Source organism: Arvicola amphibius, chromosome 12 (assembly GCF_903992535.2).
Source record: "Arvicola amphibius chromosome 12, mArvAmp1.2, whole genome shotgun sequence".
Classification (NCBI taxonomy): Eukaryota; Metazoa; Chordata; class Mammalia; order Rodentia; family Cricetidae; genus Arvicola; species Arvicola amphibius.
The window spans coordinates 13,412,931-13,485,019 of NC_052058.2; the positions used below are offsets into that span (position 1 = coordinate 13,412,931).

The following is a 72,089-nucleotide window of genomic DNA, read 5'->3' on the forward strand; positions in this document are numbered from 1 at the left end:
TCTCAATTATATTCAGAAAAAAAGAGCAAATGATCATTATTTGCTGGAGATAAAAATATTTTCTTATTGTTTGTGCCACAGGTGAACATGATCTGTGACTAGTGAGACTTGTACTTTTTCAAGGGCTTGCAAAATAAATCCTTCTCTTGCTGTCTGTACGCACATCCATTTGTGGTTGACAAGGTGATGGCCCGGCCTTCTTTGACGTCATTGGAAGCCAAATTTTGTTGTATCATGGTAAAGTTTTCACTGGATAAAAATGACAAAATAATTGGATGGGTTTCTGGGCCCTCCAGCTAGCTGTGGGCAGAGAGAAGGAATTGCATTTTATCAGGGCTCATAGCTGCACTGAGGAACGGGGAAGCTTGGACTCAGTGAGGGCTTGGGGGGCTCGGTGACCTTGCTTTGCATGTGGTTGGCCCTGGGTTCCATTCCCGTGAATGGAAAGAACTTTTTGGATGGCAAGGAAACCCAAGCTAATTAACCTAAATGACATATTCATGATTGGCCAGCGCCATTGAATTTGCCCTAAAGAGGACAGCTGAACCTTTCTCCATTCCTCAAAGGTTCACTGTGGGATTGGAAGAGGGCTGATAGGCTCTTGCGGCTGTCCTCAGCTTGCTAACCCATCTCGTGAGCATTCCCTTCCCTTAACCTTCCCGTTTAACCTTCAGCTCCTGATCGGCTTGGCTTCTGTCTCCAGCCTCCACCCTGGCGAGTTCTCCTGCTCTGCCATGTGAAACCAACCCATTGGACTTTGCCTCCTCCTTCCGCCTGGCCCTCTGAAGGTGACGGTCTCAGCTCAAGAGCCTTCAACGGCTGTGAGTTACAGCCTAGTCTAGCATCCTCTCCTGTTTCTTCCCTTCCTGTAAACTTTCCTAAAAATAAGTCAATGAGATCTTCCAACAAAGCCTCCGGAGCACCCTCCTGCTGGTCGGTCCAAATCCTACCTATTTTTCGGGATCTAACTCAATTGCTCCACGCGGCCTCCCTAATCCCTGTGGCTGATGGGGACTTATCCCTGCTCTGCACTCTCAGAAGACATTGTCGCTGCCCGTCTCATGACTCCAGCTTTCATTTTCTGCCTTGGACCGCACAACTTAAAGTTGTCCTAATTTTCTCATAAGACCAGGAGTTTCCACATAGATAGAGGGCATGTGCATGATTTATCTTTTTATTGTTTATTTGTTTGGTTGGTTTTTTTGAGACGGAGTCTCCCTGTGTAGCTCTGGTGGTCCTAGACCAGGATGGCTTCAGGCTCACAGAGATGCACCTGCCTCTGCCTCCTGAGCTCTGGGATGAAGTTGTGTACCGCCATAGCTGACCTTTGAAGCCAACAAAGCTTCTAGGCCATGTGTGACAGCTAGAGCTCAAGTCCAACTGTTACCACATACATGTTTATCCGTCTCCCTCCGGATCTGCCCGCTTGACATCCTCATTCTGTTAATGAAGCCACTTTCTTCCCGTATCACAGCACCACCTTCTTCCGCAGCCCCGCTCCTTCCTGCTCATTTTTGTGGCTCTCCACACCTGTTTAAAACTGCATCCATTCCCCACTCACGGCCACTTCCCAGCTCTGCTGTCTGACAGCCCTAGCTTCTGTGAGACGCTCTGATCTTCAGTGTCTCTCATGTCAAACTCACCTGACCGAAGCGCGGCAGCTCAGAGTCACAACAGTGCCACCGTGTGAGTGTCCTCCCTTCTCGGGAGCTGTAGGTGACTGTGACTGTCCTCACTTATCCGCACAGCCTCACTGGGGGCTGGAGAGTCCTTCTGAGTCTCAACCTCCTTGGTTTCATTCCCACCACTTGGACCATGTTGCCTCTCGACTTCCAGTTTGCCTTAAAGTAGTGATTCTCAACCTGTGCATCGCGGCCCCCTGGGAGTCAAATGACCCTTTCACAGGGGTTGCATAACAGATATCCTGCATATTAAATATTTATATGATGATTCATAATAGTAGAAAATTACAGTTATGAAGTAGCAAGAAAAATAATTTTCTGGTTGGAACTGTGTTCAAGGGTTGCAGCATCAGGAAGGTTGAGAACCACTGCCTTAAAGGGGTCCCAACCCTCTTTAATCCTGGGCCACATTCTGTATCCTCAGCGGGCCTGGGGTCGACTCACCAGAGCTTATCTCTGGGTGAGCAAGTGAAATCTGTTGTAGGTTCCTGTCCCTCGGCTCTCAGGCCCACTCTTTCCTGCATTCAGGATTCAAAAGGAGTTTGTAGGAATAGTTCTGGAAGGCAGCCCGTATTTGTCTTTATGATAGTCTATGACTAACAAGTTAGGCTTTTGTGAATAGGATTATTAAAACATTTGATTTGGGTAAATCATTTCTAAATATGTATTTGGTCCTTTCTCATAAATCTCTTTTTTCACTCACCATGACACCTTTGCTAAACTGGCCTAGTTTGGGATACTTTTTGCATGGCCTTATCCATTCATTTCCTTGGCTCTCTCCCTTCAGGGGGAGACTCTATCAAATTCCTGGACCAGATGTTCATCCCTTTGCCCAGGGGTTGAGCATCAGTGGTGAATTAACACAGCCACTAATGGTGCAGTCTTCAGCCAGCCACTAAGTCCTCAGGTGAGTTCAGTCTTAGTGTGACTTAGGTAGTGACCAGAATTACCAAGGAATGGAGCTTCAGGGCCCCAGAGGTAGTGGGCCTGGCAACACACTGAGGGTGCCTCTCTTCCCTAGTTCACGCCTTCCCCACTCTCTCCCTCTGGAAGCCCTTCTGCTCCTCCCAGTCAACCACTGGGTCCACTCCAGAGCAGACCAGAGCTAGGACCTACCTGTCAGAGCCACAGTTCATCTTCTGAGGCAGTGAATCCTGGCAGGGAGGGATATGAAGACAGATTCCTCTGACTTCCTCAAGACGAGCAGTGTGAGTATCTGCTTCGTTCTGAACCTTCTCCATCTCTGGCCCTGGCCCCCGCGGACTTTATGTTTGACAGATAATCCAGATGGCAGGGCCTCTATACCCACTTTTAAAATAGAGTTTCTCAGCCGGGCAGTGGTGGCGCACGCCTTTAATCCCAGCACTCGGGAGGCAGAGGCAGGCGGATCTCTGAGTTCGAGGCCAGCCTGGTCTACAAGAGCTAGTTCCAGGAGAGGCTCTAGAAACTACAGGGAAACCCTGTCTCGAAAAACCAAAAAAAAAAAAAAAAATAGAGTTTCTCTCCCCCTAAAGATTGATTTCTACAAAGCTCTCAACCTTGGCGCACCCCTGCTGCACTTGTGGGATACAGGCCAGGCTCCCTCCTACCCTGCCCTACATTTCCCTCCGTCACATCCCTGGTCTTTGTGGGGCAAAGAGGCTCCTTGTCTTCCACCCCTATGCACTCTCATTCCTGCCTGAAGGGCCTTCTCGCACATCCTTCATCCAGGAGAAGGCAAAAACCTCTTGTTGGAACCCTGAGAAAAAGCTTCCACTAGCGCCTGGAGATCAGAGGAAGGACTTCCTCTTCTGTGAGCACAGCTCCATCATCGCTGAACTGTGATTCCTTATGTCTCATGTCTTAGAGTGTGCTACCTTAGTGGAGAGACTGTGCCCATCAGAGGAAGTATAAGGCAAAGGGAAGGTCTGGTGCCAATGCTGGGGGTGTGCCAGCTGGGAAATGGCATGCCCTAGACTGGAGTCTACCCCCACAACTGCACACCCACGCCCAAACCTTGCTTGGGTCTGGAGATAGACATCAAATACTACAACACTAAGCAACGATGTAACCTCAGTCGAATGTCTTAGGCTCTCTGTGCCCATTTTCCCCTCCTGAAGGGTTCCAACACTAAAACCTAACTCGGAAGGTTTTCGTGAGGGTTAAAGAAGGGTCAAGGGCTAGAGAGAAGGCTCTGCAGTTAGCGTATGTGCAGGCTGTTCTTGCAAAGAACCAGAATTCAGTTCTCAGAACCCATGTCAGGCAACTCATAAACACCTGCAACTCCAGTTCCAGGATGATGTAATGCCCTTGGCCTCCATGGGCACCTGCACTCACATGCATAAACCTGTACCCAAACTCACAAATACACATAATTTAAAAAATACGATAAGATCTGTGACAAATGGGTTGAAAATGCTATACTGTTTAAAAGCATCTTCCACAGAGATAGCTTCTAATAAATATTAACTATTTAGAAAGCACAATGCTCCCTGTATGAATAGTATTTGTCAATATGTCACAGCAGAGACATCCTAGAGGGAAACATGACTTTGTGAAGCTTCTGAGAAGCAGGCCTTCCTGGCCACTACAAACTGGCCATCCCAGCATGCCTTGGATGCTGGCTGGATGAGACCAAGAAGCCAGGGCAACAAATGCAGTGTGAAATCCTAGACTACCATGAAGACACACGTGCTGCAATTTGTAAAATATGAATGAGTCCCATAGATGGATTAATAGCGTCAAGCTGATCTTAGCATCCTGGTTTTAGTAAGTGTGCCATGAAGACTCATTTAAGGAATGCTGGGTGAGGGATATGGCAGACACCATTTTCACAATCTTTTCTGAAACTAAAGTTAATGCAAAATAGATTTTTAAAACTCACCTGGGCAAAGCATGCGTATGAACAAGACTTTCTAATAAGCAGTGAGTTTGGTGGGCTCCCTCCTTTCCCATCAGACTGTGTACCATAGCGCTGGGTGCCTGCTCCAGTCAGTGAGCTAAACTGACACAGAAATGGGGAGGGAATATATTTACTGAAGGCAGCCTTTCAGATAATAGAGACTTTCCTATCTCAAAGCTCCATCTTGGAGTGCAGGGTATTCAGGGTTACAAGAGTTATAGAGAAACACTGTGTGGGAAATCCTCACGGGGGCTCAGAACTTTCCAGATTGCCATCTCATATGACCACATCTGCATTTTCTTGTCAGGCAAACACATTACCTTCCTATAAATCATTTCACATGAGGGGCTGGAGAGGTGGCGGTGCCCTTAAGAACACTTGCTGCTCTTGCTGAAAACCCGAGTTCTGTTCCTAGTTCCTTACTGGCAGCTTACAACTGCCTCCAACTCCAACTCCAGGAGATCCCCATCCTCTGAACTTCTCAGGCATCTACACTCACATGTGTGTGTGAGCAAACATACACACACATCCCACACACACTCTCACACACCCACACACACACTTAGAAATAAATCTTTTAAAAATCCGTATGAGCCAAGGGAAGGAGGAGCTCTGACCGCCCATGTGAAAGAGATGGCCATTAAGAGGAAAATTACTGGTAAGAAAAAGTGGGGGTAACACCCTCCTTCCTGTGAACACATTAGGATTTATTATGTGTGCCCTTGGGGACCATTTAATGCATGTGTCCCTTTGGCCACCTTCCCTATGGATTTACAAGCACCCTATAAATATGACCATTTCCTTTTTTTGCTGGTCCACAGGACCCAACACAGTTACGCTTGCAGACCCAGCAATGTACAGCAATTAAATCCAATCAGCACGTCCTCCATGTGGCCCAGAAACTGTTTAGCAGATTTTGAGGAGTACAAGTCTCTTTCTAACTCAGCTGAGTTCCTTAAGTTTATTACTGGATTCAGAATTCCAGCGAGAATTCTTATATTCACTCACCACTAAGTTTGGGTCTTACTTTGAGAAGTTTCTAGAAGTAAAATTTTTCAGTTTAAGCTTCTCTTAAACTTCATCATAATCTCAGTGAAAAGGAGGGTTATTCTTTGGGGGAAAAATCCCACTGATTTAATATTGAGAGGTACTGTGTAAAACACAGCTCTCACTGCAAAGAGAATAGAGAGTTTATTCTTGAACCAAATGTGATGACTGTGTTGCGGGACATACATTCAGGCTGATGATTACAGATTCCCCAAAGGGAGTGATTCCATGAGCTGTCACTAGTTACAGAAGAAAAGGAAGCCATAAATGAGCACAGCTATCAAATGCATTGGTGGGGGCCATAGATGGGGAAGTTACAGCCCAGCTGGGAGAAACATCCGCTACCAACCTCAGATGCCATCCAATGCCTTTCTTAGCTTTGGGATTGATGGAAATTGATGACTTTCTAAGAATACATTACAAAAGTTGGACTGATAAAGAGATGTGAGGTCAGACAGTGGTGGCTATAAGGGGACTAAGCACAGCCCAAGATAATTTGCTCTGGATCTGCAGTGTTCTGACCTTCTACAATCAGGAGGGAAAATTCTAATCAGCAATTCAGCCTTGTAGAATATTCAGTGCAAATACTTCTCCCTAACCCTGGTTTTTAGAGGCAAGGAAACTCTGAAATCCCATCTCCAAAGAGCCTAAAACAGTACCCCATGTGTGGGAACCACCCAGGAAAAACATGAAAAAAAATGGCATGGCTGACTAAGCCCCACATGAGCCAGCCCAAGGCAGCTATCATATCCTGTTTATGTAGGCATGGAGGCAGGGGGATGAACCCTCTCTAAGTAGGGCTAACTTCAGGTTTTCTTTGTCACACAAACTCATAGAAATAAAAGAGATGTGGAGAACTACAGCATCAAGCCACGTGGAATCATGTTCATAATTGCCCTTCATGCTCCACCACCCAAAAGGGCTGATTAGCGCCTGAGTCACGTCTCCAGCCCCTACCTGACATGGTGATTTGAGTTCTTTGCAGCAAATGATTGCTTATTCTTCAGGCTGTGTTTGCTAATGTCAAGAGTAGATGTTTCGATAACAAACCACTGGGGGAAAAGCAACTTTAAAAACATTCTTCGAGTAAACCCTCTTTATAATCTAAGATGAGCCCTTCAGTGTTCTCAAATTCTACTTGCCAAAGAAGTACAGTTTCGACAAAGATGCTTCTAGAGACAGGACGGAGCGACCAAGGGAAGGGAGGGGGCTAGAGTGGTAGAGGGAGAGAGGAGGAGAGGAAAAGAGGGAGAGGGAGAGGGCAAGAGGGGGAAGGAAGAGATGGAGATAGAAGGAGACAGGGGGAGATGGAGAAATGGCAATGGAAAAAGGAAGAGGGGAGAGAAGGAGAGAGGGAAAGAGAGAGACAGAGAGAGAGAAAGGGAGAGACAGATGACAGAGGGAGAGATAGAGAAAGGACAACAGAGAGGAAGAGAGGGAGAAAGGAGAAGAGAGATAGACACACAAATATAAATAGAGAAGAGAGAGGGGGGAAAAGAGAATATTATTCTCTTACCCACTAAGCCATCTCTGGCTCCAGCATCTCGATTTCCCCTGGCTTAGGAGAGCGCTGCACACAGGAAGACCCCCCAGGTCCCAGCCATGTCACAGAGTTTTGTCTCTACCTGCCTCCTTTCAAACACGCTAGCGGCTACACTTTACCACTGTGGTGACGGAGATAAACACAGCTCAGGTGTAACACATTCGTTATTATTATACTGGAGTTGCCTTCTCCTATTTGATTCTGAGACAGGGTCTGACTGAGAATTGCCCTTCTGGCTCCATCTCCCTGGTGCTGCGATTGCAATTGTGCACCCACCACACCTGATCTTTCCTTCGATTTTAGAGGAAGTGAAAATAAAAACATCTCTGTGGTCCTCAGAAAGCATCGTGGGCCGTAGTCACTACAGCTACAGTGGCTGAAAGCTAAGTCCTCCTTCTACCACAACCCGGCGAGCTGACCTGGAGCAAGCTACACAGCCTTTGCACGCACCTGCCTCCCGGGTACACAGCTGCCCTGCTTGCCCCTCAGCCCGCGGGAATAGGGTGTGGGAACTTGCTGCCCTGCTCAGCATCCAGTCATGCAGAACATCCCTGTGGGGACAGGCCAGCTCTCTGGAATGTGACAGACACAACAAGGGCACTTCTCATTCCAGAAGGGGAATGGGGTGGCCCACTTCTTCCACAGACACCGGTCACAACAGGCAACAGTCACCAGAAACCAGCAGAGCATGGTGTCCCTACGGGTACAGAGGCAGAGCTGTAGGTGTTCGTACAATTTAGGTGATCTGAGCACGTGCTGCCAGGTGCACAGAGAGATCCCACGGCACAGTCTCAACCTCCAGGTCCCTATTTGCTTCCCCCAATCCCAAGTATGCTGAGTCTAGCTTCCCTTCCCTTTCTCCCTTCTCCCCCCCCCCTTTTGTCTTTCCCTTTGACCTCTGCTTTTCCACCCTCTGTCTTTGCATCTCTGTTACCGTTCACATCGGCACTCTTGGCTTGGCCTTCCCTAGGCTAGCAAGTCCTGAAGCCATGCCTCTCAGGGCCAATAGGTATCAAGAGTGTTATTCCAGCAGACAAGGCCTTGGCCCATCTTTATGCTGAGAGCTTTCAGGGTAAAGCCAGACCGAGAGGTGAGCGTAGCTAGCAGGTGGGCTGGAAACCCCAGCAGTGAGCAGCAGAGCTTAGCAGTCACCTCTCTGCCCTGGTATTAAACTGTGGCCACACAAACAGGACAATGGAACAGCACGCAGCTCCAACAAAAAGAGGAGGGAAGAGCTTACAGAATGGAATGGGGTACTGCCCGGGTCACGGTGCTGTGAGAATAAAAGCAGGGGGGGGGGGAAGGAGTGCATAAAGCAGGGCCTTACTAGAAGAGACAGGCCCCGGACGTGCTGGCTTCCTCTGTGCAAGTGAGACTGCGGGAAGGACAGCTGAAAAAGCCATGTGCGATATGGTGGGCGTGTCGGTGTGGAATACCTGGGTGGATGGGGTAGGACAGAAAGAGGGTAAAGGAAGGATGCTCTGCTGAGTGTATTGTTGGTGCAGTTGGGAGCTTCAGAGCATTTCACACTCAAAAAAATAGCAAGCAAAATCATCAGGGGCTAGTGCCAGTTATGGGGGGGGGGGCGTTAGTATTCAAGATGAACTACAAACAGAGACAAGTGGACCTAGCTAGACTGCAGATAAAAGAATGTCTGCACTCAAAAGAGCAGGGCCGCAATGCAGACAAGAGGGTCTGTTTGAAAGAACCGCAGACAGGCAATAAACTACAGGCCGAGACCGTGTTTCTGAAGTGGTACGGGATTTCCAGTGTCCACACTGCCTTTGGTGGATTCTGAGACTGACAGATAACGCTGTGTGCTTCAGGAAATCAGAGCGTCCGGTCTCTCACAGCCTCTAAAGAGGCAAGCGAGGCTGGCGTGGATCCTGGGGTCTGTTGGGGAGCGGTGTGGGCTCGAATTCAGCTGAGGCGGATAATCATTCTCAAGCATTTCAGAAGTGACTGTGAGTGTGCAGACAGGTGGGGCGAGCATTGGGGGTCCAGAGAGGACGACGGAACAAAGGCAGACGTCTAAGTGAAGGGCCCCTGAGAGAGCTCTTTGTGCTGCTATTTAAGTCTGAAATTATTACAGAATCGTTGTAAAGCATAGCATGAGCATTAGTGGGCCGCACTAATGAAGGCACCTTTAAGAAAATTCCACTCAAATGGCGGCAATGCAATTTCTAAGCTGACAAGCATCACATGGCGTTAGAGCCGGGGTATAATGTGTTTCACCCTGCACCATTCTGACATTAAAAAAAAAAAAAAAAACTGTTAATGATAAGCCACAAAATGCTCCTGTCAATCAAAGAATCAATGGTACTTATTGATGAAAGGGACCCAGAACAATTAGCCCAACTTTTCTTTTTCTGTAATTCCTTCTGGATTTGTTCATTATAATTGACACCAACTACAGTTTATTTCTGAAAAACAAAACAGAGGACACAGGGCCCTGCAAACACCAGAAGCCTATCATAGATGGTAAGAGCGGACACAGCAAGAAATCACAGCGTCACATACCACCTGAACCTAGCACTGGTAAGAGGCCATGACTCAGAGGACAAGGCCTAGTCTGTCCCTAGGGCCATGTGTCTTCATGCCTTGTTTGTCCCACCTTCCTCCTGCCAGGCCGATGGTGCCATGTCTGCCTCCCTTCTTATGGCAGCCTCAGCTCCTGGGGCTCCACTCCCCAGGGCTTTCTCACTGGGAGACTGGAGGGGAGTTGTTCATTCTCGAGCCTTAATTTACCCAGGGCAGCAGCTGATTGGTAACATGGTTCAGGTTCAATAAACTCCCTTTGTTCTCCTACACAGAACCTCTCCTCAGAAAGATTCATTCAGGTGCAGTTTTTGTACATAATTCCAAGGGACCGGGGAGTCTAAAACAGGGGCCTCAGGTGAAAAATCTCTGGTTGGCAGAGTCGTTGAGTTTTGCTGTGTTGTTTGGTAGCTCCCTTCTCTTTGCCTCTCTTAGACATTAAAGGTACAGGGAAGTGAGTCGTGAAAATTTGCACAACGTAAACCTGGGTTCGTATCCCAGTGCACGTCTCACTCCAATTGTAGCAAAATGTTCCTCGGATACAAGCAAAGCAGCAGCAATTAGCCTTGCCTCTAATTTCCAATTGACGGCAGCAACCACACGTCTTCGCAAACCATTCCTGCACGCTGCTCGCAGCACCGTGCCCACCTGCAGAGGCAGCAAGTGATGTTTCCATGGATTGTTTAGCTGTATCAATCGCTGCTGCCTCCGCACTTGCCGCCCAAGTCATCCTCTTAAGACATGTGTGAGTTCTAATCTTTCTTCCTTTCCTCTTTCCCACCTCGATGCTGGGACGTACAGAACCCCATCAAAACAACTTCCCAGCCTTGCTTTCCCAAGTTCCAGATCACCTTCTCCCACACCACCCCAAGCTGCGTGCTTTGGTCAGGATTCTGAGTCATGAAAGCAAACAAGAAGCAGAAATAGAACTCCAAATGACTTGGAAGAGAGAGGCTTGCTAGCTTATTGCAGAAGTGTCAGCTTATAAAACTGGGATAGTCCCAAGGGAGTAGAACTGACGTTAGACACGGAAGTATCTGGGGACACAAAGTAGGTCACCAGACCAAGACCACAGCCGACTTGCTGCTCATCGACCCCGTGGCTTATCTCAGACAGAACCGATCCACAGGGACCTCCTGGTCTGGCTTAAATCCACCTTCTAGCATCCCTCCTAGAGGGAATGCCTTTCTGCCCCAACAGTTCATTAGAGGAACACTGATCTCATATGCAGCTCCAAGCCTATCACTGTGGCTGGAGAGACGGAGATACTCCCTGACCAGGCAGTGGTCACATGGATACCTGGGGACTTGTCCAGCATGACTGCCTATCTCCAGGAGGTCCATCTCCCTGACGAGGACTATGTGGAGCAAGAGAGGGATCCTAGGCAAAGTGCCGGACCTCCTATCAGAAGGCAGGGATAAGAGTAGATAATGAAAAGTAGCAGCTCCCAATTTTAACTGCTAGTCCAAATTTCAGTTTGTGGCAGCTTCGCACACCCCAAAGCAAAGACAGCAACATCAGGGCCCAGTACCCACCCTTTTCTAACACGGCCCTTATATTGTGTCAAGCCTGTCTCAGACGGATAATGAAAGAATGGGAGTTTATCTTGAACATGTCAATCACCCACCGCAGGGACAAGAACACGAATGGATTTGCCAGTTTCATGTTGCTCTTAGTGGTTTTGTACTACCAGGTTATTATTAGTGGGCTTATAACCTCGAGAGATAGTCCTATCTACAGGTTTAGGGCTTCATAGTTTCTGGGTCAGGAAGCAAGGCCGTCTGCTCATGAGTAAAGCTAATTAGGAGGACTATAGCTGTGACCTAGAAGTTTTTCTAGAATCTCACAAAATCTCTGACACGCTACTTTTTTTCTTGTTGCACAACAGCCATCGAGCTACATCACTCCTCCTGTAAGGCCTTGAAAGAACGCGATCGAACTTTCTTTCCCAGCTCTACTAGATGCTATCACCCGCCCCGCCTGCTTATAATAGGATCCATCAAGCAAACTAGATCCGTGTGTGCATGCTCTTTAGAAATTACAACCCAAAAGCAAGATGGCAGGAGCGTTAAACAACAATTAAAGCCACTTACTAAGCCATACAGCAATTATTTGCAAAGTATGTGCCGTTTTCAAGTCGGTGGCATCTGCAAGGGCTACAAAAACAAACACCGAGGTTTCTAAAGCGGCGCTCTACTGACAGGCTATGCAAACCACTGCAGCATCAGGGGACCGGCTATGTGTGTCACAAGCACCCATCAGAGAGGGGATTCCCCCAGGAGAGCCGGGTATTTCAGACAGGCCTCTGAGAATGGGTGTTATCACATAAGATGGAATGGGGGCAAGGCTGTGCCTGACCAGACAGAGAGCATGCCTGCGAGCCCCTGAGATTCCCAAGTGACTTCCTGATAGCTGGCTTATCCGTCTTCGCCCATGTGCGACCACATCCATCATTCTCTCCGTCTCGGTCTTTATTGGATTTGCAGCCGTTTTGAAGAATATGTGGCTAAATATTCTTTGTCACCTAACATTTGGTATCATATATCTTTCCTTCACTTCTTTCCTGCTTTGATTTTCAATTTCCGCTTCTCTTCATCAGAAATTGGAACTATTCTATCTGTTTGTCCAGGGTAGAAACGGCGAGTTTTCACCTTCAAAATTTCTGTTATCAACCCAGATCGGAGCCTTCCAAATTGTGCTTTCTTTAATAAAAAATAATTTCATATAGGATTCTTACCTCAAAGTAGGACAGAGAAATATACCATACAAGCAACTATATTACATTTTTATTATTATTATTTTCAGGTCTGGAGAGATGGCTCAGCAGTTAAGAGCACTTACTGCAGAGGACCCAGGTCCAGTTTCCAGAACCTATATCAGGTGGCTAAACACCACTTGTAACTCTGTTCCCAGGAATCCAACAACCTCTCAGCCCTCCTCAGGCACTTGCATGTGTGCGCATAAACCCAGGCAGGCACACACATACATATAAATACATTTTTAGAATCTTTTTAAAAAAAAATTCACAATAGCGACTTGGTTTCCCCTAACTAGGAGAACTCTTTTGGTATCCATTCTGACCATGTGTCTTCAGCTCCATGCTCAGGGTTTCTCGGTTGTACAACCTCGGGTTCATGTCAGCCATGTGGTTCAGCAGAAATTCTCCATTTATGTTCTCCTCAGCCCAGGTGTGAATTCTCTGTGTCATTCTCTCAATTCACAAAATGGCTGAGGCAACCCTCACTCCTCTTATGAAAGTACAGAATAATGAATTTTTTAAGTAAAGGAAGGGGATTAGAGATAGACAGACAGAAAGATATAAAGACAGAAGGACAGATAGGCAGACACACAGAAAGACAGAGAGATTGACTCAGCTTAGAGCCAAGACACGTGACTCTTATGTGTTAGCTGTGCTGCTGCGTCAGACAGCTCTGGCCAGACCTGGTGATGTCCGGGTCATGCGACCTTTTGGTCGGATTCCCATCTGTACCAGGTTCTTCTCCTGGGTACAGAAAAATGAATGAACAAGTAATTGAGGCTTTGGTTCAGGAAGCAGGAACCTCCTCTGTCAAGCTACAATCCCGACAGAGAGAACGGATCCGTCTCCACAGCGATCCACACTCATTAGGAGTGAATCAAACCGTTTAACCACTAAGCGCTTTATTTAATCACTGTTGCAGGAGAGGATAGAAAAACAAATTTCAAAAGCAAGCGTCTTCTTACCTCCATTACTCATCACGACTGGAGAAGCTCTCTAAATCTCTACACCCAGCTTCCGCTGCTTATAATGACATTTTAATGGCTCTCCATTCAGACAGTTTCGCTTGGAAGAATGGGAGTCAGTTGGGTTCAGACAATCCGGTTCTGTAACCGGGTCTCAGAAGATGTGAGGGGCTAAGGGGTCTCTCCAGAGCTGGGTCAAAAAGACATCCGGGCCTGCTGTTTCCAATCCAGTGTCCTCCATTGATCAACTCATCAGTGCTGTTTGTTCTGTCATTGCATAGAGAAAATGATGGCTGGCCTTGAACTCAGATCTGCTTGCCTCTGACTCTGAAGTGCTGGGACTAAGGGTGTGTGCGAGCTACCATTGCCCAAGTGAGTTCCAAAAACCCTGTCTCAGAAAAGAAGGAAAGGAAAGGAAAGGAAAGGAAAGGAAAGGAAAGGAAAGGAAAGGAAAGGAAAGGAAAGGAAAGGAAAGGAAAGGAAAGGAAAGGTCAAGTCAGGGGATGGGGAAGTGCAGAGCAAGGGGAAGGCCCTGTGGCAGGGACTGCAGCCTCGGCCCACACACTGCTGGTTTTAATTGACCCTTTCACTCTTACATCTACAGGTCATTATCAAGGGCTTATTGAAAGATATACTACATCAAGATTAGAGTGAGAGCCGAAAATGGGAACATCACCGCAGGGAAGAGGTGATCCAGGACAGAGAGACAGAGAGAGTGCCCCAAATGATGGTTGTTACAGTGTGGACCTTAAAGGCTCCTAAAGGCTCTTGTGTTAAAGGCTTGATCCCCAACCTGAGATGCTGCTGGGAGATGGGGGGTCTTTGAGTGGCAGGATCTAATGGGAGGTCTTTAGGTCACTGGGACTCTACCCTCAAATGGAGCCACTGGATTTGGGTCTCTTTGTCTTCTTTCCCACTGAACTATGAAATAAGCCATCTCTGCTTCCCCACTGGGATATGAGGGGCTGGCATACCTGCAAAGGAACAGGGCCAATCAACAGGGACTTAAAAACTTGTCCAGCTGTGAACTGAAAGGAATCTTTCCTCTCTTTAAGTAAGTTTGTCTCTGGTATTTGTTACAGTAACAGAAAGCTGGCAAGTGGGTGAAGAAGGGAGATTCCCAGGTGGCCAAAAGATCAACGGATTGAAACTGGAGACTGGAAGAAAGAGGGGTCTATGTGTTTGAATATTCAGTGACATGTACCACTGGAAGAGAGTTTATAGACGTGGTAGTAAGAAACCATTTGAAAAGCAAGCAAAACAGGCAGCTGTTCGCCTTATAAACAAAAGCTTCGAAAAGTTACATTACAAAGGAAATGGAAACAGCTCAGCTGTGAACATGGTATCCATAATAACAGTTTAAGCCTGACGTACAGAGCAGATCAATATTGCATAAATGTCTTGAGAGGTTGTAGAGGAGGGAGGCGAACCTGAGGGGCAATCAACAAAGGCTTGAATTTTCACCCGCCCTCCAAAGGAAGTTGACACATATTATCTGAAGCTGAGAATCAAGACATCATGATACAAGTGTGACATTTAGAAATAGCTAGTTAAACATCCCCTAGCTAGTTTGGAAAAAAAAAGTTAGAGGAGCAAAAGCTGGTTGCTTTAGGACTGGGAAGTGAAGCAAGAGAATAACGGAAGAAGGAGAGTTTGTTTTTGTTGTTGCTGGGTTTTTTTTGTTTGTTTGTTTGGTTTTGGTTTTTTGAGACAGGATTCCCCTGTGTTTAGCCTTGGCTGTCTTAGAAATCACTTTCTCTGTAGTCCAGGCTAGGCTCAAACTCAGAGATCCACCTGCCTCTGCTTCCCAAGTGCTGGGATTAAAGGTGTGTGTCACCATGCCTGGCTAAACAGGGAACTATCTGACTACCTCAGTTTTATGCATATATAACATGGCTAAAAATACCTGTTAAGCAAACAAAAGCAGCTATATGTGTTTCAGTGTTGTTTTTAATCATAAGTCATAGTGCTAGATAAAATACAGAAATTTCAGTTGAATTTGAGCTTTCTCTCTCTTCCTCTCTCTCTCTCTGTATGTGTGTGTGTGTGCACGCGAAGTGTATGTATGTATGTGTGTCTCTGAGTGTATATGTATGTGTGTGTCTGTGATGGAACCTAGGGTCTCACACCTACTAAGCAAGTACTCTGTTACTGAGCCATGTAGTATATGACTGAACCTTGAATTTCATGAACATCAAGTAATTTTTTAAGTAGGTTATACTCCAAACATTGAATGTGATATGGTTTTATTAGAAAGAAAAATGTTGGGCTGAAATTCAAATTTAGTGTTGTGTATTTTTAGTTGCTCAACCTGACACCCACAAATCACAGGGGTTTGTGTCACTGGCTATTTTGTTTACAATCTTACAGAGACCCCACTTTGTGAACAAGGGAGAAATTTCTTTAGAGTCTTATTTCCATGACATTGTATGTTATCTCTCAAACAATGAATTTTTCCCCCTTCTAAACAGTCTGAACCATGCTGAGAGACTGATTTAGACCGGAGAACTGCCATTAGAAGCTGTTCTTCTGATAAAGTCTCCCCCGCCCCCCTGTTTAAATTGGTGAAGCCACCACAAACCTGGTACTGAGGCAGTGAGCAAAATGGCCACATCACCCAAATGTCAAAAGCTAAAACAAGGTGAAGAGGAAGCAACAAACAAAGCCCCATGTGTTTTTCTAAGCCATCAGCCCCGGAAAAATATTCAGAGCTAGCTGGTATCCCCAGGGACCAAGCCTGGAGTCAACATCTTTCAGAAGGCACAGAGTGTGTCTGGGAATAAGGCCTTTCTCTTCACTTCACAAGACAAGCATTAGCCATGACACCCGGGCAGGCCACTCGTTAGGATGCTGAGTTTTGCTCTTTGTCCCTGTGGGAAAAGATTATCCGTCATCAAGGAGATGCTAGCCTTGGCTTCAGGAGGAGGGAATAAATTATCCCTTACTCGACACCCTTGCTGGCTCGTTAGCAGCACTGCTCAAAGGCACCTAGAGAGGAGGAATTCTAAAGGGAAATGAACACCCACCGAAAACAGACATGCCACTTGCAGGCTGACACTGGGCAGACTCTGCTTTGGAGCAATTAGCCAGGATCCATGCAGTGTGGAAGTCCTCTGCCTTGCTCAAAAAGCACCCTGCTCTTGCATTAGGCACAGCCAGGTACTTATGCTCTGGCTTTGTCTAGTTGTGAATGGCATCAAGAAGTGTGTTGGCCTAATGGGTGTGTCTGGGAAGTGCCTTCTAGGGTCGGAGGGCAGAGGGTAGGTGCTGTGGGACAATGGTCTGTACCCTGTCACTTGTATTTTAAATAAACCCTGATTGGCCAGAAGCCAGGCAATAGGTGGGCCAACCAGACAGGAAGTGGGGGTGGGACAATGAGAATTCGGGGAAGAGGAAACAATCAGTCTGCAGTCCTCACCCAGATGCAGAGGAAGCAAGATGTGACTGCCTCGCTGAAAAAGTTACCAAGCCACATGGCTAACACAGACAAGAATTATGGGCTAATGTAAGTTATAAGAATTAGTTAATAAGAAGCCTGAGCTAATGGGCCAATCAGTTTATAATTAATGTAGACCTCTGTGTGACTCTTTGGAACTTAACGTCTGCAGGACCTGGCGGGACAGAAACTTCAGACAACAGGTGGGGAGTGTGAGCTCTCTCTGGAGTGGGAAGAGATGGACACCTAAAACCTGATTATATCACTTACTTATAAGCTAGGTTCACCTTGAACCAGCAGCTGCTGCCTTTGTTTCCTCATCTGCAAAATGGGTTGACAAGTCCATCTCCCTCACAAATGGCAAAGAGCAAATCCCTACTGAATGTAAACTCAACCCTTTGATCTGGGCAACCTCTCCCCAAAGCTGTCCCATCATAATACCTCCTTACACCCACTAGATGATCAAATCTGAACTCTGGATCAAAGATGATGGGCAGAACAATGTCTGTAGGTGTATAAGATCCGTAGCACAATTGGAAGGCTCCATGTGGGTGGAGCCAGTAGTGGAATTACCAATGGAGCTGCTGGTTGGGATACCAAGAAACATCTACCTTCCAGAATGTTCCTGGCAATGTACAGAGTGGGCACTTCCTTTCTGAACCTGTAACTAACACGTTCATGGAATCCAGAAGAACTTATAAGATGCAGGTAGTTTTGGCGAGCACTTGGCACAAGATTTCCCAAAATACCTGGTGGGAGGTGGTATTGGGGGTGTGATGACTGAATGAAGATGGGGGCTGGGGAAGAGCATTTTATCCTTATGTGCGCTGAGGCAGAGGAGACAGAAAAGAAAGACTTACCAAGATGTCATGGTCACCCAGCCTTACACAGTATCATACCTATATAATCATATATGACCTGTTTCTTTAGGATGGGACACAAAGATTTATGGAAAAATGACTGTTTGACTGTTTGCTGATATCACTAGCCATTCCTCCCTTCTGCATCATTGATAAGATCATCCAGAGAGAGAGAGAGAGAGAGAGAGAGAGAGAACATATACATACCACGACACATGTGTGGCTGTCAGAAGAGAACTTGTAGGAGTTGATTATCTCCTTCCATCATGTGATTCAGGGATGGAACTAAAGTCATTAGCCTTGTCAAAAGCAGCACTCTTTGGCAATGTACTAGCATGTCCGTCTTTCCTTGTCACGTAGCCAAGTCCTACGCTGAACACACAGAGGGGGTCAGAAGTACCATATAGCAACTTCCAGACAATGCCTTTAAAAGATGGCAGACAGGTAGCCACCCTTTCTCAGTCTTCTGGAGTAGGTGAGCACGGCAGTGGGAGAACCGGGGGGCAGAAGCAACAGAGAAACCTGAGCCCTTGAGACTAGGAACAGCCTTGTTTACACTGGATCATTCCTCAGAACGTTGTGTGTATGCGTGTGCATATGCGTGTGCATATGCGTGTGCATGCACGCGCACATACGTGTGTACAGGTATGGAGGCCAAAGGTTGACGTCAGATGCTTCTGTCTAATTTTGTGCATCTTGTTGATCTCAGGATACAGCCTCTCACTGAACACGGAGCTTACTACTTCAGCTAGATGGGGTCAACAGGCTCCCAGAGCTGCCTGTCTCCACCAGCACCTGTCCCATGTAGCCCGGCACTAAGGTCACAGATGTGTGCTGTTGTCCCTAGCTTTTATGTAGGTGCTGGGGTCCCAACTCAAAACCCTCACGCTCCCACGGATCCAGCTCCCCAGCCCAGGATGTCTTCCTTCTGTAAGCCAATTTTACTGTCTCTTCATCACACACATCAGAACCTAATTCTTCCAACAGAAAGTCCTCTAAACAAGAAAGATTGGAACCATCAGAAAGAATGATTAAAGCAAGCCAACGCCAACAGAAAGGACTCTCGGGGTGACTGCAGGACCAGATGTTTTCATTCCAGATACCCAGGAAATAGGCTTTCAATCTTCACAATTCAGAACACAGTAGACAAAACACCCTTTCGTTCTACTTTATTTCTGAAAAAGTTTTGCTGTGCCTGGGGATGGACATGCTTCACAGTTTCCTTTGGATCCTTGTAATTGCCTCAGCATGAAGGGACTTCTCATGTTTTCAATCTAAATTTAAATTAAAGACTTTTTGAATCCTGGGTCTCCATGCTCCGTGTGGCGTCAGTGTCCTTTCCATTCCTCACGGCTGGGAGCTGCTCTAAGGGAAGCCGCCTATGCCCCCATCACTTTCCCAGGCCATCTCCTGGCTGGTGACCGTAGCACCTTCTCTGTAACTGCCTACAGCCAATCACCAGTGTGTTCGTCTCACGGCCAGAGAAATCCGCTTGTGTCATCACGCTGAGGCTTCGTACGGTTGATCTGGGCTGTTGTTCACAGCTGGCATCTGCTAAAGCCAGTCTCCGACAGATGATTTACCACAATTATCCCAGTTACCGGCTTTAGTCTGTGTCTCACATCCTGAATCTCCAGGAAATCAAGGCAGACCACAGGAAGCAGAGCTATTACCCAATCGGGGCTTTGTGTCTTCTTATATTTAGATTTCACGGGGACAGTGACTCTAGAAGCCATGAGGCTTCACATTTCCAACGCATCTGCCATGGGCAGAGTCGTGACTCGGGATTATGGGAGGAGGGGATATGACCACTGTGTTTCTCAGATTTTCTGATGTCATTGAATCAGCCACAGGTCCCTCTTTCCTGTCTAGCACTCCCAAATCACAGCCTCACGGGAGCAGTCTGGGAAGCCACACCTGGGACAATCCTGGGGCAGTTAGGGAATTATTGATCTAGTTTTCTGTAAGGGTGTAACAGTCTTGCCAAGAGAGCCAATGGGGTCAGTGGCTGTGGAGATGGGCAGACCTAACTCCCTATGGTCCTGGATAAGGATGTTATTTCTTAGAGCCTCAATGTTCTTGTCTGTAAAATGGGAATAATAGGTCTCACTTCTCCAGCACATGCTGAAGACTGCAAATACATGTACATGAAGACACGTGGTGCTTGGTGCAAGCTAGGCCAATCAGCTTTACTGTGACGATGGTTTTCAAGAACTCAAAGTGGTCTTATTTGTAGTCAAGGGTGGAGACTTTGAGACTCTGAAGTCTCCCTTAACTTTGACACCACTGAGAACTGGGTCTTCAGTAAGAGCCCTCCTGGTATGGACTGCATGCTCCCAGCTCACAGAGAAACAGGGAAGAAGACACCAACATTCCATGCACTGTCAATTGTAAGAGGCTGGGCAGACTTTGTAGCCACATTAGCAGGTTAGGGTTTCAGCCGAGGGTTTCTTCTCATTCCACATGAAGAACTTCCTAAGCAATAGGCAGATGGTTTCTTTGTGAGGGGGGGGGGGTAATTAGAGAGTAGTCCCTTAAAGATGTGGCCGTATATCCACAGCAACTAATTCTCTAGAATCTTAAGCCTGGTTCAAAAATCTTGAGGGGCACTGTTTGTCCTAAATCATCTTAGATGCTCTATGTGGGCTTTACTGGTGCTTGTTCAGGCCTGGCCTAGAGCCCCTATTAACTCCGGCCCCTCCCTCCTTGTGCAGCAAGGTCTGGACTCGGAATCTGGACTCGGAATCTGGGCTCAGTGTGTTGGCAAACTCTAAAATCAGGCAGTGCTGTGTTTTCCACCCCACTTGGAACAACACGAGGACAAACACTGTCCCCACCATCTGTCTGAACCTGCTGGTACTGGTTTGGACAACAAGCAGTGGGACTTTTTAACAGAAAGAGAAGAGAAGCAGAAAAGCACATGGGGCCGAGTATAAAACCCACTGCCCAGCCACAGCACAATGACGAGCTGGCTGGAAAGGGAGATGGCAATCTTCAAAACTCTAGGCAAACTGGCCTTTAACCTCCAGAACTGACCCGCAAAATGGGAGTTAGTCTGCTTGCTCCTTTGATGGATGAGAAAACAGGCCTGTGTCCTAATAACCCTGTAGAACCTTGGACAAATTGTTTCACAAATCATGACAATAATGTCTAACTTAAAGTCTTGTAAAATCAAAAGTATTTCAAATAAGAAAAAGAGGGGCGGAGCTTACTCAGTAACTATTTTGAGACATGAGGGTAAACACAGGGAACTCAAGAAAACTCAACCATCCCCAGCCCTAGGTCCTGCCATTTATTCTGCAGACCCATCCCAGCACTGCAGAGATGAACCTGGCTACGGCCCTGCTCGTGTGTGGAGAATCTATCCTTTCCACCCTGAAGCTGGGGTGCTGGAGAAGGGCAGGTCAGGGAAGATGGCTGAGGCCAACCTGACCAAGTTCTCGAACTCAAAGCAAGTGCAGCAAGGACGGCAAAGCCCAGAAGAGGGCGCTGACACCTGAATGGGATGAGAGGGAGGAGCACTGATCCCCAGGAGGGCAATGCCAGAGGGGTTCTCAGTACACAGTTGGCCAGCTTAGAGCCAGGATCTCTGGGCTCCTAATGAATCCCCAGAAATCAAAGCCAGCCCTGGACAGCCTCTGACGCTGCCCCAATGAGCCTTGCAACTTCCTGGCAGGCTGGGTGTGTAGCCTGGTCGCCTTGACCACCAGAGGGAGAAACCTTGGGAACGTCTGCTCACGTCGCCTGTGTCGCTGTGTCCTGGAGTGACACCCACCACCTGGGCTTGTTCCCTTGCCTTTACCCTCCCTGACCTGGGGTTCCAAAGCATGCTTGCCCAGAGCCCTCGAAGTACCCCTCCGCTCACACCACACCTTATTGTTTTAACTACATTTCTCAAGCCGAAGTTGCTAACGAGGTTGGAGAACCGGGTGAAAAGGAAGACAGTGGCGGCGCTGAAGGAGCTGAGCCAGCAAACCCAAGAAACTAAAAGCCGGCGGGAAAGGCTGCTGGAGGACAGCAGGCAGCTACTGGAGGAGAAATACCGTGTGCAGGCTGAAAACCAGCTTTTCCTGGAATACCTGTGTAAGAACAAGGAGCAGTGTGAAAAGAAGCAGGAGGCCCTGCGGAAGCAGTGTGCCCAAGAATGTGGCGAGATAGAACGAAGGAGACAGGAACTGGCGTCCAGATACGCCCAGAGAAACGCAGCCCTTCAAGCTCAGCTCCTGCAGGGCAGAAAGACCCAGCAGGACTTACAGCAGCAGCTGCAGGCACTGAAGACTGTTTACACTGTAAGGGAGTGGCAGGACAGGAAGATACAGACCTTGGAGAAGGAGAAAGAGAAAATCCGAGGTGAGACAGCGGCCAAGGACCGGGAGGCACACATCCAGTTTCTGAGGGAAAAGGCCCGGATGGAGAAGGAGCTGGAAGAGCTGAGCTTGATGGAGCTGGGGCAGAGCAGCACCAAGGGGCCTAGGAGGGAGTACAGGGCCTTGGCGCTGGCCTGCAAGCAGGCTCATTTGGAGTTCTGTGACCGCCTCCACAGAGAGAACCAGCAGCTACGGAATGAGCTTCAGCAGCTGAGTCAGGAGTACCGCAAGGTGGAGGCTGTGAGAATCCGCTTGGAGAAGCGGCAGCAGCTGGTGAAGGAGGAGCAGTGGTATCTAGAGGCCTTGAACAGAGGGTGGCAGCGGCTGCAGGCAGGACGTGAGCGCCATCGTGGTCATAATCCATGCCTCAAGGAAGAGGATGCTTCAAAGACCGTGCTGAGCCCCAAATCAAGAACAAATTAAAAGTAATAGCTACCATAACTGACTAAAGAATCTGAGCACTGGAGGTAATCTGTAATCAAAGCATCCGTCATGGAGAATGGAATTGTGCTTTCATGACGGGCAGTTGTCACAATATCCGGTTGTGCTCCTAGTCTGAGGTCCACATCCAGGCCCTCTGCTCCCTGGGCTGTTGTGGGTTCCAAAGATTTAGAACATTTGGAAAACTTTTTTTAGTTGTTTTTTGTTTTTTGGTTTTGTTTTGTTTTGTTTTTGAGACAGGGTCTCTTTGTAGCTTTGGAGCCTTCCTGGAACTTGCTCTGTAGACCAGGCTGGTCTCCAACTCACAGAGATCTTCCTGCCTCTGCCTCCTGAGTGCTTGGATTAAGGGTGTGTGCCACCACCACCTGGCTTGGAAAACTTTTTAAAGAGTTGTGCCACACATTTTTGTAGCAGCATTTGAAATTCTCAGATTGCTTATTGGCGACATGTATTTTAGTTCAACCACACTTATTTTTTCTTAATATGTACTTTTTAGTCACAAAGTGAGATATATAATTCATATGTTCTATGTATTTTTTCCCATTTGAAACAGCTAGGAATCATATTTTAAACTGTAGGGCTTTGCTTGTTTGTTGAGAGGGTTGTATCCTTGCATTTGTTGAACTGTGGGTTCTGGTCCTTGAGAATGGTCACATATTTTGGCAAGGCTCCTGCATGGAAAAATGTGGTTGGCTTTATGGTTCTCAGAAATTATTGGTAATGAAAATTTTAAAGTAACTTTCTAGATTTTTCAACTTTATTGATATGTAAATGGATTTGTTTAAAATCGGATTAAAGAGGGGACTTCACTTTTCAATGTATCTTATCATTTAACATTGCTGACGAAATGTGTGCTTTTCCATTAGACAGTAAAAACAAAACCTACTCTTGATAATTTCTCCCCCCCCAGCTTTATAAATGAGGTATTTCTACATCTATGTGGTATTTCTATAGAGTATTCATTATGTCTCATTATATTTTTATCACCCGTTGATGAGGTGATAGAACATTTTTGTGATGAGATGAAATGGTGCCCAGAGTTCGGTCACTGCATCAGGGCCACTTTAGCACCAGCGCTGGCATATGCAACAGGTCCATCTGTACACTGGACAGCTAGTCAGGGGGGAACAGGTGGGTAGGATTACAACACAGAGACATTGAGCAAGGAGCATTTGTGATGTTAGCATGGTACGAGATTTCACCACGCTCCACGGACACATAAGACATACGAGTTATTTCTTTCTGGAATTTTCCATTTGATTTTGGACTGAAGTTGAACACAGATAACCAAAAAAGTAGGAAGGGAAGCCATGAGCAAGAGGAGTTGCCACAGCGCCAGCCCAGGTCTGTCCCTCTGCCGTACTGTTTAGAAAGGAAGAACACTGCTAGACCTCACTCCTTTTCTCGTGGAGTAAACATGAGTTCCCCTCGAGTTTGAGGTAACTGTGGACCTTAGTCCTTTGTGCCTTGAGCAGGGCTGATTTAATACGCTACTGACAGGTTGCTTCTGGCCTCCAGAGCTGAGACAGGCAGTCTTTTTCCTGAAGGCCTGGGAAATACAAATATAAGGCCCTGTGCTTCCTGTGGGTTCTACAGCATAACATGCCACCCCACGAGGTAGAACAGTCACGGGAAACATAAAGGACGGGACAGGCATGCTACAGTAAGATTCTATTTACAGGAACAGCCACAGTTTACCAAGCTCTGCTCTAGGAGAATAAAGGTTTTCCCTACTTGCTTTCCCAGTTCCTTCTTGCACCATCAAAACATACATGTGCTGACTGTGAATATACAGACGTGCAAGCCAGATGTTAGCTGTGAATGTGCAGGCAAGCAAGCCAGATGTTAGCCGAGGTACCAAGATGAAAGTGAAGCCACACTCAGGGCAAACCTCTTGAGAGGTGAAGGTGCCTCCTCTACTCCAGTAGTTAGGGAATCTTCTTGCTTTGCTTTTTCCCCATCTGTGTTCTACACCAACCAGACAGACCCAAACCCCCTTTCCCTAACTGTGAGCTCTCATACAACATACACACAGACCCATCTAAACATACAATAAACATGAGGCAGACACCCTCCAAGAAAAATGAATTCCGGGCTTACACTGTAACAACCCAAGCTACTCCATATTGAACACATGCTCTTCGTTCTTAGAATTCTGTGGCTTCTTTCTCTGTAAGTTCTAGTCTCCCACCATACTGCTTAGCTTCCTGTCTTCTAGTAATTTCTGTCATCTCATTAGGCAGAACAATTGAACCGTTATCTCAATGCATCCTTGTGCTTCTCTTACACAGCTGCTGGGAGACAACTGCCATTTCCTTATTCTCCCCCTCCCTGCTGCAAGAGAAGCGGGGCGGGGGGGGGGGGGGGAGGGGGGCAGTTCCCGTTACCATTTGCCTGAAACCACCTTCTCTCAACTCAAAAGCAAATTTTTTGTTTTACTTTTGAATAACCTTTTTTCTTCCATGACAATTTAAATCTGTTTGTTAAGAAATTTTTTTGTTTTGTTTCCTAAGCTCTAGGGTAAACAGGAAGAGAGTTATTTTAAAAAAACAGAAAGAGGGAAGGCAACGTTGTAGCAATCACTGAGCAAGGCAGAGGATGGCCGCGATGAGGACATCAGTGAGCAGGAACACTGTCCGTTTTCCTAAGATGCCATCATTGTCCCTGGTGTCATGGCCCCTGCCCTGCGGTGTGTTTGTTCTAGAACAGAAGCTAAAGAGTGGAGCCCACAGTGCTGACAGGAGCAGTCCCGTCAGACTAAATACATTCCTTGAGCAATTGCCCTGATGAGACAATGTATACCATTCTCAAAGCAACATTTTACAGAAACTCAAGACCAAAACCAGATGCCCACTCTGTGTTGTCAAACACTTCTCAGCCAGAAATTACTCAGGCAGAATTACTACTGGGATATTCAAGAGGGAAGGAGAAGGAGATTAATGCTTTACTCTTGTGTGGACTCTCTGGTACTGTAACAAGTAACTGAGACAAGCAATTTAGGAAGAGAAAGGGGCTGATGTGGCTCACAGTTTCGGAGGCCGTAATCTGTAATACCCTAGCCCCATTGCTTTTCAGCCTGTGGCAAAGTTTGCATCACGGAGGAACCACGAGGCACAACAAAGGTACTCTGTAGACTGAGACAGGATAAGGAAGAAGCTGAGGTCCCTCTGTCCCCTGCAAACCTCCCCTCATCCCAGTGACCTCTTTAAAAGGTCCCTTGCTTCTCGTAGGTCTATGGTCTAGAGACCAAGGCTTCAAGGCATGGCATGCGAGGCCACTGGTTATGTCACTGGATGCCTGCCACTCTCAGTGCCAACTAAGGAAGCCCTGCCTGAGGCGCCAGTCAGAGATAACTGGCCTCTGTCCACCCAACCTCCGCCCCCCCAAAAGTTTGCCCTGCTTGTCATTAGAAAGAAGTCTGTGCAAGTTTTCTCTTTCAGTTTCCTCAGGGAAACTCTCACACCCTCTGCCTCAGGTGCTTGGAGGAGGATGCTAGACCACCCTGGGAGACACACCCTTCTTCCCTGCTGGGCAGCAGAGCCTGGGGTAAAGCAGAACCAGAAAGCAGAGCACAGAGACAGCCCCCTATGTTTCTTGACTCAAGGGGATGCTGGGCTCTCAGCCACTGACAAAGCCTGTGAGGGACCAGACAGTCTATTTTCTGGCTCTGACATGCCACAGATTAACTCCACAGTCAGAGTCCCCATAGGAATTGTCCTGTTGCTTTATTTTGGTCAGGTGCCACGCCAGAGGGCAAGAAGTCCGGGAGAGTGACTGTCAGGGCTTCTGAGCTTACACTTGGGTGTCCCTCTGAATCGAGAGGTTTCAGAAGATGGATTTACGAAAATGTAATAAATTAAATGTCCATCAAGACACCATGTAGCCACTTATGGTTTTTCTTATCCTCAGCTCTAGCTCTTCTGCTATGTCCTTTTGAGAATAAAAATGAAAAGAAATAAAAATTAAAATTTAATTTGCATATTAAATTATGCAGTTCAAAACTTGGAGGAAACTCCACACACCAGGGGACTCCAAGAATGAACTCTAGTTATTTCCAGGAAATCTTACCATTCTGAAAGTTAGGGCTCAAGGCTAGGAGATGCAGAGTTCACCCTTCCACTATTGGGTTCCTAGAATTTGGAAGAGGGAAACTTCACGTTTAAAGTCAAATAGACTCAGTGTGGTGATTTGAAAGAAAATGTCCTCCCAAAGGGAGTGGCACTACTTGGAGGTGTGACTTTGTTGGAGTAGGGATGGCCTTGTTGGAGGAAGTGTCACTGTGGGGGTGGGTGTTGAGGTCTCATATATACTTAAGATACTGCCCAGTGGTTCCGGCTACTTCCTGTTGCCTACAAGATGTAGGACTCTCATCTACTTCTCCAGCACCGTGTCTGCCTACACGCTGCCTTGTCCCACCATGATGATAATGGACTGAGCCTCTGAACGGTACGTGGGCCACCCCGATTAGATGTTTTCCTTTATAAGAGTGCCAAGGTTGTGGTGTCTCTTCACAGCAACAGAAACCCTAACGAAGAGCACGCGGGGCACACGTTTTGGTCCTTTCCCCTCTAAATCTCGTATCAGTTACTCAATATTTCCCAGCCTCTAGTCTCTCATTTGCAAAATAATAAAGTTGCTCAAAGTTAAATAGGATAATGCATGTAAAGTAGCAGGCAAATTGTTGTTTAATAGATGTTCCCCGTCTTCCCTCTATGGAGTTAAGATAAATAAGATTCCTATTTGTGCAATAAGCTAGCTTGCATATATTGGTATAATCTTACATATTAACAACTATTTTATGCAAGCCTTCTAAATACTGCTATGAAAAAGCATCTATAATAATTTTAATAAGAATCTTAAATGAAATTATTTTGTTAAAAAGAGCTTTTGTTTTAAATGGATAGCATAAAAGCTGCCAAAAGGGATTCTATTATGGCTAAGTAACTGATAGCATTTGATTTCTGAGCTTGAAGAGATGGAGGTAAATTGGTTTTTGTAAGGCCATGTGCCTGTCATTAGGGTAAGTGTTTTATGTTAAATTTTTGCCATGCCATTTTACCAATATGGAAATAAGAGGCTAAGGGATATTAAAATATGCTACCCCATAGTAGATGTCTGTCAAACGTGAAAGTCACACTCAAACTACACCCATAAACTTCTCTTTTTTCCCTTGGTTGTGGATGTCATGCAAACACACAGTGGGTGTGACAATGCATAATAGCCCCGGTTGGGCTGCCTGTCCCCATTTTATAGACCTTACCAGTAAAGAGAACGTGAGTCATGGAGTCAGAGGCTGTTACAGTACAACAGAATGTGTAATCTGTGGGGCATCTGATCCTTCTATATATGTGTTGCTTTTATTGGTTAGTGAATAAAGCTCTTTGGGCCAGTGGCTTAGCAGAATAGAGTAGGGTGGGAATTCCAAGCAGAGATAGAGGAGAAAGAAGGCAGAGTCAAAGAGAAGCCATACCATGTAGCCACCACCGGAGACAGATGCCTCCATCCGAGCCTGCCAAAACTTTGCTGGTAGGCCATGACCTCGTGGTGATGCACAGATTAATGGAAATGGGTTAGTTTAGGATAGAACAGCTAGCTAGCAATACACTTAAGCTATTGGCCAAACAGTGTTGCAAATAATATAGTTTCTGAGTGATTATTTCAGGTCTAAGCAGCTGGGAATGAACGAGCCCACAGATTGGCACACCAACATGATCTGAAACGTTTGGGGCTGATGCCTGCCACCCACTTCAGTCCGAATGCTTTTGTGCCCACTTGGGGTCGGGAGAAAGTAGCTGAGACCATGCCTGCAGCTCAGCGTGTCCAACCTGAGCAGGCGGTGAGATGGGATCTGCTAGGAGTTCACAGGCAGGAGGGCATGGCGGATTCCTGCTGCCATACACAGAGAGATTTCCAGGCCGCAGAGTGCATGGCAAATTTAGCTATTACTTAGATAAAAAGGGTTTATGTGCTGTACGCTCCTTCTCGGAGTTAAAAGTGGTGTGCGAGGCTCCTACCTAGCAGTCCCAGAGCCGGCAGTAATGGTACCTCCACCGTATTGAAAGGTGGAGAGAGGTGGAGGCAGCACCCAGGGCTGCTGAGACCAAGCTGCTTACCTTTTTAAGAAGGGGTCCTGGCCAGGCGATGGTGGCACACACCTTTAATCCCAGCACTCAGGAGGCAGAGGCAGGCAGATCTCTGTGAGTTCGAGACCAGCCTGGTCTACAAGAGCTAGTTCCAGGACAGGCTCCAAAGCCACAGAGAAACCCTGTCTCGAAAAACCAAAAAAAAAAAAAAAAAAAAAAAAAAAAAGGGGTCCTGGTCAGAAAAGGATTTCAGATATGCAATAAGACAGATTCAGATAAAAAAGACCTTTGATTGTGTCACAGTGTTGGATACATGTATGGAGGCCTGGGAGAGAAAAGAAAAAGAATAAAAACAGTTATTAAAAAAAAAGTAAATGGTTTTAAGAATTAAAACAAAATCTTTAAAGAGACAGAGTATGGACAGTCATAGATTAAAGGGGTAAAGAATTAAATAAGCCACGTAAAGATGGAAAATAAACAGAGTCTGGATTATGTATATTATTGTGTTTTCTTTGAATTTTTTGACTGTAAATGAGTTAAGTACAGAGAGACATTTCACTGTATGGGCTGCTAAGCTAAACCAACATATATATTTTAAAGGTATCTTGACTTCAAAATTTGGGTCTAAGAATTTGTTGCTTTGGAAAAGATGTTCTGCTTTTGTTTCCACAGAGGATGAGAACATGTGGACTCCTTTCAGGCTAATGTGGTTTGAGGGACCAAGACCCATTTGAAAGGTCTCTGCCTTCACGAACCCCAAAATTACTTCATCCAACAAAAAGCAGGAAGCAGTTTGGATAGAACTATACCAAAATTCCCAAATACTTTTAAAAATGTTTCTTCACATTTAAAGGGGGATATAATATAGAGATGAATACTTTGCATTGGTATGGATCTTGGTTTATTGATACAAATTTAAGGTCAATTTTGTTATATGTATATTTCTGCTCTTGATTAAGGTATTGCGTTTGTGCGGCTCATTTAAAAAATATAATGTATAATTAAGAAATACAGGTTAATAGATAGTCATCTATAATAGTCAAGCTTGTAGTGATGTTAGTAGGTTTTCTAGATGTATAGAGATGTATTTCAGATGGATAGATATTCTTCAGATCTTTCAAAGACTACAGAATATGGCATTTAAAATGTTTTAAGAACTTAGATTTTTCGTGACAATGAGACACATCTACTCCTGACAGCACCAATTACTTCAAGAGGAAAATGGGCATCAAAGAGGCTCTTTATGGAGTTTATTAGCCATTTGGGCAAGAAACTGCTCTTGCCTGAACTGCTTGACTGGATTTTTAGGACCCACAGAAGAATGATTGCTGAAGCTATCTAAATAGAAGCTGAGTCCTTCAGGTTTCTGCTTCATGAAAGAGTCTGCTAGACATTCTGCAGGACACAAAAGAAAGTGACTGACAATCTGCCAATATAGGTGGAACTGTCTTTGAAATTTCCTGCTTCATGGAAAAGCCTGCTAGATACTATGGTCCAGTAGGCTGAAGATGGATGCCCACAATGTTACAGAAGAACTCTGGGTACTGTCCAGGCAGTGGGGTGTCTCTGTCAATTCTAGAGTTTTGGAAGTTGCTTACAATGCACTTCCTGTTTACTTAGGTTATGTTTTATCCTTTTGGAGTCTTAGTTATAATTTTCCTTAGTTATGATAAAAGATAAAGTATATATCAATATTGTAGCTTTAATTCTTACTTGCTAGCTGTTTTGTTATATGTAATTTTGCTACATTAACATTAAAACCTTCCTTTTTGTTTAAACAGAAAATGGGAAATGGTGTGGGAAGTCCTTCTGTATATGTGTTGCTTTTATTGGTTAGTGAATAAAGCTCTTTGGGCCAGTGGCTTAGCAGAGTAGAGTAGGGCAGGAATTCTAAGTAGAGATAGAGGAGAAAGAAGGCAGAGTCAGAAAGGAGCCATGTAGCCATCACCGGGGACAGAGGCCTCCACCAGAGCCCACCAAAACTTTGCCGGTAGGCCATGACCTCATGGTGATGCACAGATTAATGGAAATGGGTTAGTTTAGGATAGAACAGTTAGCTAGCAATACACTTAAGCTACTGGCCAAACAGCATTGCAAATAATATAGTTTCTGAGTAATTATTTAGGGTCTAAGTGGCCAGGAATGAATGAGCAGCCTCTGCCAACAATCCTTTTGTTCTTCAAGGCCCATGGTGGAGAAGAGGTAACAGAGGTGAACAACAAAGGGAGAAAACCACACAGCATGGTTATAACCCCTCTGAAGACCGCTGAGCTTCAGTAACCCCATGTTTGTTTAAGGGCACCTCTGGGAACTTGCCATCCTCCCTCCAAGAGAGCTATAGTCATCATCACTCTGAAAGGTAAAGAAGTCTTTCTAAGCAGAGGGAAATCTGGCTTTCTCCTGTCCTGCCTGGCTTGACTCTTGGAACGTAAATGGATTTAAGTAAACTTGCCATCAAGGCCCATATGTGAATAAAAACTGAGAGACCCAGAGACTGTCTTGATTCCTAAACCATAATGAGATGGTAATACACCAACCTTGTTGGTTTTCTCTGCCTTCATTAAACACATCTCCTCACTTATGTGCTCATTCAAAATTAATCCACTGACTGAAGATGAAATCATCAGAGTCTCTGGTTCCCACTGGAGGAATCTTTCAAGTAAGTAGATGTTGCCATGTGGAGCTAAGGATGTGAGGGCCTGAAGATTGCTCCTTGGGAGATGGATGATCTCTGGCACAAAGACTTTTCCATTCCCATGACAACAATTAAGTCTGCTTCTTTACTAAACAATATTAATGCTTTGCTACATATTAAAAAGACACATATTTACTATAAAATTCTTTGAACTCATGCAAACATTTTTAAAAGAGTTAATCACTGCTATGGTTTGGGTGACTGGCCTTCACAGATCGTTTTTGTCACCACCAAAGCACTATTGGGAGTTGATGGAACCTTCAAGAAGTGGAACCCGGTAGCCAGGTGAGGTAACACATGCCTGTAATCCCAGCATTCAGGAGGTAAAGGTAGAGGATCATGAGTCAATTTGAGGGCTATACAGCAAAACCCAGTTTCATATATATATATCTTGGTAGTGGTTTGAATCAGATGCCCCCCTCCATATTTTGGGGCACATTAAACTTGATCTCCAGAAAGTGCAACTGTTTGGGTAGGCTTAGGGGGTGTGGCTTTTCTGGAAAAAGTACATCACTGGTGGCCAAGGCTGGGGGTGAGGGGGTCAGGGGCTGCTTTGGTCATTCCCAGCTCCACCTCTCTCACTACCTGCTTGTGGTTTTAAGATATGAGCTCCCCTTTGGTGCTCCAGCGCCAACAATAGCGATCACAGCATCTCCATTGTGATGGTGATGGACTCTCTCCCTCTGGAACAGGAAGCCCAAATAAACCCTTCCTTCCATTCCTTCCCTAAGCTGCCTTGGTCATGGTGTTCTATCAGAAAGCAAAAAGTGACTAAGACAGACTTACTGGAAAGTCTTTGGGTCACTGGAGGCATGTCTCCAAAGGAGACTGTAATATCATAGTCTTTTTAATATATATTTTCTGCTTCCTGGTATGATGTGAGCTATATGACCAATCATGTTCTCTTGCCATGTTGTGCTTCCTTGCCATGGGCCCCAAAACAAGGCCAATTGATTATGCCTTGGAACCTCCCAAACTGTGACCAAAATTCCTCCTTTTTTTTTTTAAGGCTGATCATCACAGGTATGTGTCTTGGTGATGCTCACATAGTTGGACCATCATTGTGCCACCCCGACAAAATCACTGCTAACTTTCTGGGGTTTTCTTGTTAGTGAACTTATAGTTATAACACATCGGTGGGAACTTTGTGTGTCTCTCTGTTACTTAACTGCAGTCCTGGTGTTTATGGGAACTTGATTTACTTGTGTTTTGCCACTGGACATTGTTGATAATAATACAAAGGCACTTTTAATAGCCACACGTTCATTTGTCATACATATGTTTAGCAATTTGCTTGGCCAGCCCTTCTTATCCTGCGGTTTTGATTTTCACTGTGATACGTAACTCTGTGACCAGCATTCATTTCACACTTCTTTCCGCGTACCTCGGTTTCATTATGATTGATTGACAGCAGCAAGATTATTAAATTAGAGGGTAGATTGCCGAGCTGCCCTCTGGAAGCACTGAACTATTTTACAAGCTACACAGAGAGCACAGAGAGGTAGATGGTAATAGAGAGAGAGGTAGGATGGGGGAAAGCAGGATGAGACAGAAATGTGGGGTAGACAGCACACAACTGAACTACGCATTGTGAACCCTGAACCTTGTTTCTCTTCAGGCATTCGTCAGTGAAGGTGCTGGCCACTTTTATTCATTTGGTTTCCGGGCACAGATGCCCACTAATCAGTGCTTCTGAGTCTTCCACTGTGACTGCCTGAGCTTGAATAAATGTGCCCCGAAGGCCCGTGTGCCAAAGGCTTGGTGCCCTGGGATGGTGCTACTAGGAGGTGGGGTAGAGGTTTTAAGTGGAAGGGGACCATAAATGGCAGTTCTTAGGTCAATGTGGCCCTACCCTCCAAGGGGATTGTGGGATTCCAGTCTCTTCCTCTTGTTCACTTCCTGATTGATGAGAACAGTTTTCTTTCAGTGTGTGCTACCATGATGCATTGCATCTTCAGATAGCAAAATCTGTGATACTGCTCCATCATGAACCTTCAGAACTCTGAGGCAAATAAAACTGCTCTTTATCAGTCAATTATCCTAGCCAGCTCAATAGTGATAGAAATCTGACAAACTGGGGGTGGGGAGGGGGCTCCCATCTGAATTCTCAGAGAGTCTAACAATATAGGAAGTCACAATTCAAGCCTTTGGTTTTAGAATCTAAATGATTTTTTTCCTCTTTTGAAAAGGTTCCCAGATGCTGAGAGATGCCATAGCTTCAGAAATATTGCCAAAAATCAATTACTAAAGCATTTTCAACTTACAAAAGCCCCAGGCTTCCCTTCTTTGTCCTTCCCTAAACTTTTATTCTTTATTTTAAAATATCCCATACTACATTTCCAAACGCTGAAGACAGAGAAGATAGTGTTAGAGATAAGCCAAGAGTATGCTTCACAAACACAACCACTGGCAACATTCTTTCCCTTCTGGGCTTTTATTTATGCGTGTGGCATTTTTCCATCTGGACTGGAGAGATGGCTTAGCGGTTAAGAGAACTGCCTGCTCTTCCAAAGGTCCTGAGTTCAATTCCTAGCAACCACATGGTAGCTCACAGCTATCTGTAATGAGATCTGGTGCCCTCTTGAGGAAGAGACCTGGTCAGTCATCCTCATCAGCTTATACCATGAAACCCAATATGAACAAGTTCAACAGAACCGCCTTATAGGGGCTGCCTGTGCGTGCTTCAGCATTGCCAGGGCATAAATTTCATTTCATTTTCATATCATTTTTCCATCACGTGACTGTAAACATGTTATCAGACTAACTGAACTCTATGGAGAATGCTAAATTTACCAAATCTCCATAGTCTCTTTCTCAGTAGGCCAATGGAAGTACCCCTCTATAAGCCAACTATACTGAGACCTTTATGAATACAGCTAAGTCCATAGGTACCTTTGAGTTCACCGGGTTTTAGATGTAAAACAGTAATAATAACTAATTAAGACTTTGCAAGTGATTTCTTACATTACACAACAATTTACAACACTTCAAGGCAAAGTGTTCCCATCTTGTAGATGAGGGAACTGATAGGCAGAGATTCATTTTCTTTAAGATGCAAAACAAACCCAGAGATTAAGCCTAAAACCCCTCTTGTTCCAAAAAAAAAAAAAAAAATCCCCAGATTTTCTTCAAACAGTACTAGTATCACACCAAATCAAGGAGAACAAGTACCTAAGTCTTTATACACAATATATCACATCACTTCGGCCATATTGCCCTCTTGGAAGGTTTTAATTGTGTGGATTTGTGTCTGTCAGGGCCTTGGCTTATCTTGCCACATGCTAGTCTTTCCCTCTGCTCTAGGCTTTGAAGGTTGATAAATATCCTTGACTTTTTCTTTTCTACTTTTTCTATACTTGGTCTATTAAAAGCATATATTTTTAAGTGTGGTTTAATATGTTGAATTAATAAGTGTTATGGTAATAACTTTTTCCTCAAGTTCCTGGCCATTTAGCTTAAAGTTACTTCTTAGAGACAGGAAGAGACAAATATAAGATTTTTACATGTGATAGCATGTTTGTATTAATCCAGCACCCACTGCATGCTAGATACTCATCCAAGTGTCTGGAAAAAATGGTGGAAGCTAACAAGCTTACTAAACAAACAACTGAATCAATATTTTTAAATTATAATATTCCTAACTGCTATGGAGGAGACAGAAAGGGTTACGAAGGTTCGTAGCCCAGGTAAAAAGAGAAATGATGTTTATTGCCTTAAGAAAATAACACACCATATTACTCAATTAAATAAAACAACTGAATTACAAAGAAGCAATGCACTCAGCCGAATGTGAGGTCCCATACCTAGCCTAGCACTGCAGAGGTTGAGAGGCTCTTGAGTACAAGGCAAGCCTGGGCTAAACAGATCTGTCTCAAACTCCCAAAATATCTCTTTCTCTCTCCCTCCCTCCCTCCCTCCCTCCCTCCCTCTCCCTCCCTCCCTCCCTCCCTCCCTCCCTCCCCTCCTCTCTCTCTCTCTCTCTCTCTCTCTCTCTCTCTCTCTCTCTCTCTCTCTCTCTTTCTCTCTCTCTCTCTCACACACACACGTGGGGAAAGCAAAGTCTTTGACATATTCTGTAACTCTTGAGTCTTTTTTTATAACTAACAATTTTGCAGTTTTCTGCAAATACATTGTTCAGTCTTCATTGTTAAAGTTATTTGTAGCTATTTCATAACTACCGCAATTGTGATCTGGCCTCGGGTTTTATTGTATTTTATAACTTGTTTTTAATGTTAGAAAAGCAGGCTATTGATCTTTATGTAAGTACTTAGGCATTCAGTTACTCTATTGAGCTCATTAATTCTTATATTTTTTTCTATGTTATTTATTAGAGTTTTCGGCAGCTATAGTCTCATCTACACAAAACAATAGCTTTCTTCTCTGTGGCATTATCTTTGCTTCTTTCTATTCTATTTTTATAAAGTTGGACGGAATGTTAGGAAACTAAACGACAATGCAGTGATGAGCACCTTGGCTGCACCTGGTTTGATGAAAAGGTCTTCATTACCATCACATTGCATCCGATGTTGGCTCATGTTTAAGCATGATATTTTTTAATCAGGTTAAGAAACTTGCCATCTAGTCCTGATTTTTAAGGAGCTTTTTATTAGGAACAGATGTTGAACTTGATCATTCCTGCAATCCTGTATGTGTCTCCTTAATGATCTCTTACATAATGTGGTCATTACTCCTTAAGGTTATTAGCAGCCGCGCTGGCCACATTTGGTCCTGCTGTTTGCCGGTTCTTTCTTTTCAGTGCTGCAACATCCCCTATGCCCTGCTAGCATCCAGCAGCCATGGAAAGGAAGAACAGAAACAGAGTTTCAGACTCCGGATGTGGGGGCTGGAGAGAGCTCAAGAGTTTAGAGCGTTTGCTCCACAATCAGAGGGAGCAGAGTCCAGAGCTCAGCACCCATGTGGCAAGCCAGACCTCACTACAAATGCCTGCATCCCCAGCTCTTGGTAGGACAGGAACAAAAAGATCACCAGGGCTGGCTGGCTCCCAGACTAACCAAGAAGATGGAAACCATTGGTATGGGGAGAGACCCTGCCTCAAAGGAACAGGCAGGGAGTGATGGAGGCAGATACCTGATGCTTCTCTTTGCCTGTCTGCTTTCACTCTCGTTGACAAGTCCATCCCTTCACTGGCCTTAGAGCCTACTTCTTCTGGATTCTTCTGTATGCTCGAGACCCGCTGAGATATCCAGCCTTGATGGATTATAGGATTTTTGGACCTTCTGTTGGTAGACAGCCATTGTTGGACTAGCTAAACACCTGTAAGCCATTTTAATAAATCTCCTTTATATATCCTGATTCACTAATTGTGAGAGGCAATGGATTTGGTACCCTGTATATAAAACTTTCACTTTGTGGAAAGATAAGGATAATGATGATGCAGGTTGTACGCTACGAGCATCTCTAGATAAACTGACAAAGGAAAAGAATGCTCTCCATGATAAAATTAGTAAACTTCCAGCATCGCAGAACACAGTAAAGGACAACAATGACCTCAGTGATTAAACTGATCAGCTCTGGATGTGCATAACAAGGGTTACTAAGTGCCTGGTAAGGGTTACTATTGCTATGATGAAACTCAATGGCCAAGAGCAACTTGAGGAGGAAAGTATTTATTTGGCTTCCACTTCCACTTCGTAGTCTATAGTCGGGACAGGAGCTCATACAGGGAAGGCTCCTGGAGGCAGGAGCTGATGCAGAGGCCATGGAGGGTGCTGCTTACTAACTTGTTCTCCATGGCTTATCTAGTCTGCTTTCTTATAGAACCCAGGACCACCTGCCCAAGGGTGGCACCACCTACAATGGTCTAGACCCTCCGCCACCAATCATTAATTAGGAAAATGCCCTACAGCCTTAGCCTTGTCTACAGTCTGATCTTGTGGGGTTTTTTTCTTCATTGAAGTCTTTTCCTCTCAGATGACTCTAGCTTGTGTCAAGTTGACATAAAACTTTCCAGGAGAACCCTGGAAGAGAATCTTCTCTCCAGGAGCCGCAGGGCTCAAGTTGAGGAAAGCCAGATTGAAGCCCTCATTATAAGATTGGCTGAATTACAAAGGAAGCTCAAGTCCCAGGGAGGGTGTCAGCAGGTAGTTAAAGGATAGGCATTAATTAGCAAAGAATGCAATCCTGTACTTGGTGTGGAGATGTGAGGGAGGACCCTATTGAGGCTGAAAACTTTGAACCTCAGACTCTCAAGGGGTTATCTCACCCAAGGAAGTAGTCTCTCCGCCCTCAGCAGAAGATGGGCCCCCACCCCATCCCCTAAAATAATTGCCTTTTCTGGTTTTGACCCAGCAAATTAAGCCTTGTCTGCTAAACCAGCAGTAACTTTCACCGAAGAAGACACCAGGCAAGACAATAGTGACATCCCTCTCGGGGCCCGCCACCAATAGTTGCCTCTGGACCTATAACCAGATATAAGTCTAAGCAGGTTCCTAAAGGGCAGGTAAAAGTGTAGTCCATAAGGAGGCACGCTATGCCACTGAAGAGCATAATGAGTTTCCTAATTCATTCAAGCAGAAGTCTGGGGAATATGTGTTCGATGGGTTTTTAAGTGAGGGATAATGGCAGAAAGAGCATAAAACTGGATCAGGCTGAACTTATTGATAGGGGCCCACTGAGTGGAGATTCTAGATTTAATATGGAAGCTCTCACAGTTAAACAAGGTGTCAAAGGTTTGTTTGAATGGTTGGCTAAAGCATTTGTCGAAAGATGGACTGCTGAGGAGGTGGAGATGCCTGATAGCCCTTGGCTTAGTTGTTGATGAAGGAATTTTTAAGGCTCATGGAAATTGCAATGCTAGAGTGTGTACGCTGTGTAAACCTAATCCTCCACAATGGGAAAGCCCAGAAGACACGCCATTCACTAATCCTATAAAACACAAAATGGCAAGAGGGGTGCCAACACATTGGAAGAGTTTTACTGTAGCCCCTATCCCTTGTGCCAGACCTTAGAGTTGAAGACAGTGATGCTCTGTTGGATAAATTAAATGCAGCAGTGTTTAACTGGGCACCAAAGCAAGCACAGAATCACCAAAGGCCTGCTGGTTGTAGTTATCCTAATGGTCAGCGTAGGCAAAGCCGTGTTTATAATGACCTGGCCCATGATGGACAAGCACAGGCAAAGTGGTTTTTAGGGTGCCATGACTCATATGGATCTTTGGTACTGGCTAATCAATGATGGTGTTTCCCGGCATAAAATGGTTAAGAGGCCTACCGTATTTTTGTTTGAGTGTATAAGCAGAAAAATTCTCAAACAAATGAAAGAAAGACTCTGCTGGATAGTGGCAAAAGAGAATCTCAGTTCATGAACCAATTTCCAGATCTGAGCCAGTTTACAGGCCCAGAACCCCTTGAGTGAAGGGATGGCCAGGTTCCCCTGAGAAGGGACCTTGGTAAATGCCTGAATATTTCACTGTTAGCGTTTCTCCAGTCCTTCCCCATAGGGACCTATGGTCTTTTACAAGGGTAACTATACACCATGGCAAAGAAAACCACCAGAAATCCTGAGGTCTTTCAACTGGTTCTGCATTGAAACTGAGTCCAGGAGACCCCAAGAAAAATTGTGGTCCTCCAATTAAAGTAGGGACTTAGGGAGGTCAGGTGATTAAGGATATTTTGGCTAAAGTCCAACTAATAGTAGATCCAGTGGGTTCTAGAACTCATCCTATGGCTATTTCCCAGTCTTAGAATGTATAATTGGGATAAATATGCTAAGGAGTCGGCAGAATTCTTGCATTGATTCCCTGACCTACAGAGTGAGGGCTATTATGATTGGAAAGGCTAAATGAAAGCCTTTAGAGTCGCCTCTGCCAAGGAAAATAGTGACTCAAAAACCAGTATTATTGCATCCCAGAAGGAACTGCAGAAATCAGTGCCACTGTCAAGGACTTGAAAGACGCAGGAGTGGTGGTCCCACCACGTCTCCCTTTAACTCTCCTATCTGGTCAGTGCAGAAGACAGATGGATCGTGGAGAATGACAGTCGACTATCAAAAGCTCAGTCAAGTAGTGACTCTGATTGCAGCTGCTGTCCCAGACACGGTGTGTTAATCTGCTCGTCAGGACATCTCCTGGTACATGGTATGCAGCTATTGATCCAGCGAATGTCTTTTTCTCAAAACCTGCCCATGGGGACCACCTGAAGCAATTGGCTTTCAGTCAGAGAGACCAGCTCAATTTCGCCTCAATTTTTGGAGATGCATTAACTCTCCTGCCCTGTGTCATCATTTGGCTTGAAGGGATCTTGATCACCTGTCTGTTCTATAAAACATCATATAGGTCCATTGATGACATTATGTTGACTGAACCAAGTAAGCAGGAGGCAGCAACCACTTTGGTCTTCTTGGTAACACATATATGCCCCGGAGGATGAGAAATGAATTCAGTCAAAATTCAGGGCCCTTCTACCTCATTAAGTTCTTAGGAGTCCAGTGGTGTGGGGCATGCAGACATATTCCTTTTAAGGTGAAGGGTATGTTATTATGCCTGGCACCATCCACACAACATTTAGTGGGCCTGTTTGGATTCTAAAGACAGAATACTCCTCACTTGGGCGTGTTACTCCAGCCCACACACCAAGTGACTCAGAAAGCTGCTAGCTTTGTGTGGGCCTGGAGCAGGAGAAATCTCTTCAACAGATCCAGGATGCTGTCAGGGATGCTCTACCATATGGACCATCTGATCCAGCAGACCCAATGGAACCTGAGGTGTCAGTGGCAGATAGGGATGCTGTTTGGAGCCTTTGGCAGACCCCTAGAAGTGACCCACAGAAGAGACATTTGGAGTGTTGGAGCAAGGCTCCACCATCATCTGTGGACATTCTCCTTTTGAGAGGCAGCTCTTGGCCTGCTGTTGGGCCTTAGTGGACACTAAACAACTGACAATATGCCATCAAGTTACCATGTGACCTGAGCTGCCCATTATGAGCTGGGTGTTTACTGACCCACTAAGTCATAAAGAAGGACGTGCACAGCAGCCATCTATTATAAAATGAAAATGGTAGATATATGATCAGGCCCAAATACGTCCTGACAGCACATGAGAGCTACATGAAGATGCTACCCAAATGCCTATGGTTTCTACTCCCATTACAAAGCCATCTGCCACCGAGCATGTACCTTTAGCTTCAACAGGTGTGTGTTGTGATCAGTTGACTGAGGAAGAGAAGACCAGGGCCTGCTTTACGGATGGTTCTGTACATTATGCAGGTACCACCCGGATGTGGACAGCTGCAGCTTTATACCCCCTTTCTGGGGTAATGTTGAAAGATACCAACGAAGAGAAATCTCCACAATGGGCAGAACTTTGGGTAGTGCACATTGCCATATGACTTTTGGGAAGGAGAAATGGCCAGATGTGCTATTTTTCACTGATTCATGTCTGTAGCAATGGATTGGCTGGATGGGCAGGGACTTAGAAAGAGTACGATTGGAAAATGGTGAGAAAGATGTCTGGGGAAGAAGTATGTCGATAGATCTCTCCTAATGGGGAAAGGATATGAAGATACTTGTGTCCCGTGTAAATGCTCACCAAAAGGTGACTTCAGAAGAGAAGGACTTCAGTAATCAAGTAGTGAGGATGGCCCATCCTGAAGTCAGCCTCTTTCCCCAGCCATCCTGTCTGCACAATGGGCCCATGAACCAAGTGGCCACGGTGGCAGGGATGGAGGTTATGCATGGGCTTGACAACATGGACTGCCACCCACAAAGGCTGGTCTGGATACAGCTGCTGCTGAGTGCCAAATCTGCCAATAACAGAGATCAACACTGAGCCCCAGATATGGCACCATTCCCCAAGGTGACCAGCCAGTGATGTGGTGGCAGGTTGACTACATTGGACCACTTCCTCCATGGAAAAGACAATGCTTTCTCCCTACTGGAGTAGATACTTCTTACTCTGGTTATGGATTTGCCTTTGATGCATACAATGCTACTGCCAAAACTACCATCACTGAACTTCAGAACACCTTATTCACCATCATGGTATCCACAGAGAGAAGTGCAATACTGGGTCCATGAACACAGAATGCACTGATCTTACTATGTTTCCCACTGCTACCAACGGAAGCAGCTGGTCTGATAGAAAAATGTAACGGCCTTTTGAAGTCACAGTTATAGCACCAATTAGATTGGCAACAGCCTGGAGGACTGAGGCAGGGGTCTCCAGAAGGTGGTATCGCCTTTGGATCAGTGTCCAACATATGGAAGAGTTTCCCCCATAGCCAGGAATCAAGGGGTGGGAAAGAGAATTGTTCCACTCACTGTCACCCCTAGAGACCCACTTCCTCTTCCTGTAACCTTGAGTTCTTCTGGCTTAGCAGTTTGGAGCAGGGTGGGAAGGCAGGGCTGGGGGCTCCTGCCAGAATCCCCAACAAACATTCTACTATGTGGCAATGTCCCTCAAGGGACATTCTTTGGGTCCTTGAAACTTAAATCTGATAATCACCGATGTTCTCTTAATTGATATTATGTTGCTTGCTAGAGAAACTGAAGAAAGAAACACAAATATCTGTACAACTACATTCTTAAGAAGATACAGCCAGGTGGTAGTGGTGCACACCTTTAATCCCAGCACTTGACGGGGCAAAGGTAGGTGGGACTTTATGAGTTCAAGACCAGCCTGGTCTACAGAGCAAGTAACAGGACCACCAGGACTGTTACACAGAGAAATCCTGTCTTGAAATACCAAAAGAGCTCTGACTTCCCCATGTCCACTATGGGCTTCTGATGTCATTAACAGGTTAAGAAGGGTTGATTAGGAGGGGTGATTGAGCCAGATTACCAAGGGGAAAATTGGATTGCTTCTCTACGATGGGGGTAAAAAGATTATGTCTGGAGTGCCAGAGGGTCCTATGGACGTCTCTTGGTGCTATTGTGCCCTGTGATTAAAGTCAATGGGAAACCACACCAGCCTCATTCAGACAGGATGGCACAAAGGATAATCTCATCAGAAATGAAGGTATGGGTCACTCCCCTAGGAGAAGAGTTAAGACTTGGTTAAGTGCTTTCCAAAGGTAGAGGAAATACAGGATGGGTCATAGAGGAAAGTAGTTAGGAATACTAGCCAAAGTCACATGACTAGTTACAGAAGCAAGGATTATAACTAACATTAGTGTTTCTTTTGTATTTTCTTTTGGTATTTCTTTTTTTAAATGTGTTTGCAATTGTACAAGAGATAGTTATCACATTATAAACTATGTATAACTATGGCCTGGTTATTGTTTTCATTTGGAAATTAAGCATAGCATGGAGACATGACTGTGGGCCAAGCTGACAGAGGGTGGACTTGTGATGGCCATCCCTGAGTGCCAAGCTGACTACACCTGGAATTAACTAGAACTCAAAGGTCTGGATACACTTGTGACGAATTTTTTTTTTCCTTAATTAAATCATTTGAAGTGGGAAGATCCACTTTTAACCCACTTTTCTGAGGTGGGATGGTCCACCTTTAATGTGGGTCGCACCTTTTGGTGGCAGCCTATAGATTGTCCGCTAGTTCTCGTTCTCACTGACAAGTCCATTCCTTCCCTGGCATCAGAACCTACATCTTCCGGCATCTACTGAAGACCAGTAGAGACATCCAGCTTCGTGGACTGAACAGCACTGAATTCCTGGACCTTCTGTTGACAGACATTGTTGAACTAGCTAGACCACAGCCTATAAGTCACCCTAATGATGCCCACCTCTCTATAAAGACACAGACAGACAGACAGACAGATTCATTCTGTAAGTTCTCTTCTTGTAGAGAACCCTGACTAACACAAAATCTGACTCTACTTTGTACCTTCTGAGAGAATAACATGTGTTTGAATCCCATCATTCTACTCTTTCCTGAAATGGCTCCAAAACAAAGACGTTTTAAGAACAGAAACTGGGATTCCCATGCTGGAGGAAGAACTCCCAGAGAGAGAACATGGTCAGGCCTGAAAAGACAAGCATGCTCCTTTAGCCAGCTTTGGGGCCCTCCAGCCGTCTCCCCCATATGGCTCAGGGTGAGGAGGGCATTGAGATCCACTCTTGCAATGGCTTCCTTTTCACCTTCCCCAAGAGCTAAAGAGTAATCACTCAGGTCCACATGCTTTAGATTTTACAGAAAACTGGTAGATCCTCAACTGACCACATAAACCTGGATCTGTTCCAGAGATAGCCTAGGAGAGGATGGTTCAAATGAAAGTGTGGTTTTGTTTGTTTTTAAGAATTTTGTAAAGAAAAAAAAAGCCCGAGCCTATTGTTCAAAATATGAAATCTAGGACAGGGGATGCAGCTCAGTGGTAAAGCATTTGCCTGGCGTGTACAGGGTCCTGGCGTGTACAGGGTCCTGGCGTGTACAGGGTCCTGGCGTGTACAGGGTCCTGGCATGTACAGGGTCCTGGCGTGTACAAGGCCCTGGCGTGTACAAGGTCCTGGCGTGTACAAGGCCCTGGCGTGTACAAGACCCTGGCGTATACAAGGTCCTGGCGTGTACAAGGTCCTGGCGTGTACAAGGCCCTGGCGTGTACAAGACCCTGGCGTGTACAAGACCCTGGCGTGTACAAGGCCCTGGTGTATGCAAAGTGCTGGCGTGTGCAGGGCCTAGCATGTCTAAGGTCCTGGGTTCTATTCTTGGGATTAGAAAAAAGAAAGATCTTTCAAACTCTTAGTATCTACTGCTGTGGAATAAGGAAGTATGAGCTTTTCTTTCTGGCTTAAAAGAAAGTGCCAACCATGACATCTTTTAGAAAACAGATTAAATTCGACTTTAGTTTATTACCAGGACAACTAATGATTCAGGAAGAAAACAGTGATAACCACAGAACTTTTTCCTCACAAGTATGTTTCTTTTGGAGGCCCCATCTAAAACTATAGCTTTATAATTCAAAATACCCTTGAGAAAGTAGAAGAACTGATTTTTGTTCTGCTGAGATTATTTACACCAGCAATTGACAAGCTTCATTATTTCCCAACTAAGCAACATAATTTCACTTTTCAGCATCTAGAGAAATAGAATAGGCTAGAATCTGAAGACTTACAATCTGGGGAGGGAAAGAATAGCGTTCAATTAATGAGTTGTAGGGCGTGAGGTGTTTTTCATCTCTGTACTTACAAGCAATTCTATTTTTTACTCATGTTCTCAAAGAATATTACAGAAGACACAGTTCTAAACCATAGCAACATGTTTGAAGCTCCTCTTTCCCTTTCTTCCCTACCTTGATTGTGCCTCTTGTTGCCCAAGCCTGTCTGTCTTGCTTCCAGCTTGTAGCCAGCGCTCCTCTGAGAAACTGCCCTTGTTCCGGAGACCTTTCCATCCCCACTCCTAGAAACAGTTTGCTTTCTTACTTGCTCCATATTCATTTTCCTCTCTGATAAAAATGTTCTGGTCTTTCCTAGGCACAGTCTGGGAAGATCCAGAGGGAATCATGGGGAAGCTTGGGGGCTCTCCTTCATGGTCAGGGAATGTGGAAGAGGTTATAAATATCAAATTTTAATTTGTTTGTGACTTACCATCACACATTTAGTCAACACATAACTATAAAAATGAACATAACTATAAAAAAATGAACTCCCAAATCCCTCTGGCACAGTTTAGTGCAGACCTGGGATGTGGCAAGAGGTGCTAGGGAGCCGAAGACTGTTTTCTTCAGGGCAACTTTCCAAGTCCTGTCCACCTCCCCACGGAAACTCTGAGTCTCTTCAGCTTGCCTCCCTGTTCTCTCAAGCCCGGTTCTTTGTTTACTTATACATGTTGTTGACTTTGTCTCAATCACCTCCTGATATGTCCACTGCTACCACTCCAGTCCAAGCCAAGACCAAGTCCCACAGAGTGTTGCCATGGCAAACCCATAGTTTCTTAGACGCTTTGTAAAAGACTGTCAACACCTGATGGCTTGAACCAACACCAGTGTCTTACAAATCTTCAAGCCTGGATTTCACTGAGCTAAAAGCAAGGAATTAGCAAGCAGGGCTGGTTCTTTCTGGACTCTCCAGAGAAAAATCCACTTCCTGCCTTCTCCTATCTCCGTGCACTGCCTACCTCCTCTATCTCCAAGCCCACAGGAGCTGCGAAGGCCTTTCCACCTGTTCCCCTTGCCTTGCCCCCCGTCTTTTCCTTCCCTTAAAGGACTCTTGTGATGACCTCGGTCCCCTTGGATAGTCCAGAACTATTTCTCCATCTTATGGACATCTGACTAACAATGACAGCCCTGTCTATGATATAATTCCTCATGGGCACATGAAATAGCATTTTTGCACTTTCTAAAAGTTAATGGCCTCTTTGGCAGGCCATTGCTTGCTATGCCTCCCAAGTCGCTCCCAGCTTCCATCCTTGCCTGGCTTTAATCTCCTCCTCACTCAGCAGCAATGTAATCCCATGTTAGAACACTTTCCACAAAACCTTGGTGTGCTCAATACCCTCTTGTACCCCTCAACCCAGGTGCAGCTCTGTTAATATGTTTGTGGATAATGGATACTCCTGTTATCCTAGGCCACCCCACTGTGTGATAGGCTCTCGGGTGGCAGTCAGTTTGATAATGTCTTCAGCTACCTTCAGGAGTAAGGCAGCTGCTATACTCTCTGTTATCTTTGCTTTTACTTATGGTGTAGTTTGGGCTTTGCAGTCTATAGCTCTGTAGCTCAGAGAAACTGGAATAGCATGAGGTCACCTGGGCCTTGAAGGATTGAAAACAAATGCTAAGCCTTTAAAAAGTGTTTAGCATCATGGAGACCTAATGTGGTTGGGCAAGTAAACATTAGGCAATATTTGAGAAAGCCTCATAGAGTCTAGAAATTATGCTACTTCATTTCCTGTTCTGTATTTCCACATTAACTATTAAAACTGATCTAAAAACCGATTCTTTCTAACCCATGTCCTCCCCTCCCTTAGACTCCAGCTCCCAGCGTGCCCAGGACAGTTTGCTGTGAACTCCTGCCCAGGCTGTTGGTTGGCAGCCCATGCTTAGGAGGTGGGTCATGCTGGCTAGCCTGAGAAAAGGGGCCAAAGATAGGAAGTGCTGTTTTTTTCTAGGACTCTGGGTCAACCTGAGTCACCAAGACTCTCTATCCTAGGATTCCCCTACTTTGTCTCCTTGGGTTTTTTGTTTTTAGTTTTGTTTGTTTTGGTAGGAACTTACTGTGTAGCTATGGCTGGCCTGGAACTCAGAGATCAACCTGTCTCTGCCTCCCAAGTGCTGGGATTAATGGTGTGTCCTACTACACCTGGCCTCCTACTTTCTCTCTTAGTGGGATAGAATAAAAGTGATCAGGGAATTAGCCAAAGTCCTCCCTACACATATTAAGCCAATTATTCTTCAGCCTAAAGAGTCATTTCTGCTTCAATCAAATATTGTCCCTACACAAACTCCTCCTTTGTCCGTACATGTACTCCTTTCTCAGTTTTAATTAAAACTAACTTGCATTGTGATTTTCTCTTTAAATTTAATAAAAATAGTTCTATTTTTAAAAAACCTTCAGAAGCCACTCTCGCAAAGACTCTGAACTCATTATAAGAAGGAATTTGATGTCAAATACGGAAACACGGTTTTAAAATTAATTTTGTTAACCATCTGCTACCTTAAGAGCTGGTGATCCTGAAACTTTGACTGCCTACAACCTAAGAGTCTTTGCTGATCAGGGATTCCACATGGCTGCTACTACTCCTGGACTTCCTTTGTGTTTCAGATGTCCCCAAATCAAGACAGGAAGTCTTCATGTGGCACTAATACCCCGTCCCTGCTGAGAGGAGAGTACGCCCACCACACAAGAGAAGCCACCCAATCCAACATCACACATGTATCAACTCCATGTCAGGACTGAGGTCCAAAGCTTGCCTAGCTCAACCTTTGCCCTCACTTCTCAAATCAATCAGAGAAGTACTACTTATCATAAAGTCCCAGATCTGAGAAAAACCCACTCAAGACTGCTAGCTCATCAGATTGGCAACCTGTGTAAGACATGATTCTGGGCCCCACGTGCCTTCCAGCAGAGTTGGACAAGCAAGAAAAACACAAGAGATTATTCCCACAAGTGTCTAGGAGAGCAAATACCTGTCACAGTACAGATTTGAAGAACATTAGCCGACAGTAGTCACATGTGTTATTGTTAGTAAAGGTTGCTGGGAAAGGCTCCGGCACCCTCGCTGCATATACCATGTATTCCTCCTCTTAATGTTTACACAGCCTCAAAGGGGGCTTGCCAGAGGGCAGTGTCAGAGGAGAGGCTTGGGCTAGGTATCTGCTCCTGCTGTCCAGGAGTATGAAGAGTCAGAAGGACAAGGCCATGCCAAGAAACTAAGAATGGGCAAAGTATCAGAGCCAGGGAAGCCTGGTAGGAAGCTGGGGCCCAAAGCCAGGGCCAAATGCCACTGGTGGGTGAGAAAGGAAGGAATAGGTCAAGAGCCAAGAAGAATCCAGAACAGAAAAGATGCTAACTTAGAAAAACCGAAGAAGATCCAGGGAAGATGTCTAAAACCATGCTAGCTGGATACAGCCGTGACTAACCACCAGAAAGTTGATGGGTCAGGGCTATAAATGATGCTATAGGGCAATGGCCCTCAGAGTAGGGTCCTGATGCCCAACTAGTGACCCCTGAGAACCAGGCAGAAGTGCCGATGCTTGGAGTGTGCCCCAGATTTATTGAAAATGAAAGCCTGAGGATAAAGTTAGCACCCACAGTAAGGAACTGCAGTCAGGCAAACTGCAGATCTGCTCTCCTTCCACTGTGTAAGAAGAATCACCCAGGGGAATTTGAAAGCACCCACGTCCACGGCCCACACTAGATCAATTCATCAAAATCTTGGAGGGATGGGGCTGTGGAGCACTGGTGGCTTCTAAACTCCATGGGAGAGTCTGAGGGAAAACCACTGGCCCTGCAAACCTTCCTAGGGAGAAACACCTCATAAATTATGGGTATTAACATGTCATAATACCCATGCTGGAGACAGTAGAGTAGTTTACAACCATGTTTGTGGTTTATCGGTCCTTGTCCTCAGCATCCTTGCAGCCTTAAATGAGATGTCTTATTGAGATGTCTTATTGAAGGGACACTTAGCAGCTCCCGACTGTAGCTAGCATCCTGCTGAAGACCTTCTCTCTCCAATGTCAACGTGCAAACTGTAAACCTCTAAAATCAGTAGAGGCGAGATTTCTGGAAGCCTGAGGCAGGCATAGTAAAGTGGCTGTGCATCATCCCAGGGTGGTGCAGTAAACACCAGGCTTGGCTTCTTTAACTGAGGTGAACTCTGCAGTTGGTCCGTGGTGATGGAAGCTTTGCTCAAGTCATCGGGACTGTGGTTCTTACACTGTCTGTTCAGCCTTGCAAGATGGCTTGGGATTTTATGTGACTCTCCTGAACTCCAGGCGGTAGAGGAAAGGGTGGTGCCATGCCTGTGTCTTCCTTCCTGGCTTACAGCCCTCGCCCTCCTCCTTAGCCCACCATGTGAGCTGAGAAATGCCGACTCCACCTCCTGGGAGCTGAGGCTTGCCTGTGTTAAGCTCACTTGGAGCTCCCTCCAGTCATCATAGCCACTATAATTACATGCAATTATTTGCTAAGGGTGCTTATAAATTTACCAGAGAGGTCTAATTAATTCTACTCACAATATCCTCCAGCCTCCCATCATATTAAGGGTCCACTCACTTTCTTCTTCTGAGTAATTAATCTGAAAACAATCCATGTTTAATAGTCTCTAAAGAATTTCCAGGCTACCCACTCTGCCAAGCTCAGCCCAACAGAGGGGCTCCCCTAGGGTCTCCAGGGCAGCAGAGTCCCCGCCCCTCTGCTAACATTTACTAAGAAACTGCCTACCCGGCATCCTCCTCAGGCAGTCTCATTGTCCATGGGGTGAACCAAGCCCTCTTTACTCACAATAATTTTTTCTGGAGATTTGTTCCCTCTCTTTCAAATGAGACCAGGTGAGAAAGAAATATAAAATAACCCTGTCACTTCTGCAGAACCACCCCCTCTGAGCTCAAGCTTGGCCTCTCAGTCAGCTGAAGGGATAAGAAGGTGGAGAATGTGCGCTGACTGCACTGTTAGAGAGGCCATAGCCCTTGCTTTAGGGGTTTCCGACCTGGGGTTCACAACTCCTTTGGGCTTCGAATGACCTTTACAGAAGGGTCACCTAAGATAGCTGCATATCTGATAATTATATTACAATTCATAACAATAGCAAAACTATAGTTATGAAGTAGCAACTAAAATAATTTTATGGTTGGGGGCCGCCAAAGTGTGAGGAATTGGATTAAAGGGTCGCAGCATCAGGAAGGCTGAGAACCACTGCTCTGGGTGAACATTTTTGTCTGTTGCTCCTGTGCTCCAGGGCCTTCCCAGCCTCCTAGACGTTCAGCCCAGCCCTTCCAGCATCCCCAGGGCCTGGAAGAAAGCATGTGTTTCGGTTCTCCTCCTTTCCTTCTTTCTTGGAAGCCACCATTCTTGCTTGGTGGATTCTTGCTTGGAGCTCTCTATGGATTCTTTTTGTGGGATTTGGAGACCCATGCTTCCCATTGCTGACTCCCTGGCATGCTAGCTGCTTTGTGATCTCTTCTGTTGCCATAGTCACGGCCCCACAGCTTTCCCTGCCTTCTTAGCATACTTTTTCAGGTAGCTCTGTGGTCAAACTCCCCTTGGCTGCTTTCCCGGCCCTCTCCTTCTGCCTGCTCCTCACTGACTCAGCCTGCTGGGTTTTCTCACAGCTAATTAGACATGGTAGGAAAGCCAACTTCTAAGCTCAATGACTCCAAAATCTGAGCCACTCAGTTTACATCGGAGTCAGTAGTATGAGATCTCTGGTAACTTATATTCCAAGATGAACATGGTTGTCACACACTACTCCTCAAAATTTCATCTGACCCCAGCAAGAACAGAGAGCTGCCCCATTCACAGCTAGTACTCACTCATTTGTAGGCACTGGTCTTCGTGAATGGGGAAGAAGCCACGTCCTGAAGTGTCTCTCAAAGGTTGATATTGCTATATCAATATCAATATTGATATATCATATTCTACTGGAAGGCAGTGAGAACCAGTTAAAAATTAGATTCCATGATTTCTATTTTGTGAAAGGAAAGGGAACAGAGGAGAGAGAAGAGGGAGGGGAGTAACAGGGGAACCAACATGAGCAAGGTACACCGATTGACATACATGAACATGGAACCTGCTGTTTTGTATACCAACTAAAAATATGTACTTAAAATAATACCTCAGTCTCCCCTCCAGTCCATCAGAGACCTCATGGGCGGCTCTGAGACTGGAGTTCTAATGAGCTGAGATGCACATTCGTTCATGAGCCCCTGGACCTTTGGACTGCTACAGCCTGCATCTCGGATGCCCCAAAGGCCCCTGTGTGGAAGACTTGGTCCTCAGCATAGCACTACCAGGAGTGAGTAGAGTCACAAGTGGAGGAGGCCTCATGTCCCTTGAAGGGTGTAGCCTTGAAGGGGCTATAGGACCCTAACCCCTACTTCTCTTGCTCTCTGCTCCCTGGCTCATGTGTGAGTGGGTTTGTTTCACCGCACGCTTCTGACATGACATGATATCTTACCACAGTTCCAAGCAATGGCGACTGTTGATTCTGAACTGAAATCTCTGGACGATAATCCAAATTAAGTCTCTGTTGCTTTTGTTTTGGCTTGGTTTTGGTTTTTCATGATGGGGTTTCCCTGTGTAGTCCTGGCTGTCCTGGAACTCACTCTGCAGACCAGACTGGCCTCAGACTCACAGAGATCCACCTGCCTCTGCTTCCTGAGTGCTGGGGTTAAAAGCGTGCACCACCACTGTTGGCTAACTCTTTACAAGTTGCTTATCAGGGGTATTTTGTTCCAATCCAGGAAAACTGACTCGCCTAGAGACTGACTGGGTTTTAAAGTCCTCACTTGTTTCTCTGTGCTTCCCTTCATCCACAATAAACTGGGAGAGAAAATGGTCTCTTTCTCAAGAGACTGTTGAGGGTAACAGAAGACAAGCGGGAAGCGTGGAGACCAGCACAGAGTTAAGAGTTCGGCATGGAGCAAGCTGCAGAGTGGCTCCCGGAGAGGAAAGTGCTCCTTCGAAACCACTGCCTATGCCTACCTCCAGCATCTCCCTGTATCCTCAGCAGGAATGGCACTTCCCTGATGGATGGAGAAGAGCAAATGCCTGTTGTTTCCTTCTCCTCTAAGGAACAGAGCCACCTCACAAAGCATAATTCATCACTGCTCCTCAGGGTCCCAACTCCCTCTCTAAAGAAGATACAGGTGGGGTCAGTGTAGGAGGAAGAAGGTATCACTCTCACCCACCCCGACTCTGGGACTGGCCAAATGGTGGCATCTAATTCAGATTCAGTACGAAGCTATTTGTCGTTGTGGCCAGAGATCTGTGGGAACCTTGTGCTTCTCACTGCATTTCTCCTGGGCTTTTTAGATCTATAATCCAGGGTCAGATGTGGACTATTCCCGCCAGAGGATATAACTACAGGATTGTTGAAGATGCAGATGCTGTCATGACACATGGAGCTGGCACCAAGGAACATAGCAAGAAACAGAACCACAATTTTGGCAAGGGAAGAGACACTGATCATCAGTTGAAGGGAGGACCCATAGGCTAATGGGGATCAGAGAAGTCTGGCCCCCATAACCCCTTTGCCCATGTTGGTGCTTTGATAGTGAGTAGGCAACTATCAACAAGACTCCCTGGGGACCACAGGTTGGGATGAGGTTCTGAGCCTTTCACCCTCTCCAGGAACTGCTTTGGATGGAAGCTCACTGCCTCCAAAGCCATGACCGCTTCAGCAGCCTGAACTCAAATGCCCCCTACAGTGGTCTGAGGACACAGCATGCCCCTTGGAGTCTTTGAAAGGCCACATCATATTTATCTCCTTCCTCTACCAACAGCATGCTTCTCTCCACCCCCTCCTGCCAGTGCAGATGCTCAAAGAGCCTCCAAGGAACCTGTGAGCGGGAGTTCCACTCCGGGCTTGCTGCCCAGCGGCCTGCCGTGAAACTCTGTTCCCCTCCCACACAAAGTGACCGTATCCAGTCTGGAGTTCAGTCTGGAGCTAGGATGACACTGGCCCACACCTTCCTAGCTCTGCCTTAGCTCTGACTCGGAATACTGACAAGAGATGGGGCACCATTTATTGGAGAATCCCAATAGTTGTTCTGATGAGGAAATCTGGGGAAGGAAGGCACGCTAACATCAAGTAAATTAGCACAGGACCCTGTCAGGGGGGTGAAGTCAGAAGAGCCAGGCGGGCTCAGTCACTGCCAGAAGAGACACAGTACAGCTCCATCTTTCCTCAGTGGTTTCTCTGAAAGGCACCTCTCAGCTAAGGGCAGACCCAGAGTCACCAAACAATAACCAGGGACAAAGTCTAAACACACCACATCTGATGACCTCTTCTTTCGGGTGGCCCTTGACAGTGAAGACTGGGCCAGAGAACTTGGCCTTTGGGGCAAGAGTGACTAATGCTTGAGTCCCATCTTCTGTACCACTACCTGTGTGACCCTGCGAAACCACGTCACTTTGCTGAGCCTCCCTCCCCACCTGTAAAGCAGCAGCGGCAGCTCAGAGCTGGTGCGAGGATTTAGTAAGCTAATGTATGTAAAGCTCCTAGCACACAGCCTGGCTCTCAACCATTAAGCTTCTTGATGTGACGAGTTATGACTGGTCTCCTGGTAGCTGATTCGGTCGCTTGCCACTGCACCAGTTCTAAATGGAGAGACTGTTTACCCTTGAGCAAGATACGATGTCAGTTTCAGCAGCTATATGGGGCAGGGAGCCAGCTAACAAGCACAGATTATTTTTATCCGCCATGTTTGCATTTGAGATGTTGCTGATTTGATACAGACCAACCCTTCCTGTCTGGCCTCTGCTCACCTACATTGTGGGAATTATATAACTTCACTTGACCTCAAAGGGTGTGAGGCAATTGGCTCCCAATGAAGGAGGAGGCAGAGCTCTCCTTAAGACCAGAGGCCAGGGTAAGGAACCAGCTGAGACTGTGGTATAGTCAGGACGAGGCTGTCACTGGGGGAGTACCACGCTACAAATGAAATCTCCTTTGTCCAGTTGTGAATTTGGATCTGTTGACCATTTAGGCAGAGTTCACTGTAGGACAGCAAGGCCAGTCGTTAAAGAATATGCTTCAGCCCAAGTGGAGGGAGTGTAAAGAGAAAATATCACATACATCGGAGAAATTAATGCTCCTGGCATCCTCTATCAGTAGAACCCACATTCTTTCCAGCCCCTTCATCACCATCTCCTTCAGGGTTCTGTTAGCTGTAGAAGCTTTAGCTGCACTGCCACCATCTCCTCCCGGGTGTCCTGACAACCCTGGGCTCCAGCTTTGAAAACGCAGAAATGAGATTGGCCTAAGGACAGAACAGGATGAACAGGGTCCTTGACTTCGCTCCCACCTGAGAGGCAAGTCTGTAGGATCTCAGGACCAAGGGTTAGTGTATCTTAGAGGAAAGACTGTTTTGGTCACTCAGTGAGTGACTCTGAGCTACTCTGGTCCTAAATCCTCTCAAAGCCACACTGCAACAAGCCGCACACCAGGATGAATGCCTAGGACAAAGATTGTGGCTACATCCTTTGGCTTTTTCTGCTCGTCACTCCTGCCGCTGCTCCAAGAGAGAAGCCTGCAGTTGATTTCTTTGCTGGAATCCCCTCTTCCCAAATGATTTAGGGTTGAATCTCATGACCTGTGAAGTGGATGCCTCTGACCTGTGCTGATGGCACCCAGAGGCGAGAGGCCCAGGTGCTCTCAAGGACTGTGGTAGCCCTGACTTTTGTGAAACCATAGCTTAACCACCAGGCAGGAAATGGACACTGACCCCACACACATAAACACCCCGTAGCCCTTGCCTTCTGGATCACATTGCTTGAGCTTAAGATGGGATCCTTGGGCAGACTAGCCAACAGAACAGTGGTTCTCAACCTGTGACTAGCGACCCCTTTGGGGATTGCATATCAGATCTCCTGCATAAACAATTAATAACAGTGGCAACATTACAGTTATGAAGTAGCAACAGAATAATTTTATAGTTGGGGGTCATCACGACATGAGGAACTGTATTAAAGGGTCACAGCATGAGGAAAGTTGAGAACCACTGCATCAGACTGATAATAATGTTATCCACTGAGTGCTGTCCAGATAAAAAGTCTCATGTGCATTGCTTCAATTTCCCCCAATACTTCTTTCATTTTTTTTTGACTGCCAACATGTAATTCACACTGAAGAAGACCTGGAAACTTCAGGAACACATAAACCAGAGACACGGCTGTATCCTCAAAGCACCTAGGACACCCAGGCTATTCTGGTGTCAGGCATCTCTGCAGGAACAACTTGGACACATTATCTCCCAGGTCACTGTAGGGAAGTTAGTAAGAGGCTGTGCCACTTCAGGATAAACCAGGGATTCTGCCCAACTGACCACTTTCACCAACTGTGGGCTCAGTAAACAGATACACCTGAACATTGCCCAAAATAAAACTGGATGCACCCCCATCATTGACGTGGTACAGTTGGAAACTCCTTAAAGATGTCTGTCATAGTGAGGAACAAATTCCTTAGCAGAAACACTGAGGAAAAAAGGCAAGGGTGCTAGGTGATCCTATGTCCTGATGGCTTGAAGCCACAAAGAGGGATATTTGTTAATAAGATCTTTTTTTAATTTTTTCTCAAACTCCTATGAATACTGGCATAATTTTTGCCTATTTTATGGCTAAAGAAACTATATTATCCAGCTTTGCATTGCTATAACAAAATACCCAAAGGAAATCGACTTCTTAAGAGAAAAGGATTCCTTTCTTTAAGTTCCAGACCAGCATTGTGTGTGTTGGGGGGCATTTCTTGTTGGGCCTCTGAGAATGGAAGTTGTCATGGCAGAAGCATGTAGTAGCTCAAAACTGCTCACACCATACTGCAGGAAGCCATACGGAAGAGGAAGAGAGCGGGGTTCCATTAGCTCACACCTGAGGACTTCCCATAGCGCCCCACCTTCTGAAGGTCCACTGTATTTCCCACGCTAGGGCCCAAGCCTTAACTACAAGAGCCTTAGGAGAGTAACTCTGCTGAAACCCAAAGAGAACCTGAGGAGGGTAAGGGTCTCACCTACGTCACACAGCTAGCCAGTGGCAGAGCCAAAACTGAACCCTCAGCTCTAGAGGCCAGAGTTGACACCAGAGATCTCCCTCAATCATTCTCTACCTTATTTTACAGTCGAGTCTATTACTGACACTGGGGCTTACAAATTTAGATAGTGCTACTGGTCAACAAGCCCCAGGGATCCTCCTGGCTCCACCTCCCAGACCTGCAGTTACAGGTGTGAGCAGGCACACTCACTGCAGTCACAGGTGTGCGCAGGCACACTCACTGCAGTCACAGGTGTGCACAGACACACTGCAGTTACAGGTGTGCACAGACATACTCACTGCAGCTACAGGTGTCCACAGACACACTCAGCTTTTTATGAGTTCTCGGATCTGAACTCAGGGACTTGCGTTTGTGTGGCAAGCACCTCACCAAATAAGCCATCTCCAGGTCCCAGACACCTCCATGCCATATGTATGCTTACACGACACCCATGGACCCATCTCGCCATCCTGTACTGACACCTGGGATCCACACTGTAGATTCTAGCCCAGCTGGCTTTGGGCAATCCAGTCATTTGATCAACTGCAGTGTCATCTGGGGTACCTTAATTGGCTCAGACCACTTTCAAAATGTCATATAAAGCTATGAATAGGTCAGAGTCATTCTCCCCAGGACTCTCTGGAAACCCAAAGTTTTTATATAGAAACTGTGAGTTTCCTGAAGTGAGAGGTTCAGGCCACAACCTGCTCTGATCCTTGTGACAGCCTGAGCCTGCTTCCTTTCCTCAGCGTGGTAGATGCTCACCCCCAGTGTAGCTGTAAATTATTCAAACCAGAATGATAATCCTTTCAATAGAGTCACAGGTCTGCCTCTGGCATCATGTCCTTATCTTTAAAAAAAATAAAAACCTAATAATAATAATAATAATAATAATAATGACCAACATCTCCACCAGCTGTCCTTTTTTCAATAATTTCTAGTAAAATTAACTAAATATAAATACTATTTTATAATTAGCCCAGCAACCTGTGACAACTAGAAGAAAGGGACAGGGCTCCATACTAGCAAAAATTCAGAGTCCCTAAAACTCATTTCAAGCCAGGCTTGGCAGAAAATGCATATCATCCCAGCACTTGGGAAGTAGAGGCAGGAGGATTAGAGTTTAAGACTATCTCTGGCGACATAGCAAGTTTGAGGTCAGATCGAGCTACATGAGACTGACTCATTTCATGCCCCCAGTCCCTCTAAATAAATAAATAAAGGCTGAGGAGATGCCGGAGCCAGGAATGTACTTGCTGTGCCAGCATGAAGACCCGCGTTTGGATCCCCAGCACCCATGGAAAACCAGGCAGAGATACGAGGATGCGTTGGCCAAATAGTTTTATCAAACTGATGTGTACTAGGCTGAGTGAGAGATTTCTGTCTCAAAGGATACAGCAAAGAATAGTAAAGAAAGACATCTGGCCTCCACATGCATGCATATCCAAGTGCACATGCACCCACACCCACACGTGCACATAAATGAACATACATACACACACACAGAAAACAAAAAAATTAAATAGGTAGGTAGGTGGTAGACAGACAGACAGACAGACAGACAGATAGATAGATGATAGATAGTAGACCTAATTTCTGCTGATGCGTTAACCCAGCCGCAGCTCAAGCATGCCCAACAGCCAGACTCACCAGTCACGTGGCTCATTCCCCTGCCCGGCACTTCTTTGCCTGCAGCCATAGAGTGTGTTGCCAGTTTGTCTGTAGGATTATCATGAAGTTTAGTAAAATAATCCAAGTGAGGTACTCGGCCTGGTGTCAAGCAGGCAGAAATGTGTAAATGTAATTAGAACCATTCAATTAAAAAGAATTACTCCCAAGAGATTCACTTCTGCAAAAGTGAACTCTGCCTGTGCTGAGTCAGCCTCCTTAGCTGTCAGGATTGACCCAATGAGCCATCCTCAGGTGGAGAGGTATGTAAATATGGACCTCTCTGGGATGGGGGTGGGGAGTGCTCCAGAATCCCAGCAGATACCCAAATCTTGGATGCCCAAGTATGCATAGAATCCCCAGAACCATAAAAATGCAAATAAATAAATGCAATAGCTAAGTATTGCTTATAACCACATCTACACACACATCCATACATGCACACAAATGTGCACTCATGCACACACACACACACACTTCAAGTTGACTTACAATCCCTGACATAATGTAAATGCCATGTTAGTAGTTGTTACACTGTATTGCTTAGGGAATTATAACAAGAAGTTTGCATATGCTAAGTACAATTTTTTCCTAAATATTTTCTGTTCACAGTTGGTTGAACACAGGGATGCAGAATCAATGGATTCGAAGGGTCAGTTGTAAGTCTCCTTGCGTGAAGATGGACAAGATGGGGTTTGGCTGCGTGTATTGTCAGTGGCTTCCTGGGGCACCCGGATGTAAGCATTGTGTTCTTGCTACTCTTTTGCCTTCTTGTCCTCACGCTCCAGGTTTACACCTTTCAGTCTCCCTCTCTTTGTTGCCTCAAGGCTGGTGGTACAGCGATACAGCTATGGTAGGATTCTCTTCAAACCAAACACATCACGTGACCTCTGGATACACTCTCTTGGGTCTACTCATTTCTAAGACTGCCCTTAGCTGGGGTTATAGTCCTTTATCTGGGTGGTGATGCAGGAGACACCCCTGTATCGGGGCTAGAATGACCCTTGAAACCAAGATGGGCAAGTCTTCAACAAGGTCTTCTGGGTCCCTGTTTTTCCAGGGAACACACCATTTTAGCAGCAACCATGCTGCCCCTGGGGAAGCCTGCTGGTCCCCTCAGAGGTGGTATCTGTGCAGAGGTACCAGGCAAAGTCAGGGGTAAAGAAAAGCCCAATCGTGTTCTCTCCAGCCCTTTGCTTAAAGCCCATGGTTGTGTAAGGGCTGTGATGTGCACAGGATCCTTTCATCATGCTCTGTTTTCTGCAGGTTGAACACTTGCCCCGCCTCTGAGCCCCACCTCCATGCCACAGTCTCTGTTCTGCTTGGATCGTCTGGCCCCAGTTTGGAGTTGGAGGACAAGAGACTCCAGGGGTTTTTATTCTTCTGCCAGGTGGAGTTCTTGTCTTGACAGTCCAGGTGGGAGAGTGGTGTTTGGGGCCAGAGCCACAAGGTTTTCATCTGACCTTGCTGGAGCCCATACACTCATCATACACACCCAGTTTAACTCTGGGCTACCCAAGGGGTGGGAAGGTGGGATGGATAGCAGAACAACATCCAGCACAAAGCAAAGCTAAGCTGGGGGACTTCATGAAGAGTTCCCCTCTTCTTATAACGCCCCCCATTAGGGCTTCTTGAGCACCGCCCCTGAAGCTGCATATATCAGAGCCAGGCTCCCCTGAGAAGCCTTCCCAGCCCTCTCGTGTGCCTCGCCAAAAGCTCCTGGCATATTCAATGATCACACCACAAAATTTTACACCTCGTGGCTCTCTTGTTCCTTTGTATGTGTGAATTTTCCTTTCCTAAAAACACTTATAGATCTTTTTAGGAACAAGAAGCCTGTCTTACTTAGATTTTAAAAAAATGTCTCACAATAGCTGTTAGGGTGTCGGAGAGCTAAAGGCGCTCAATAAATACCATCAGAGGACAGTGAATGGCTTCGGAGTGGGCTATCATCCAGCACGAAGCTTGCACACCAAGGATCAACACTTTGGCTGGATGAGGAATGCATGAACGAATGAACACCCTCCCCCCCACCCCCGTCTCCTACTTTATTCCTGCAGTCCTCTTATTCACTACTGTGGTTTTCTGAGAGACAATAAAATATAAAATTATAGAATGAAACAAAAATGTAGCAAAGTGGATGACTTCACTTGGTAGTTAGAGATAGCTCCCCTCCCTAGGGGGATTCCTGGCTCCTTGTCCTCTCCTTTGCTGGCAGGAATGGAGGCACATATTTGGAACACGCATCCCAAACACCCATACTCTTGAGCTTTTACGTGCATCTCTTTTCACACACCCCCTGCTTCTCCAGTAGCTGTAAAGCAAGCCACGGGATGGCACATTTTAATATAAAAACCCAAAGCATATATTTAAGCTGGCACTCGGAGAGAAAAATCTCGCATAGTACTTTAAGTGCTTTTAGCTGCGAGCTGCACCCTGCACACAGAGATTTCTGTTTACTAATGGTGGCTATTAAGGCGGAGTCTGAGGCTTCACAATGCTGCTGCTTACTCTAGCAGATATGCTAATCAATTTTCCTGCCACACATAATTTTTGACTCTAGCTCAGTCTGCTGTATGTGGCATATCCCCAGACTAGGCAGCTTCTGTTCTGTGATATCCCTCTTGTTGGCCATACCCAAAACACTGCTTGGCAGTGACCAATGAAGCTTTGGATATCTGAAATGACTGGCACAGATATGCTAGCCATGTAGCACATGACCTCTTCTGTTTTCTCACTTGCAAAAAAAAAAAAAAGAGGAAAAAACACAGATGCCGCTGCAATTGAGTGTACGTGCTTGCATAAAGCATTTAGAATGACCGCTCCATGAATGCTCATCATTGTGTGAGATATTGCATTCCAGTACACTGGTTGTGGTGTTAGGGAGAAATGCAACATGGCTCTATTAGGCCAAGAACACTATTGGAAGGAAAGAGAGCAAAGAAATGACAAATCCTTGCCTTCCCACTCCTGGTTCCTCGGGGTGTTTGCTTTCCCTGTGTTTGTAGAATTGTCTGGTGCCTGCAGACCAATGTCCTCTTGTATTCAACCTCCAAGAGGCCCCTCAGTGACATTCTCTTCCTGGACATCATGGCCACATACAGTCACCCCACCTCCAAGGCTAGATCAGAAAATGCATCGTGATATTTCCCTCCTTTTCTTGGATCTTTTTGGTGGAAGAAATGTGCCCACTGTGAGGATGGGTAGTAATAGAGACACAGAAGCCTCCAGCTGATAGCCTGGGAGAGGCCACCATAGATGCAAATCCCATTCGAGTTAAGATGTCAGATGACTACAGCTGGCCAACATCTGGACTTCAGGCTCGAGAGATGACCTGTACCAGAACCTCCCAGCAGAGTGGTTCCAGATCCTTGGCTTGTAAAAACTGTGGCATAATGAATATTCACTGAGGCACACAACTAACTGGTTTGTAATGTAACTTATTGCACGGCAATAGATTCTAATGCGTTCTGCAGTGCACACAAGAAGGCCTGAGTACTTACTCTAAGAACATTAGCATAAGATAAAGGAGACCCAAACATGCATTTCTAGTTACTAGGAAGCTAAGGCAGAAGGATTACAAGGGCTACAGAAAGTTTGTGGTAGGCATTGGCAACTTAGCAAGATGCTGTTTCAAGATAAAAGTCACAAAAGGCTGGAGGTGAGGAGATGGGGCTCAGGGGTAGGATGCTCACCTAGCATTTGCCAGGCCCAGGGTTCTGTCCCCAGAACTACACATGTATTACCATGCCCCACATCCATACAAAGGCAAAGGAAAGAAATGCAAATTTTTGAAGCATCTCCTTCACTTTCCTCAGGGACATAGAGACTGGCCCCAAGGGTGCTCTGGTGTCCTCTGTCCGTCATCTATCCTCTGTCACGCTCCCATCTCTCCACATGTGTCTGAAGACACAGGCTTTAGCTCAGGTGAGTTAGGCAGAGGCAAAGACTGGACTTTTCCTTTTCACAACTCCTTCTGGGAACATAGTCTGAGAAAACTTCTTAACTCACTAACGAGGGGCAAGAGGTGAGCCTCCAGGGCCTGTTTTATTCAGTTCAAGGTCTAGGGCACAAGTGTGAGGGAAGGGAGAGTGAACATCCATGAATGTCTGTGTCCCAGGAGAGGAAACACAGCAAGTGTAAAGACAAGAGCCAAGAGGAGAAGAGGGTTAAAGGCCAAAGGCCCCCATGTTAATGATTCTTCTATGTTTCTTCTGCCCTGTCACTACAACCTTAAATAACTGCTAACCCTGTAAGACAGGTGAGATGCGTGCATCGTGCATCAGAATGGAGGAAGGGATGAGCCTTTGCATCAACACCTGTCTTGGAATTAAGCTGCTCAGCAGCTCTAAAGCACAGAGCGTAGGAGAACGGAGGGGCGATGGCATTTCCCAGAACTGTAATACAGGGGAGAGAGGTCCTTTGGGGTCCCCATGGACATCCTGCATCAATGAAATGTCTGGAAGGATGGGATGGAGGGAGGAGGAGAGGGATGCATAGAAACAGATGAGCGCTCCTAGGAGCCTCTGCTTTATCATTGTGCATTCAAGCTTCTCTGTGGCAGAAATGTTGTAATCATTTATGGAATAAATGAATGAGCGAGTGAATAAACAATCCACAAACAAATAAACTGATCAACTAGCTTGCAAGTAACAATCTGATGTAAGTACTCTAGCTATCCATTCAAGCTATCCACGCAGGGCTGCAGTGGGCCTAAAATGTGTGCCTTTGTTTTGTGAGCTTACACAGTTTGTTATTACAGAGATATCTATTGGCTTACATACTGTCTATAACGTGATGTGCCATGGCTTAAAAAAGACATGATCTCTCCTGGCCCACCAGACAAACGTTTGCATTCTGTTTTCACTTTCTGATGTCCATTTAGGGGCAGTGAATAGGGTCTGCTGCAGAATGGACGCCACAAACCAATGCATGGGTCAGTCTGCAGGAAGCAGAGCTCAGAGGCTACAAAGGATCTTGCTTGTGAGATTAATGCACTGTAATTCCCTTCCAACATTGCTTTAAGATTCTGGAACCCAACATGCCACTCTGCTCTGCCTATCTGAAGCACACTGTCACAGGTGGGGTGTTTGAGTCTTCCACCCGGGAAGTTCCCCATCATCCACATAGACTACATCCCCCACACAGCAGCTCTGCTGCAGGGCCCCGGCTGCTGCAGATTAGCTCAAGCCCACTGTCTTTCTTCCTAATCACATGGAGAATTCCAATAAAAAGGAGATCATTCCAACGGCAGCTGTCAGCTCCGGTGCGGTCCCAGTAATTACCACCTTGTCAGACCTCGAAATCCTCCTGCAGTCCACGCCACAGTGCTGAATCCGTCTGAATTTATGAATTATTTGCAGAGATAATGAAAGCTATCAGATTCCTTTTCAACTACATTCAAAATGAAATTAGCCAGCAAGAAGGCCATTAGACAAAGATCCTCACATCCTTAAATAGCAGACCGACTCCCTTTCTCTTTACCCAGGCTCTCCAGCTAGACCACCACCTCCTCCTCTTCTCACTGAAGTCTTAGAAGGAGAGCGAACTGGAGGAACCACCTCATTAGAGTGTATACATGTTAATAAATATGCATGTATGTAATATACAAGCATGTATGTACATGCACTAAACTTGAGGAGCCATACCATTAGAAAGTGTGCATATTTTTATGAGTATACACACATACATGTATGAATATGTGTGCATATGTATATGTATAATATATATACGTGTACATGTGTATGTGTACTTGTGTGCCCATGTGTATGTGTGCTTGTGTGTACATTCATGTATGTTTATTTATACATGCATCATATGCATATGTGTGTATATGTGCATGTGTTTGTGCATACAGGTAGGTGTGCACATGCATGTTTATGAACATACATGCTTGTGGGTATGTACATATGTATTATGCGTGTACATGCACATATATTGCACTAGTTTCTTTTTTATCATTGTGACAAAATATCTCACAACTTAAGGGTGACTCAAAACTTTATTTTGGCTCAGAGGCTGGTAGAGAATTTAGTTTATCATAGCAGAAAGGCCTGACCACAGGAGTTACTCAGCTCATGATGGTGCACGACAGAGATCTTCAAAGGTAGCTGACAAGGAAGCAGAAGCAACAGGCCAGGGAGGGCATACCCTTCAAAGTCCCACCCCCATCAGTGACTGCTTCTGCCAGCTATGTCCCAACTCCTAAAAGTTCCACGACCTCTCAAAAAGTACAATCAGCTGGGAAGTAAGTATTTAAACACACGTGCCTATGGGGGACATTTCAAGTGTGACCCATAACAGTAAATACATATATGTGCACATGCACGTGTGTGTGTGTGTGTGTGTGTGTGTGTGTGTGTATAGACATGTGTGTATAACTATAAAAACTACTCATTCTGGATTTTAGGAGGATAAGAGGGTTAAAACAGAATTTCACTTTTTATTCCAGGCTGGCTTGGAACTTACTGTTTAGCTCAGGCTGACCTGAAACCCATGGCAGTCTTCCTGCCTCTGCCTCCCACATGCTGGGGTTTAAGGAATGAGCCTCTACAGCTCAGCTAACAAGTTGCTTTTCAGTTCGAAGGGAATGGTATTCAACATCTTCCTTATTAGTCTCTCCCCTTTCAATGCCCGCTACCGAGGGTTGTTGGGAGCAGTGAGACCCCAGATCCTGAATTTCTTATAATCCCCTGATCTGAGTGCCTATAGCTGCTCTGAGCACGAGACCTTCAGGAGTTCCTGATGGCAGGAGAGTGGTTTCTGGTGGGTTTGGCTGGGGCATGGCTATCTCTATATAATCTGCTCCTGAACACAATAAAGGGGGCATTCTTGGGGAATTCAAGGATGACCCGTGTCGCTGTCTCTCTGTCTGTGTGTGTCTGTGTATTTTAACCTCCAGCCCCTTGCCCGAAGCTCAGTAACTGGGTAAAAGCACATCGAACGCAGACAGGGGGGGGGGGGGGGGCGCAGTGCGCAGCAATTGGAGGTCTCCACCGAGATAGATATTGGCAATGATGTTGGGAGCAGTGAGACCCCAGATCCTGAATTTCTTGTAATCCCCTGATCCGAGTGCCTACAGCTGCTCTGAGCATGAGACCTTCAGGAGTTCTTGATGGCAAGAGAGTGGTTTCTGGTGGGTTTGGCTGGGGCATGGCTATCTCTATATAATCTGCTCCTGAACACAATAAAGGGGGCATTCTTGGGGAATTCAAGGATGACCCGTGTCGCTGTCTCTCTGTCTGTGTGTGTCTGTGTATTTTAACCTCCAGCCCCTTGCCCGAAGCTCAGTAACTGGGTAAAAGCACATCGAACGCAGACACGGGGGGGGGGGGGGCGCAGTGCGCAGCAATTGGAGGTCTCCACCGAGATAGATATTGGCAATGATGTTGGGAGCAGTGAGACCCCAGATCCTGAATTTCTTGTAATCCCCTGATCCGAGTGCCTACAGCTGCTCTGAGCACGAGACCTTCAGGAGTTCTTGATGGCAAGAGAGTGGTTTCTGGTGGGTTTGGCTGGGGCGTGGCTATCTCTATATAATCTGCCCCTGAACACAATAAAGGGGGCATTCTTGGGGAATTCAAGGATGACCCGTGTCATTGTCTTTCTGTCTGAGTGTCTGTGTATTTTAACCTCCTGCCCCTTGCCCGAATCTCACGAACTGGGTAATAGCATACAGAGCGCAGACATGGGGACGCGGTGCATGGCAGAGGGTGACAATGTGGAAACCAGTCCTTGAAAACTAGACATAAAAGCTACCATGACACTAGGGTTACTATTGTTCTTCCCGTTCCTTCCATTGATTGTGTGGTAGGTGTGATTCTAGTCTTCTTCTTAAAACCCTCCCCTACCTTCTAAACATCTCAGTAGCCAAATGACATTCAAGCCCAATGTACCAGTGGCAGGAGCTGCCACGCATTCACCAAGCAAGGCCTGCCTGCTGTGTGGGTGATCAGGGGCACTGAATTGAAGGGGAAGCCTAGCCAAAAACCTTGTTTTGTAAGGCGTGTCCCCCTTGGTCTAAAGGCGTGTCCCCCTTAGGTGTGTCCCTCTTAGGCTAATATTGACTTATAAAATCTTGCGGGCCTATGGCCCGCCTGCTCTTTGTTTTCCTGCGCTCCTCGCTGGAACCTTGGATTTGTAAGTTCCCTTTCCTTTCCTTTATTAAAACTGAATTATATATATTAAAGCTAGTCTGGTGAATCATAACTGCCGATCAACCACGCACCTTCACTGAATTCTGCTCAAAAGAAGGAAGAGGGAGAGCTGAAATACCATTTCCATGCCCAGCTCGTCCAAACTGTGCCACAGGATCTCCTAAGGTTGCTCCCTCCAACAGAAAGAATTCTGTAGACCTTGGGGCCATAGAGGGCTGTGAGATGGGATGAGCCTGGACTAGAAACTCAGGTGGAAGACACAGATAAACCTCTATTGAGTCTGGGGTTTGCCTTGTCCCATGCTTGGCCTCCACGGTATGGAGGCTGAACCAAGCCTGGTCTACATTCTGGTTTTTATGCTGAGGCTGAGGAGGCTACTCCTGCACCATAGGGGTGTGTGAAAGAGGCTCTCTGCTTACACAGAAAAAAACTTCCAGGAGGGCAGGGTAGGCCCTCAGACAGGCGTAAAGATGGCTCCGAGGGCAAAGACGATGCTGGAGTCTGCTTTTGTTGTACTTATGGGGGTAAATCCAGGCATGGATCCCCACACATAGCCAGTTTTCTGCGGTTTGGGCTTCTGGTGGTGTCAGAGAAAAGGTGGTGAGAGTGATGGGCATGGAAGCTGTCAATCACCAAACATGAAGCCAAACTCTCTATTACTCTATAGCTAGAACTGCCATAGTCAACCCCAAATTGAACCCATTATTTCCCCCTAAACAATTTATCTTCCTCAAGAAATAGCCCAACACACGGCCACTTCCTTGTGCCAATTAAACAGCCCAGGAACAACAGGCTCAAGCCTGATGCCCACTCCCTGGGGTAGAGTCCTGGACACAAGTCTACCAATGGCTCATTTGTCATCTCTGAGAATGTGTTAAGTCTCTGTTACTTCAGTCTTCTCATTTGTCAAATAAGAATTAGTGATAGTACCTACCCCTTGCCGTGACTGTGAGATTGCAATAAAGTTCATAAAAAGTTCAGGCCACTGCTTGGCACACAGTAAGTGTTCTGTAAATGCTTGATCCAGACACCTTTGTAATGTGTCTCTCACCCGAGTCTCTGCTATACATCCATCTCCCAACCCAGCTGACTGTGTTGGAGTAGGTGTGGCTTTGTTGGAGGAAGTGTGTCACTGCGAGGTTAGGCTTTGAGGTCTTATATGCTCAAGCTATACCCCATGGGGGACACAGTTTACTTCCTGTTGTCTGCAGATCAAGATATGGAACTCTCAACTTCTCCAGCACCATGTCTGCCTGCATATCACCATGATGATAATGGACTAAACCCCTGAAACTGTAAGCCAGCCCCATCTAAATGTCTTCCTTTATTAACATTACTATAGTCATGGTGTCTCTTAACAGCAATAGAAACCCTAACTAAGACACCATACAAATCTACCATATTTCTGACCTTTTTCTGAATGCTCAGTCGTATAGGGCCATTCGGGCCCTCTCTTATACTAACTCAGACATTTCTACTCTACCCCAACAACAGGGGCCCAGTAGAATAACCAGCCAGAGATATATCCAACTCCAACCTAGCAGTCATTGATAAATACCCAAACACAATTGCTGGTGCCATTCATACACAACAGGTAATGCCATCCACATACATTAAGTATAAAATAAAAGTAAATGGTCATCCCTGAATCAGATGATGAGTGATATTCATGGCAGAACTATCCAGAATAAAATAATCTTGACGATGCATAAAAACTCTCTCTCCCATGCAGTTATGGATTTACTGAAGAATTCCTTTTGAATGACAATCGTGGAAACTAGAATTTTCTACCAAAATTAGAACTGGTAAGGATTTCTTCCTTGGATAAAAGTTCAGCAGGATGAAAATGCACCCTATAATAAATCTGTTAGTGTCTACATATTGCTGTAAGAATTTGATATTGCAAAACCTGACTCAGGAAATTTGGACCTAGTAAAATTTAGTGGTTCCACAGAAAACTCACAGCGGCAGAAGCTATAATTTTAGAAATCTGACTAATCTTCATGAATTTTTCACAGAAGATAATTGATCTCAGTGAAAATAGTTTTAGAAAAATGATAATGGAAAGATTTGGAACTGATTTAATGAAGCTATGAATTAAACTGGCTGAACACAGTGCACTACAGAAATAGCTTTCTCAGTAAAGTCATCAGCACGGACAAGGTACTCCTTTAAGGACTCAGAGTTCTAGACACGGGTGAAATACTAACCTTGAGGGTAACATCAAACTACAGCGTCAGAGATATGTATGCTACCAGTCAGCAGTCTTACACAGGGTGGGTATTCTGCATGCCAAGGACAAAGGTTTAAGGAGCAGCAATTTGTCTTCCTCTCAGCCTTTCCCTCTAATAATCTATTTATTATTTATACATTTAATTTATTGCTCTATAAGCCTTTGTAGTGTGCCTTTCACCTGAGTCTCTGCTAGACTTGAAAAATTCTCCCAACCCAGCTGACACACTAAAGCCAGAGTGCACTTTTGAGCACACAAATCTACCACGTTTCTGGCCTTCTTCTAATGGTTCAGTCACATTTGGACATTTTGACCCCCCTCCCTTGTACTGACCCTGACTTCTCTTTGCTCCAACAAAAAGTGCCCATAAAAATTTAATTTATGCATTAATTTTTTTTCAGCACTAGAGATGAAGTCAGAAGCTCGCACATGCTAGGCAAGCATGCTACTGCTGGGACACATCTCCGGCCCTTAGAGTTATTATCATAAATTACTGTAGAGAAGCTGCTGTGACTATGTTAATAATCTCTCATATCTGTGCTGCATATTCCACACTGTAAGTTGATTTCATGAAAATATTTTTACTCAGTGTTCATGTCATCCTTGCAAAACCATTCATTAGTGTTCCTCCCTCACAGCTGAGGGAACTGAGACTCAGAAAGGCTAAGAAATGTGACCAACATCATACAGTCAACAAGAAATGGAGTCAGGTCCTTCCCACATCAAGACCAGCGCTCATTTGATGACGTAAGAGTGCCTAGGTTGCCTGGTCAACCACACAGCCCTGGTTGAAAACTAAGCATAAGGAAAGTATCTGGTGATGGAGCCAGGATGCCTTACACCCTGGTGTCAACTCTGAATCCTCAGATTCTGCTCCCCCTCTGGCTGCTCTGGAGCACTGTAGGTGGAGAGAGGTGGTGTTTGAATGAACACAGGCTGCATCTCATTACACACCTCAAGTTTTCTCTCTCCTACTTCCCTTGGGGCCAAGCTGACCAAACACACACACACACACACACACACACACACACACACACACACTTCACACTTGAACTTGCACAAAGAAGGGCAAGAGAGGAGGCTAAAGTCATTCTCTAGAGCTGCCCGACACTCTTCCCTTCTAGGATCCCGCCGTATCAGAGAACTCCCTGTGAACAGAGTAGGAGATACTGAGTTTGTTATTTCCAGAGGTACACCCCAACAGCCAGCTCTGCAAAGGACTCCAAGCCACTTGATGGCACCTATGAAATTAGGCATGAGTTTCCTTATGTCACTCCTCAAATAATACTGTTTTGACCACCAGCCAAGACTCTCTCAAGCCAATAAACAACATCCAAAGGTCATCCCTTTGCTCTCCTTGGGTCAGGGTTTCCTAAATTGTTCTGTACCTGAAAGATAATGACAGAATTCTGTCAGTCACTCTGTGTCTGGAGGGGCAGCTGTCTGCTCCCTTAGGTCTGAGAGTCCATGCATCAGTGATTAGAAGATTCTAGAAGGTTATAATGAAGCACAAATCTTCTCCATGTACCTCTGCCTATCTGCTACTGAACTCAAGAATGTTCTGGGGTACAGGCATGGGAGGTTCTCACATAGTTGAAGCATTCCTCTTCTCTGACTAGAGTAGAGCTATCATGCTCTGAACATGTTCACAGTTGTGTTCTGAGCTCCAGAAAGCAGCAGCTACTCCACTACATTCTCAGTGAATCTTCTCAAGCACAGAGCTGTGGGTTGAACAAGCTCCTCACAGTGAGCCAGGGAAACCAAGGATGCCAGGGCCTCTTTCCAGCCTTTCGATCACAGGGCCCGACTCTGCTGTCCTGTGAGGAAGGCAGATTGCACTCTTAACTGCATGAGCCGTGAGTTTAGTAAACACGCACCACTCAATCAGGTCAGCCTCAAGTCCTTCAGCCCTCATCCCTTTGAATTTCACAACTACCTTTAAGCCAAGTTTTCAGACCTTCTGCTGATGTGTTTCTTCCAAGGTATCTGAATATGACATTTCCTTTGCCTGATTTAACTCTTGTCCTGCATTGATTGCTGTCTTTGAATGCAAACTGTATGGAACAGGTCAAGTGCAAGGCCCAAGGATGCCCACTCAAGAGGACCATTCTTCTTAGGGTGACACTGCTCCATGAGACAGCTGAGACATCTCTGTTGAGCATCCTAGACAGTACCAGCATCCATATGCTAAAGGGTCTGAGTCCGGCATGGGTGGATCCTCCTTTCCTGTGGAACTGAAAGTCAATGTTGAGGTTCCCAGTAATGAACCCAGAGCACAGTGACACATGTCTAAAATGCGAAATACAATCCGTGCTCTTTTCCTTATAGTCAGACAGGGTTAGAGCCAGGGCTGCTGCTGAGTCTTATCAGTAATGTTTGCACTGGGTTTGCAGGCTGTCTTCACTGCAGGATCCAAACCCACAATCCCTGTATAGGCCAATGGTTGTCTCAGTATGGCTTACTGTGGTGGGCCTGACATTTAACTGGTCTCTCCTTCCCTTTCCTTCTCTTGTTCTGGACTAGACACACATCATCCTGCCACAAAGGTGATGATGTTGTTGTGATGTGCCAAGCATTTCTGAAAAGGACAAGGGCTTACTGTTCACACTTCTGGTGATGTTTGAACAGAGACTCAGAACTGGCATTTAAGTCCCTCTTGCTTGGCTTCTCAGGTAGTCAAATTCCAGAGAGGATAATAAGGTTTGAGACCACTGTGTCTTGAAATCACAAGACAGATGTCTTCCCTGAGGCGCCTGGGGGTACAGTATGGAGACTGAAGGAAAGAGGCTGTGCAGGGAGAGCAAAGCCCCAGAATCAGCTGAGAAAGAGGAAGGTGCCACAGAAACGGGGCTTATTTTATGCACCAAGTACAAGACCGAGTACCTTACAAAGCTCTCTTTCCGCTGGTTTGGACCACCCAGTGAGGTGGGTGGATGTCTATTAGGAGTGACTGCCCCGCCTCCCCAGCCGTGTACCTGCCATCTTGGGGATTTCAGCTGAGCGCCCTTGCAATGAGAGTATCCCAGCTGCGCTGTTTACATCCCTTCCTGGACACCGAGAGTCAAGAGACTCTCACCTGCATATCCAGCTGCTCTCTGACAGGAACTAGACAGGTTAGTGTAGCTGAGATGGGGTGCGGTGGCGGTGGCAAGTGGGGGCGGGTCTCATCTATAACTATGGGGAAGGAAGCATTCTCCCCTGATGGATAAAGGCTTTCCAGGTGTGGCATTCTGGGGCCAGAGCACCCACACTCCTGTTAAGTAACCCTTCACCTATGCTCTGTAAAGAAGCCCAATAAATTCATTCGTTCCCTGGAGAAAACTCGGGTTGGCTCTTAGGAGGAGGGTGGATGCAGCTTACATCCGCCCCTGAGGAGGAATCTTGGCAACATTACATAGCAGAATATGGATTCTATTCACCCCAGTACTCCAGGAGGAGGCGTGGCCCCCCTTGAATGGGGACCCGAAGTGACACCTCAAAAGAAGAACAAAGGCCCCAAGTTAGCAAAGAAAAGTGGGACTAGGGTTTGAAGATCAAAGCGTTTTTTCATGCTTTGCAGAGTGGGTGTGGTTGATCTTAGCTCCGCCCTAAGCCCCATTCCTGCCAGTGCTGGGCACCTTAATGGGTTGCCCTCCTGCTGCTGAACTTGATTTCTTTTAAAAGACAGGCTCTCACTGTGTAGTCCAGGTTGTCTTGAACTCGTGATCCTCTTACTCCGGCCGCAGGGGGCTGGGGTTCTAAGCATGCGCCATCATCACACCTGCCTTGAAGTTTGGACATTAGCGTCTCCAAAAAGCTCCCCAGAGTTGGCACCGCTGGGAAGCTGTGAAACCTTTAGAAAAGGCTCTAAGACCCCAGTCTCTTCCTTCCCACCATGATGTGCCACCAGAAGCCCAAAGTCATGGATGGGGCCAAATTACTATGGACAGAAACCTCTAAACCCAGGAGACAAAAATAACTTTCTCTTTATAAGCTGGTAGCTGTCTGTCAAGTTCACAGAGAGCTGAACGAGCCCCATATGTTCAAGTGGACAACAGTAACAGCATCACTGGTGTTACAGCCAGAGTGGACCACAGCCCTGGTCATGAAGGCAGTGCCACCAAGAGCTCAGACCCCGAATCAACCTACCGCTGCATTGAAGAGACAGCTATTGTCGCCTTGGTTACTGGCTCCCATGACATGGTCACACGACTGTGCCAGAGTGAGGACCAGGGTGTGCTAATAAGTAAGTGCCCGGCTCGCACTCAGATGGGGGTGGGGGAGAGGGAGAGAGAGCAGGATGTCTAACATGTCCATTTGCCAAGTTCTGCAGTGTGAACACTTTCGTCATGGGCAATTTCCACATACTAATGACATCAGTGAACTTTAGGCTGGGAAGAACAAACAGGAACACACAACCACATGGCAGTCACAGTTCTGCCACAGACATGACAGCTAGAACTCGAGGAGCCCACAGAATATTAAATGCGTGTTAGGAAGTAGGCCTGTAACTAGACAATCTTTGTCTTCTGCATGCTTAATCTAAGCTTACATAACTTTGGTGTTAAGAGTGGCCACACTGAACTGCTGGCGAATTCCTTATAAAACAGAACACTTGGTTCCTGTAAGCCCCATGAGCCACTTCGAATACACAGTTCACTGG

General features: G+C 45.9%; 1 protein-coding gene and 1 pseudogene across 1 annotated transcript; both read left to right on the forward strand.

Moving 5' to 3' along the window:
- The first annotated feature begins 21,470 nt into the window (after positions 1–21,470).
- LOC119828126 (coiled-coil domain-containing protein 121-like) lies at positions 21,471–22,570 on the forward strand. The gene has a single exon (XM_038350199.1). It carries the CDS (start codon positions 21,538–21,540, stop codon positions 22,498–22,500), a length of 963 nt encoding a protein of 320 aa, XP_038206127.1. The 5' UTR covers positions 21,471–21,537; the 3' UTR covers positions 22,501–22,570.
- Positions 22,571–30,743: 8,173 nt separating this feature from the next.
- On the forward strand, positions 30,744–47,097 carry LOC121676941 (annotated as a pseudogene).
- The last annotated feature ends 24,992 nt before the right edge of the window (positions 47,098–72,089 follow it).

Bases quoted from the DNA above. Each gene is read 5' to 3' on its own strand.
- LOC119828126 (XM_038350199.1), top strand. From the start codon at position 21,538: ATGCTTGCCCAGAGCCCTCGAAGTACCCCTCCGCTCACACCACACCTT.